This window comes from Mugil cephalus, chromosome 1 (genome assembly GCF_022458985.1).
Source record: "Mugil cephalus isolate CIBA_MC_2020 chromosome 1, CIBA_Mcephalus_1.1, whole genome shotgun sequence".
In the NCBI taxonomy this organism is placed as follows: Eukaryota; Metazoa; Chordata; class Actinopteri; order Mugiliformes; family Mugilidae; genus Mugil; species Mugil cephalus.
The window spans coordinates 36,213,666-36,285,754 of NC_061770.1; the positions used below are offsets into that span (position 1 = coordinate 36,213,666).

The 72,089-nt window shown below is 42.1% G+C and overlaps 1 long non-coding RNA gene across 1 annotated transcript; it reads right to left on the reverse strand.

Moving 5' to 3' along the window:
• Positions 1-17,289: 17,289 nt before the first annotated feature.
• Positions 17,290-43,655, reverse strand: LOC125022382. Its single transcript, XR_007114436.1, has 4 exons — positions 43,137-43,655; positions 42,879-42,959; positions 32,487-32,590; positions 17,290-17,396 (listed from the first exon to the last, which is right to left on the reverse strand). It is a non-coding gene; the product is annotated as an uncharacterized LOC125022382 (long non-coding RNA).
• Between the last annotated feature and the right edge of the window lie 28,434 nt (positions 43,656-72,089).

Here is a 72,089-nt window from a genome sequence, read left to right on the forward strand (position 1 = left end):
AAACAATACATTTCAGACAGGGCAAAAAGGACACAAAGGTAAGGCTGTGTGTGTGTGTGTGTGTGTTCGAGGGTGAGTGATAGTCTGCTATTGCCCTTTGAGGGATTTTTTTTTATTATTTATTTATTTATTGTGGGAGAGAAAAGGTTACGCGGCCACAATGTGCTCGTGTGCAGGACTGAAGGAAAAAGGTAGTTAGCGCCGGGCTCAGGAGCAAACGTAACCTGGCTTCGCCGCGGCATCGAGGACCTACTGTCTGCATCTGATAGAGAAGAAAGGAGGCAGAAAAAGGCAGAGAGAGAGAGAGGGAAAAAAAAATAAAAATATGTGAGAGCAAGCGATGGAAAAGAGAGAGGCCTTGAGTGAGACGGAGAAATGTAGCACTCGACAGCCTGCGTGTGCTTAGCATGGAGGGACAAGGCTGAAACCAACGGAAAGGAAAAAATAAATATCTTCTTTTAACTGTGTGCACACCCACCGGAGTCGTGGTTATGCCTTTTTTACAGCTGCGTAAGCTTACTTCTCTTCCTTTATGATGACACTATCGTCATCATACGTCACTGAGCCCTTGTGCCGTTAGTGGTCGACGTCTCAGGAAATGTACATTTCATTATTTTCCTTTTATTTCCGAAAATCACCTGTAGAAATCTAAATATATAAAGTAATCAGGCGGGAAAAAAGAAATGCTTCGACAAAATCAAGCGCAAAAAATCAAGGTGCTCTCAAACTGGTGGTTAAATTATGTAAATCGCCATATGGAATAACGACCTGCTGATTATTGATTTGCGATATTCTCTGGGTTTGACCAGAGACCTTCCAAGGTTGTGCTAACTCAGTAAAGGAGAACTGGAAAACTAATAAATAATAATAATAAAAAAATAAATTAATAAATCACAATATATATATTACCAGTGTTTTGTTTCTTTGTTTTTTTATTGAAATGTGCAGTTTAATGTCTCATTTTACTGTGAAATAAAAGCATAAACCAAATAGTGAACTTATTTTAAAAACAAAACTAAACATGGAATCAATATAAACTCATTTGCCACTTTATTAGGTACACCTGTTCAATTCCTTGAATAGCCAATCAGCCAATCACATGGCTGCAACTCAATGCATTTAGTCATGTAGAGGTGATCAAGATAACTTGCTGAAGCATCAGAATGGTTAAATAAGTGGATTTATGGTATGGTTCTTTCAGGAGCTACTGGGATTTTCACGCACAATCCAATAGACCATCACCTTTGGGATGTGGTGGAACGGGAGATTCTCATCATAGATGTGCAGCCGACAAATCTGCAGCAACTGTGTGATGCTGTCATGTCAATATGGACCAAAATCTCTGAGGAATGTTTCCAACACCTTGTTGAAAGTACGACACCAAGAATTAAGATAGTCATCTTGTTGTAGGATCAAGCCCTGACCAGCTATACCAGAAAATACCACGTGCTGTTCTAAAACCTTTGACCAGTAGCGTATATATAGTCCTGTATCCTCATCTCCATCACCTACATTACCTAGAGTTTGTTTCCTCATTCCACTCCTCCTCCTTGGGGGTAGAGAGGTTGCTCTGACTGACACAATCGTGTATTTTGGTGGATAATGGTTAAAAGGGCTAAGCTAATCAGTCAGTGGTTGAAAGTCACGTGGTTGTGTGGTGGCTACATGGAGGGGGGGGGGGGGGGGGGGGGGGTGACTCCAGGACGTGAGAACTCACCGTTAATCCTTCTTGAGGTGTCGTGAGTCTAACTTAACAAAACGTCGGTGAAGGGAGGTGCCTACTTGAAAACCCCAATGATGAGCCGCATACTGCTGCTGGCTAGGCTAGTTGACTCCTTGTTGGTGTCTAGCTGGTAGCTAACTGCTAGCCTGCTGGTCAGTTTTCCAGTTGGACCGGGCTTCTTCTCGTAACAAGGTAATAATGAATGATAGTGAATAGCTTGCATTAGCAAAGAGCGCCACAAGTGCTTTGAGATCCATCCCATTTGACCGACTTCCTGGTTTTACTTTGACCTATAGTGGTTGTTAATGTTGTGTTTATTCCCTGCACAACTGCAAAAGTAACCTTTTCCCTTTAACTCTTCCCCCAAAACGTGCACATTAGACGACATCATGAGATAAACCAACAGACTGTGTGCTGAATCCACCTATGAACGTATCCTTTAACCATAGAGTAGGGTAGAGTAGAGTAGAGTATCTGGTCCAAAGAACCTTTCTGAACAGATTTTACTTTAAATAGTCGCAGTTTAGCCTGCATTTGGGATGCTGCCTCTTCAAATGCATTGTCGTGTTGCCACCTGACGTGCGAACCTGTCCTGTGCAAACTTTGCACAAAACATTTGCCTGCGCTTCATCAGTTGAATCCAAATCCAAACCAATTCCATATAATTGAAGGGAATTTTTTTAGTGACCAACTCCGTTTGTCTTTCAGTCATGGCTCCATGCGGCTACCGCTACACACATAAACAAGGAGGCGGGTAAGAAAGCGCGTCACTGCCAGTAATTCGCTATGATTGGTCGGTCAGGTTGACGACGTAATACGTCTGGTGCGACGGTGCATCAGCATAGAACTGCAATTTATAGAAAGTGCCCTCGACGATCCCACGATCTCTGCAGTTTGACAGATTGTCTTCACGTTGTAATCGTTCACGATTTAATGTCGTCATATCGCCCACCCCTAAGGGTAGAGTAGAGTAGACTGGGGCGGTACTTTATTCATCTCTATGAGAAATTCACACTGCGCACACGAAAACCTCCCCCCGTTAGACTCAGACCGTACACGTGACACACACACTACGAGCGCGCAAACCCATCGATCACGAGCGGAGCACGTTGTAACGACACATGATCATCTATTTGTTGAATGAGAATAAAGCTACGTGCGCAGGAACACAAAGGCTGTCGTAATTACTGCCAAGTCAACAACTCTGAAACCACAAATCTATTTACCTAGAAAACTGCCATGTGGTTAGCTTGATCTGTCCTAATTTAAACTCTCACACACACAGACACACACACACACATACTCCGACCACAGGCAGGATAATACATGTATCGATCTGGATACTTAAGCACACCAGGCCAGGGTTGTGTCTGTAACGTCTACTGGCTTCATGGCTGAATTTAGCTGAGAGGCAGAAAACAATGGGCAGATGAAGGCTGCACAAACACACACACACACGCACACAAAGAGACGTCATTACGGTCGGGCCGTCGAGGCCGTTTCTGAATTATCCGTTGCACAGAAATGTAAGCGGCGTTTCACGTGAGCGCTTCGTGTTCGTGATGTTTACGTCTGTGACCCCAAACCTCCGGCCTTTTCTTCCCCGGCTTCACGTTCCTGTTGGTTTTTACTGGCGTCTATTAGATTTTTTAGAGATAATAATATTTTTTTAAGGCTTCCTACCGCGTGTGTATTTGTTACTTTTGAAAATTTGATATGTGGCTGGGTTTTGTGTTTGTCTGTGTGGCGCCTGCCTCGGGGCATGTTTGCACAGCATGGCGCGCTCATCCACTGCAGGTTATTTTATTTATTTATTTATTTTATTCATTTTTTCTCTGCCAGGGCGGGGAACAGGTGAGAGACGAGAAAAAGGGAGTCGACAAGACGCCCTCCCCGCACTCACACATCAGCGGCATCACATCCGGGTGCACATTCACACACAGCGCTATGCGAGTGGAAAACAAACCAGTCCTGACGCTGCTCAACATATTTTGCTATTCTAGCTCGAGAAAAAAATAAATAAAAAAATAAAATAAATTAAAAAAAATCTGCCGTGCGCAACATTTGTCGGAGCAAGAATACACAATCCCACAATTGTTTGAAAGTCTGCGTTTTCCAGAGATGCCAGTCTGGCATGAGTTAAAAATCAGAGAGCTATGCAGCAGATAATTGGGAACATATCCACACAGAACACTGTTTATATGAGTCAATGTTTTCGTGCATTATGTCTCCAAGGTCTCTGAGAAGATTTGACAGCATCTAGACGGTATGAGAAACAATGTTCCACTGGACACATCTGTCCTGCTTCCCCCCCCTCCACCCGCCCCGATCCAAAAGAAGAAAGTTTGTTTGGTGCAGATCAGGTAGATTAGGGAGGCAGGTTTGTGTACACCCACAGCATGTTTGTGGTTTTAGGTCGTATGTGATGTGTCTGAGCCGTTGTTGCCGCCGCATGTTAAGCGCACGTGCGCTTGCAAATCCCACACTCGCACCCAAACACAGCCGTGATTGTGATTAGGTTTTCCACTGAACTGATGAATGAAACACGCTGCATGGCGTCATCGGAAGAAGGAGGGAGGCAGGGACGTGAAACACACAGTAGAAGAAGTAAAAAAAAAATAAATAAAAACAAACTAAACTAAATGTTTGCCAACCGCTGAAACACCAAGAAAGAGAAGAGGTAATAAAATCAGTTGGGGTTGGGGAAGTTGTAATTATTCTTTCATCCAATTATGTAATTATTGTGTCAGCTAGTGTTGGTCGTGTTTAATGCCGTCTGGAGACGAAGGCGCGGATTCAGATGGGAGGAGCTGCAGAGGCGAGGACGACGGACGTCATCCACATGGAGGAAACCAGCGGCTTCTTCTTCTCCAAGGTTTTTCAGGGCACGGACCCTCAAACCGATGGAGACATTAAGAAGGAACCCCCCTACCTACTATACGTGATCTATATTAAACTCAGCCTAGTACTGATTATAAATGACTAATTAAAAACACTGCTGATTGCAGAAGAAAAGATAAATCCCACGACTCAAAGCAGTTTGTTGGTTAAAAGTAATTTAATGAGAACTCAAAAAGGCTGATGGAAACTGTTGTGTTGATTCTCTTTGTTGAGCCAAAACATTTATTTATTTTATTTTTTTAGACTTGGGGAATTAAAATACTGAGTCATTAGGTCAATTTTATTAAGTTACCAGAACTTGAAACCAGTTCAATGCTAAATGCAGAAATATCAGTTTAGACTGAACACAATATTAATCTGATGACAGAACCAAAGACACCAAGTCAACTGAACTCATCACATACGGTTTGTCACTTAAAAGTTTAATCTACACCGATAAAACTAGTTTTCTTTTCAACACGTTCTGCCTCCATTTATCTCTTTCCTTCCCTAAAATATGTTGGATTCATGCTAATGTGTATTTAAATGAATTTTGTGTGACTGGTCAGTTAGAAGTACATAGTATTCACATTTAATCAACATCAATATTAGAAAAGATGAACAACCTGACATTTAATAAGACAAAGAAGAGCGACTGCAGGTCTCAGCGTTGTGTTACGTCTACAACTCTTAATAAAACGGTGTGAAACCTCGGGATAGCTGCTACTTTTCACTGGAAAAACTACACTTTTTTGCAAATTCATAAATGTTCGTAACTAAGTTTAAGCGTGGCTACGTGTGGCTACAACCTCCCAAATCCTGACTCCGACCGAACCGCGCGCTAACACTAAACCACCTCTCCATTCACAAAACTAATTAAAATCAATAGACTTTTGATTCGTTCCCAAAGGCGAGACAATGTAACAATGTGACGCTGAAACACAAGCACACACATACACACACACACACACACACACTCATCTTTCCAATCACTGTAATTCATAGGTAGGATGTTCTTGCAATCATTTGTTGTTATAGAATAAGGTCAAACAAACACAAAAGCTGCTAATATTCAGTTGTGTTTTTTTTTTTTTTAATTCAAAGTGCTGCTGACCTATGAAACGCTGATTATAATCGATGTCGTTGAGTAGTTAGGAAGTACTTTGGCTCATTTCAGTTCGGATACCTAATTGTGTGACGTATACGTCCGAAGCTTTAGCACATCTTTGGTTTTTAGCTCCTCATCAAAGCGGAGAGCGGAGCTGCATCCTGCTCCACACGATGACAGGTTTGTTTCCATCAGACTCAGTCCAAATATTATGAAGAGGAGTAAGACGCCTGCCTGCGGGGCCTCTTTTCCCTTTATTCAATCAGCTTTGTCTATTTCCTCTTGTTTTGCAGAAGCTGGCAGACATCTTGTTTTGGGAGGCTTTTTGTTCCTTCTCTCACCACTGTTGTTGTTGTTGTATCCGTGTTGGCAATACTTGCAAGAGCAAAAAAAAAAAAAAAAAAAAAAAACGTTGCGCTTCCAACTCCCTGACAATTTTTTTTTTTTTTTTTTTTTTTTTAAATCAAACTCTCTGATGGGTCGAACCCCGGTGTGATAAATCGTCCATCAAACATGCGGCGTGACCTCAGGCGTATCTATCAGCGGTAATTCATGTTTCAGTTTCTGATTTTTCCGTTTAGTTTTCAGATACCTTTAATTTTATTTGGAAAATGTTTGTTTCATATTCCGTTGCTTTTTTGGCTTTGTTCCTATTTTTTTTTTCCATAATTGCCGCGCCTCTTTCAACCTCCCCCCCCTCCCTCCACTGTGTTTACTGTGGGCCAGTGGCTGACTTGTAGCCCCCCCCTGCCCCCCCTCTGCCCAATCAGTGGCACTGGCTCGGGCTGCTAATTGAATTGGGCTGGAGGTCTAATTCTAATGTGCAGCAGATGGTCGGGGCATTCCTGCATCAAACCGGCCGCGGGCCGCCACTCCACTCCGCTCCGCTCCACACCGCTCTGCCCAGGGTAATGTAAACCACCGCGGGGAGAGAGAGAGAGAGAAACGTGGAGAAAGGCAGACTCGACTCAGTCACCTTGAGGTTTCACGCAGAACGCGGAGCCACAACTGTCGGAGCCGAACGCCACCGAGCCACCGGTTAACGCTCGAGCTTTAATAAACGCCTCGTTCCTGTGGGCTAATATAAACCAGACCCACCGCCACTGTATGTGTCACATAAACTGCAAAAAAAAACAAAAAAAAAAAACACATTCACTGTCTTTGTTACACATGGGTGGAACAAACCATCACTGGATGGCAGTGTTGAGCCGCTCTGAGCGCCGGCGCCCGGGCCTCGGTGATGCTGGTGAACAAGGTTCCACTGAAGACATAATAAAGACACAAATCAATGGCCATAATTTGGAGAGAGACTCAGCCTGGGTTAGAGTTATAATTTCCCCCTGGTTTCTGAAACTGCATCGGAGAGTAAACACGTTGAGCACTAAATCACAACAGGCAGAATGGGATGGAAGGGGAAGGAGGAACGAGGGAGGACGGAGAAATAGAGCGGTGCGAGGAGGCAGAGAGGTGGAAGACTGAAGAAAGGGAGACGGGGATAAAATCGGAGCTGCTAATGTAATAACAGCACAACACAGAGATGGGGGAACATTGCTTCTCACAATGGCTACTATCACCAGCTATCAAGTGCATCAGGGACGACGCATCAGGGAGTGTGTGTGTGTTACTGTGTGTGTTACTGTGTGTGTGTGTGTGCACGCCGCACTCTCTGCCTGCACGGGTCTGCGCTTACTGTTTTGAGATGACTCCCCAGAGTGCAGCCTGAGTGCTATGAGGAAGATTATGAGTGAGATAGAAGGCACACATGAATTTGGGGCTTTGTTGTGCGGCAAGATAATAAAAGACGGAACTCTTTGTCAGTGCGGGTAAGTGTATGTTTTGGGAGTAAATGACTGACAACAGAAAACAGCCATTTGGGCTGTAGGCGTGACAGTAGCTCTCTTTGTGCAAAGATCTTAGATTTGTAAGCAAGTATGTTTATACATTTTTTCTCATTTTTTTTTCCTTTTTTTCGCCCAAATGTACGAGTGCAAGTTGTTATTTGGAAGCGTTTCTAGGGCCGTTGTGTGTTTGCGCGCTGGTCTGGGAGAAGTCAGAGATAAATGGATGAGAGTGTGGGTGGTAATTGCAGGTGATTTTAGTTGCTCGGTGTATCCTGCCTTTCTTTCATTAGAGATAGACTAAGACAATTGCGGCTTCATCTAATTACAGACATGGTTTGAAGCCTAAAAGCAGAACGAGAATAATTGAAACAGTAAATTACTGCAGTGTATTCTCTAACAACATGTTGTTGATTTACTGACACCAACAATTTCACCACTGGAAAACAAGTGAAATCCATCCGTTGGCTCTGGTGTCGTCCCAGAGTTTGTACAGTTTAGCCTTTGGCCGCTGTGATGGTATACGTGCCATTTACAGCACGGAAGATAAACATCAGGAGGTGTCAAACATGATTATCTACAACCACGAACCCCCAAACATTACACGAGCCACTTTTAACCAAGGCGTATACTTCCATATACATACAGTATATATGGCAATAATGATGTCTTGTAGCTACAACTTAATCTACCAATAGCAGTATTCATCCAGTGTACAGGCAGCTCTTAACAGCTATCATATGTTTAGTTGTAAATATCAATAGCAGTCTGCATTCACTGTGTACAGTCAACCCTTTATAGGACACTCACTGAAATACCCTATAGTTTTATTGTAGGACATCACAAGACTTTTTAACTTTTGTGAAATTTTCATGAAGAAATTCAAGATTAATGAAGTTACCAGATATAGTTCCTTGCCCTTAAGTGGAAAACAAATGTAAACCTGCATCCAGACCATTAGAACATAATAAGTTATTCAGACACAGGATGAGATGTTGCAATCTCTCGTGCCAAGATCTGAGGCAAAACACATTTAGAAACCCAGTCCAACTGAAAGACTGACCAGCGGGCTCGTTCATTGGCTGAATAAAAAACACATGCTTCTTAACTTCTGTGTGCTGCTGAAGTTACCATATATGGTTCCTTGCCCTATAAATAAAGTGTTTGGAAAATCTTTTTTTCTATTCTGTGTCGTAACATGGGCCTGGGAGAAACAGTATTTCACACATCCGTGTGTTTTTATGAACATATCGTGGACGTGACAATAAACACGACTTGAATTTTGAATCTTATAGCGGTTTTGACCTCAAGCACCTTTTCCAAACTGTAATGATGCAGAGACACAGACCACAAGAGCTGTAGTATTTCTAACTGCTGCTCATCTCCGCAATTTTCAAAATGATTGTTTTTGGATCAATAAAGATGGAGGTAAAGTTAACTGAGGTGGTTTGGAGACACAAACTTCTATGAACTGTCTAATTTTGGTTTTAGTATAAATGGCTCACACTGGTGTAGGCTACATGTGTAGGTTAGGGTGTCTATGTAAATGAGCCTTAAAAAGCTGATTCATTGTGGTCTAGACCCTGTCATGTATTCACCAAGCAGCCACCTCTGCCACCTGAGACTGGCTCCAAACATGACTCAATCCACCTCCATGTTAAAATGCACCACTTTAAAGCAGAAATAAACATGTTTACAGTCTGGTACAAGAAAGAGGTTTTAATCTCCGTGGCTAATTTCCCTATTTGCGACTACTGTACCACGGTGAATTTTTAAATAACTCACCCGTTTCGATCGTATTACGCCTTAAAGATGTGCGTAATTAATGGTGTGGCTGCGTTCAGTGACAAATGGGAGCTGTCACAGGTTTGCTAGCTGTGTGCCTACCCACCTCAGCTCCTCACAGGTTCCACGTCTTAGTCCATTTAGCTGGAAGTTGGTCGGAGTAAAGGCACCGCAGAGACGGCAACGACCGGGGCCACCGCACTGACTGACAAAACAGCTCCTCTGGAAACAAAACAAAACAAAACAAAACAAAAAAACATCAAGAAGGGTACATCCAAATCTATATACAATCAGCGGTACTTACATGCGGTCACAGACGTACATATTCATTCTGCTTAAAAATAAACACCTGTCTAAAATATTTTCTACGTTGGCACCAGGAGGAACAGATGGTAAGATGAGTGGGAGTATTTTAGAAATGTCTTTCTGTTCAACTACGTGGGTTCTTTAACCGTAGCTAGATTTATACTCCAGAGACTTGGATGATAGTCCAGACTGAAACATCTGTTAAACTACTGGATGGACTCATATTCATATTTATAGAGCTAATATTGCTTTTAGTGATGATGTGCCAAACCTCTGGAATACTTTACCGTAGTAGAATGGGAAATTGTGATTATCCCTACCAACCATTAGTGTTTCTGCTAAGGCTGGACTAGGGTTAGGGTTTAGGGTTAAGGCTAGGGCTAGGGCTAGGGCTAGGGCTAGGGCTAGGGCCAGGGCCAGGGCCAGGGTTAGGGTTAGGGTTAAGGCCAGGGTCAGGGTTAGGGCTGGGGCTGGGGCTGGGGCTGGGGCTAAGGCTAGGGCCAGGGTTAGGGGTTAGGGCTTGGGTTAGGGTTATGCTTATCTCTGGGGTTCATTACAAACACCAGTGTGAGTTGTACTGTCAGGTGGGATTGCCTGCTCTGACCACCCAAAGGATCAAGGTTCAGAGAGTGTGTTTGGCGTTAAGCTGAAGGGTTACCAGCGTAGACACTAAAAGGAGATGTTAGGAACCTCAAGAACCTTCCTGAAATATTTTTAATGTATCAGTAGCAGCAAACTGATGCACCGAAAAACAAAAAAACAGTCTATTAATTTAATATTTAACCTTTATTTAACTGGGAAGATCCCACTGAGATCATGAACCTCCTTTTTGCAATTGAGCACATTGCCAAGGTATGCAGCAGAAAATACACAACACAGTTACAGAATTACCCAGTTAAACCAACAACAGGTTGATTAAACCCAAAGACAAATAAAAATAACAAAGATTACAGACACGGTGGTTTGGTGACTAGCACAGATCCTTCCAAGTGAGAACTTCTCTGTGCAAGTAAGGTACAAGAATTGCTTCATACAGTATATAAAAGTATACCACATGACTGACTGATCCTTTGGGTGGCCAGAGCAGGCCATGCCACCTGAGAGTGTAATGGTGTCACTGGCAATGAGTTCACACCTGAGTTATCAGCGTTCCAGTTACAGAAGTCGGAAAACAAGATGGAAGCTCTTACCTTGTCTGTATATAACTTGGTGCGTCCAATAAATACATTTTTTTAAATGTGCAACTGAGTGACATTAAAGTTTTTAAAACAGTCTCGATGTTATCACCATGATGTTAAACTAAGTTTAGGCTGTTTAATTAAGCTACACAAGTTGTAAATACACATAACACATAACGTCAACCAACTTTTTCTACTAGAATTATTTACAGTAATGAAATCTACAAGAACCACATAAGGCAGAAAATTATAATTGTCTAATATAAATGTAGAAAAAAAATGCAACAAAACCTAATCAGAAGTGCTAACAAACGGAATATTACATGAGCCTTTACACTTGGGGCGGCCATCTTGGTAACTCATCTCAAGGTTAGTGATTCAACAACTTGAAGTAGAAAATCCAAATTCGGTTCCAGTTCAAATTTCCAACTTGGATCTCGGAAATTCCGACTCCCGAGAACAAATAGAACGCACCACAACTCACAGCGGTGTTTGTGATGAACCTCAGAGTTAAACCATTCCATCTTCAAATTACTGCACAGGGCCGACTCCTGCCTCGTGAAAACTTTTAAACATCTGGTTTCCTCTTCAGTCACACTTTACTGGTGTTTGACAGACGAGCTATGATGTTTTGTGTGAAGCTGAATCCCTGTGATGCCGTTGTTGTTGCAGGTTACACACAACATCGCAACGTTTTTTTTTGTATCGTGAGCAAACCTTTCTGTTGCGCCCCACACACACAGACACACACATTCTGTACTTGTCATCACAAAAGGGAGCAGTGATGTCTCTTTCCCCACAGTAATCACCACCAGTTACTCCGGACCCACGGAGAGCTATATCTTCGGCGTGTGTGCGTCTGTCGGCATGCAGCCGATAATGTCTCAGTGTGTGTCTTACTCACATTGTCCATAGTATCATCATTAATCATTTCTCCTCCGCCCAGACACGGCCATCAGTTATTGAGAGGTGCAATAATTTGGAATTGATTTAGTCCCCCCACACGGAGTCTGGCTCAGAATATAAAACACTTGTTTGGCAGGGGAGAGGATTGAGAGCTAATGCTAAAGGGCTGTCAGCATCCGAAGCTCGACAGTACTGAAAATATCTGTGAGGTGCCTCTTGCCTTCCTTCCTCTCTGTTTCTCTTATTGTCTATTTCTGCCCTTCTTTTAATCTCATCGGTACAACTAGGAGGCGAGGCTATAGGGGAAGTGTTCCTGTTTGGAGCACTTACTTGTTTGTGAGTCAGTCATGGAGGAGGAGGAGGAGGAGACGGGAGAAAACCTGATGGACGGAATCTCTCCCCTCCCACGCAGAACCCCATGTGTTAACAAGGATACAGATTTAGGAGAGAGCGTGAGGGAGACAGTCGCAGAAACCTTGAGAGATAGTTAGAGAGAGACAATGAGAGGCTAAGTGAGACAGCTCCCAGCTGAAGAGTCGACTACTAAGCCTCTATAAATAGGAAAAAGATTGACGTACGACGGTTGAGAGAGCCTCTTTAAGAGTTCTCTGTTTTTTTTTTTCCTCCAGACGTCTCCCATTGATTTGAACTCCACGTTGACTGGGCTCAGGATAAAGCATCATCTAATGTAGACTCCCAAATTTCTCACAAACAAATTAATAATTATAACCAAAATAAACGTCTAAACGAGAGGAAATTAGCATTTCAGGATCTATTCGTGTCCGTCCATTCAGGTTAATGGATATAATTTAAAATCCAATTATTTTGTAACTGCTTCCAAAGGTAAATTAGCTCTTGATGGAAAAGTTTAGCTCTTGGCAAACTTCTCAGTGGCCCTCATCCCTCATCCACCGCCGCTAAATGAACGCTCCCCTCCCTGAGGTTCCTACGCAAGTGTGGACTTTTATTTTATAGATTTCCAGGTCTGGAATATCTGAAAACAAATAAATATATATATAGATCGATTTTTTGGCGTCGACTGTTGCTTCGACAGATGAGGTCATGACGACGCACCGTTCGAACCTTGTGAGCCGGCGATCTCTTTTATTTGTTTAATTTACGATTTATTAATTTATTTTATGTATCTGACTTAATTTGGTTACTTGTTAAATAGTATTTTGGTACCTATTTGATGTTTAAGGATGCCAATGAGGCAAAAAAAAATAAAAAGTGCACTGAATTCCATCTTTCTCTCATTTGTACGAGCTACATTCATCTAGCTATAATCTTCTATTAATTATTTGGTGACATGACCACATATATATTCAGAATAATGAAAACAAACAATTACATAGTTTATTTACACGATACACAACTATTTACTCAAATGTCGTCTTGCCATATGGAAAAAGCATTGGATTTAGAAATTTCAAACATGCAGGAAACCTGGTCTGCAGGTCCGTACGTTCAACTGTCGACTCTAATATCTCCACCTGTCGCACACGTGCAAATGCATTTTAGGCCATTTAAAAAGCTCAAAATAAATCTCTTTGTGTTTTATCTGGCAGGTGCGGGTTACATACAGTAACCAAGTGTGCAGGCGGCTCCAGCAGAGAGGAGAGATGGCACGCAGACAGCAGCGCTTACCGCATGCTATTATTACAGACGTGGCACAGGAGTCCTAAGTCTTTTAAATTTGTCCACAAAATGCTAAACTTCCTCCACCTGTTCCAAATTACAGGCCTTTCAGCAGTTTAGAGAGCATTGCGCTTTAACTTTCGCCAGGTACGTCCTCAGCGATTCACAGCGGTTTTCTTAAGAGTGCAGGAACGCTTAATTGAATGGGGTTAATGCGTGAGAGAGATCAGAGGCAAACTCAGAGGAACACGGTGACATTTTTCTTTTAAATAATGCAGCATTTTAAACGCTAGACTTTATCGGAGGAGTTTAGGATTAAGTGTCTGCCTGCGATCGCTCTTCCTCTCCGCAGACTGGCTCTTGTCTGCAGCTTTGGTGTGTTGCGTGCATGTGGCAGCGATCTGGAGGAGGAGGCTGGGAAGCAGGTGGGTGAGAGGAGTCGAAGTGACACCTGGCAACAGGCTGACAGCCCCTTCATCCCTGACACGTCTCAACCTCGTCTACCTCACCGTCGCCAACTTCGCTCACACACACCCACCGGTAAATTGGGTGAGATCACATGCTGGGGGAGACGCCTCGAATCCGTCATGTTCTGCAGATTCAGCACTTTCCTCGCCACGATTGAGCATGAAACCATTTCATTTGGCACGGTTCATTAGTTCACTTGTGCTGCGGCACGCTAACCCCCAAAACAGACGAAAACAACAGTGAAAAAAGTGTTGTTGTTAAAGCACAGCTGTCTATATATAAAATATGCAACTCCTTCCTCGGCGTAACTTCTCCCACTGTGTGTTTCTTGGTTTGGTTAGACATTAAAATTAACACACAAAAGATGAAGGCGGTTGAATGACACCGCGGCAACCGCTACGCTCCAGGCTTGTTTGAAACTCTGGAGGAGAGGGCGTGCGCAGACAAAATGTGAGCGGAACAACACTGAGCGCTTCAAACCAACCAAGGATCTTGTCTCTGAACCGCCTGCAGGAACGAAATCTGTTCCTAATGAGTCAAAAATACATGTTCACAAATATCTTCTGGAAAATAAAAAAAAGTACGTACAATTAAAGCGGGGAAGCGTCCGCGCAGCTTTCAGAGGTATTTTGCTAGAATGCTATATGCTAATGGACGAAATATTCCAGGTGGAAGACGTGAATGTGCGCAGACCAGACTTGTAATCGATACTGTTTGGATCACAGGGCCCCACTAAACCGAGAGAGCCCTCATCCCAAACTGGATGTAGCATATCAAACGGTTGGAAACAAATGCACAAACCGTTGCGCCGCTAGTAGTTGACAAGCAGCGGTGTCGACCTCGGTAATGCTCATTGATTTTTTTTTTAAGGTCCCCCGCTTGTCAGAATCCCTAAAACCTCAAGCTTTTCCATTTAAACGAGCTCCGTTTTTACTCTCACATCCTGAGCAGCACCGAGTACTGAGCTAATACGGCAGCGTCACCGACATGAACACTCAGAGAACCAATGCGCCCATAGATGGACCGGAACCTCCACCGGCCTCAGGAAAAGCTCAGACTGATGAGTGTGGCTATTGTTTTTTTCTTTACCTCCGCATTGAATCCAGTTTCTATATGGGCGCTGTACATCACTGGATGCGATGGTGCAAAACCTTTAGCTTCCACTGAGTCATGCACAACTAACAGCACCAATTACTCACAGGCCAGCCAGGCAGGCAGGGAAACACATGAAAGTTATGGTTCAATAAGGAACCAGGGTAAAAATAGTCTAATCCATAAATTAACTAAAGTCAATTAGGACAACTCACCAATTAAGGACAAATCTGTGACTTGAGGGCACGGCTGTAATGAGGTTGCAGGAGGAGCCACGCTGAGAACGCGTCCTTGTTTGTTTGTGTCGCGCTCAACAAACGTTGGGCTCTGACCATGTTTCTGATATGGATGTAGACTGCAAATTGATTTTTTTTTTAGCCCGTGTCCATCCACACACGAGGATAGAAGACACAATGAGAGCCTGTATGCTTCTTTGACTATTTATAGATGCTGTGTCAGTCTGAACAGAGTGGATGTAGTGTGTTGTGGTGCAGAGTGACTGATTTCCATCTAACTCAATTCTGGCGAAACCCCCAGTGTTTTTTTGTTTTTTGTTTTTTTCTGGAAGGGCAAGACTATTTATAAATGTCTAATCCTCCTTTTAAAACAACATGAAAGCGATGATAAGTTTAAACGGAACCCCTGACAAATAGTTCCAATTAATCCCCGAGACAAGAGATTAAAAGGAAACCGATCATCTGATTTTCGGCGCATTCCTGTGACCGCTGACCTCCTCCGAGACGAAACTCGAGCCCTAAAGCTGCCTGACCTTTGACGCCCGTGACCCTCAGCTTAGTCACGGCCCTCAAGGTCCCCCACTCCCCGCTTCCTAATCCGTGCAAGGTGCAACGTCCGACGACGTTTCCTGCCCCGGCGTGGCGATTCCGTCAAGTCGACTTAAAGTCGGAGGTGTGACGCGAACGTACGGCGAACGTCTCAGGTGTGGACTCCCAACGCGGGCGAGGGGTAAAAGGGGAGACAGAGACGATTCTTTTCCACAAGATCAACTTTTTCATGATGACAGGAGGCAGCAGGAGAAGCAGGCAGCCACTGATCTTAGCAGCTATTGAGTGCTACAGCTTGCACACATCAGAGGCCATGAAGCTTTTAGAAGCAGGCGTGATGATGACAGCCTCTAACAGCGTCTCTTTCATGTGTTTGTTCTTCTCTCTCAGCCTTCCCTCCCTCTACACAACATGACTTGTCAGTGAACTGTACTGAGATTCGGAGCGTAGACTAGGGGGAGAAAGGGGGGCGTAAAGGGGGTGGGGGGTCTGAATTAGACACCTTTGACACCTCCCTAGGACAAAGTTATTCATACGCACTGAATCTACACTCATGCGACCTCTGTGAGTGGCAAGCCACAGAGTGGAGACGTGGAAGCAAGGGCAAGGGCCGGGCCTGATGCTGACACATGCTGACAGGCGGGCGGAGCTGCCCCATGAGCTGGCTCCGATGCCCCGGGACACAAGGCCTTGAGGGCCAAGAGGAAGGAAGGCGAGCAGCAAGTCAACTCGCTGCCCCCTCTACTCCCCGGTCCCACTTGTGGTATGAAGGAAATTAAGCCTTGTCTCCACCCCCCCCCCCCCCTACCCCATTCCCAACGCTCGCCTGCCTGAGCTCGAGACCTCATCCATGTGGGCCTTTGGAGATGTTGGGGGAATAAGCCGATGAGCTGCTGCCACAGGCTATGGGAGGCTACAACAATGACTTGCTAAAGCCACTTAACCCTTTTTCTGTTCCCCTGGCAGCAGGGCCAAAAAGTCCTTACCTGAGGTGATTACCTCATGGAGCCCAGCACCTGGCAGCCATTCATCATCCCCAGCAGCACTGTAGCCTTTGATACCCTGATATGGCTCCAATGGCATTCGGAAGAGGTCCGGGGCTCATATACATACATACGCAAACAAAATTCACAGTTTTGGGGTTGGGGGCATACAATCTGAAAGGATATCCACTCTGCCCTTTGACTCCTGGAGCCGCAACAAGAGTCTCACATGGCCGACGTGAGAGAACGACACTGTACTGACAGATGGCAAGGTCAAACGGATGACTTAGCCGTGGCGAATTCAAACACAAATCCTTGTGACCTTTCGTGAGGGTTGATGAGAGGGATGAAGACGAGTGGGGAAAAGGAGGAGGGAGAAAGAATATGAGAGAGAAGGAGGAGTAAATCTTTAAGCCATTGGGAAAACACAAGCTTCAAACCCCTGGCGGGCAAACCCCTAAAAATAGGAAAACAAAAGCAGCTGCAGAAATGCACATCTCATCGTATCTGGATTACTGCTGTATCTGAGATATGGTGAATGGGAGCAGGAAAAGTAAGACGGAGATAATTGAGTGTCAGTCGAAGGGAAGAGGACGGACCTGTTCTTTGGAAGGCTCCAGAGGTCTCTCAGATATCATCAGCAAACTGGTGCAGAGTTGAGGTCTCCAGGGCGGATTCACATCTGGGGCACATCTGTTTCTGGTTTCTGAAAGAAGGTGGCATGAAATGTATGATTAAACTCGGACGCATGCAAAACAGTTTCGTTGCACCGATTGTTTTTATTAACCTTCTGAGACCAGAGCTTTTGTTTGCATGTTTAACTTCTTAATTTCTCTTGATTTGGGATCAAAAGGACCTAAGAACGACAAAAACTAAGCATCATGTTTGAACAGAAAGTAGTTTTGGGAGAAAACAATTATGTCCTCGTGTGTGGACGCAGGGATTATTTCACTCAATATCATAATAAATAACAATATGTAACAAAATATTAATTTTCTGAACATTGTGCAAAGACAGAATTGCAAATAATTAAGTCCCAATGTCCTCAATCGAGTACTTGCTAATTAGCAAAGTTATAGCTCGTTATTACTGATAGACTTTCCGTGACATATTGAACTAGAAAAGTTAATTAACATAAATAAACAATTTTCGACTGTAAAATTTAATGAGGCTTTGAACCTCGTCCACTTTTATCCGATGATCAGCTGTAGAATGAATCCATTGAAATGACTGCTATAATGATTTTACACCAACTAGTTTCTGGTTACGAGGATAAAAACATTCATCATTACACAGGATGATATGTTACAATCCCTTGTGCCAAGATCTGAGGCAAAACACATGTAGAAGCCCAGTCCAACTGAGAAACCAACCAGCAGGCTAGCAGTCAGCTACCAGCTAGCATCCAACAAGAAGACACCAGCTAACTAGCCTAGCCAACAGCAGCAGGTAAGAAGTGATAGAACATGAGACCACATGTCAAGGAACACTTTTAGAAAAACACATTTAGAAACCCAGTCCAACTGAAAAAAAATAACAAACAAACAAACAAAAAAAGCCAACGAGCAGGCTAGCCATCAGCTACCAGCTAGCAACCAACAAGAAGACACCAGCTAACTAGCCTAGCCAACAGCAGCAGGCAGTATGCGGCTCATCATTGTGGTTTTCAAGTCTGCGCCTCCCTTCACCAATGGTTTGTTAAGGTTTAAATGAGGCAGAACAACCTGCCACGAACCTAAAACTCAATGTCTCCATATGAGGACGCAGGGTCTCAGGAGGTTAAAGCTACGGTCGAGCAAGTCCCCATGAAAGTCTCCTAAATTTAAGCCCTTTCCAAATGTGTTCACACAAAGCCAATGACTAATTTTTAGATATGTTTAAACAACTAGCAAAGCTTGTTTGCCTGCGGCAAAGATGAGAGCAATGGATGCAATGTAGTGTTCAGCAATTATGAATGAGTACAGTTGAGAAATGTCACACATGTAACTTGGGTTCTATGAATTCATTGTCTCATGTGGACAGGATCAATGAAAGAGAACCCAGGAAATGTCAAAGAGAAGTTTTTGAAGCTCCAGATAACAACGATAACAGTCTAAAAATATAATTTAATATAACATTAATAAATCACAAGCTTGTATAAGGTATCAGCTGCTGTGCAGAGAGCACAGACGTAACACAACAGCAAGGCAGGTTACCCGGCAACGACGCACGTGTGCGAATGTTACATCATGACCCATAATTAGTGTCACTTAAAATATTAACCTGAACATATTGTGTGTGCTGGGAGTGACACAGTGTAAATTGGGTACGAAAAAAAGGCAGGGTTAAGAAAGCTGTTGGAAGACTTGTGTGAAACCTTACAGGTATAGTGTGGATTTTTAAGATGTCAACACTATGACCTGTTTTGGTCCTTAGATGCTGCTCAGCTGCATGTTATTTGCACATCTGACAGGATTGATAACATCCCGGGAGAGAAATATAACTGGTGACAGCACTACTTTTAATGAACTGAAAGGAGAAACTAAAAACAGTTCGTATTTGAACAGCGGCAACTCAGGATGAACTCAAACTGAAGAATACCAGTCGGTGTTAAATGTGGCTTTAATGACCTCAGCTCGCTGCAGAGGCAAAGGTAACACACTACGAAAAGGGGAATGTGACGGATCGTGCTTATCCCCTTATACCCAAGTATACTAAACTAGGCCATTTGTGGACTGCTTCCCCACGAATAGAGAGATATTTGGGCATGACAGATGTATCACTGAGCTCTGAGCTCTGTATGGGAGCATCATTAGCACACTGACTGACATAACTGACAGCTGGCAGTGAGAGGAGAGGGATGGAGGGTGAAACAGAGAGGGAGGAGACAGAGCAGAATCTGTGCCAGCTATCACCCTCTGGCTGTTCTCCACCGTTTTTAATCACAGCAACAGTGCTCTCACTCGGCAACCCCTTGGAGACCCAGGTACCTTAGCCACACTTGACATTAACCACAAGGCAATACACCCATGTTTAATACAGACAAGGCCCTTCCTTGTCATCTTCATAGCGGCCTCACCTGCTACGGTATCAAGCAGCCTCTTGCCGTTTTGTGGCCTAGCTTAAGCTCAAATCCTGTGTTTATTTTCATTTATTCCCTGCGTGCAGTCAAGTGAGGAAGCCTCTTTGAGAAAGCTACATCAGGGCTGATAAGACGTATCACCGTCAGCCGCTCATGTTTGCTTGCCTTTGGCTTCTTGTCACAGCAACTTAGAGTCTGACCTAACTATATTTTTGGCAATGCCAGTACCAGTTTTGACAAAATGGTTAGGATGATTCAGGACAGGGGATGATGGCCCTTAAAAGAGTGGCGGCATTCAAATGTGATGCCCCGTGTGGGACAGAGCACGGGAAAAGTCTGGACAGAACAAAAAGGTACGTCAAGAATGGCGCACTAAATCAATGGGAATTCGATTTTAAGTTACTAGATTATCATTTTTATTTGACTGTTTTATATCTTGTGTGATGCAGTGGATCTGGAAAATGTATTTAATGCCTTCATCTGGGGTTTTACAGGACCAAGGACCCCAACCTGTTACCTACCTATTATAAGTGTAATATATTAAACTTGGCCTACTGCTGATAATATACATTGTTGTCATTTTGCATGTCATATTAAGATATTCAGATAATACACAGGTGCAGCTGCCATAAACATAAACACACCTATATATACCGTGCACTGTTAGCTTCTCTTCTGCTAACGTGCTAGTGGGATTTCAACTATGGAGTGAATAGGCTCTCGGCCATTTGCGGGGAAGCTGACAAGGTGTAATATGTGGCCTTGTGATTGGCTCAGCAGCTATAGGGGCGGGTCTTACTGTCTACAGGAGGCTTAGATTGACAGGTGTAGTGTGGCGAACTGTGTGAAACGGAGACTGTTTTAAAGAAATTTAAATTTGTAGGGGGAAAGAAAAAAAAATCCATATAGAAATAGTCTAATCAACCAAAGACGTTGCAACTCCCTCTGCAGTACCTGTTGAAGAGCTATGCAATACATTATCTGTATGGAGTCTGATGAAATAAATTCAAATGCAGAATGACATTATTGGTCTAAAGTAGTAATATACTTCATGTCCCTTGTTTCACAGCTGATCTGGTCAATTTCTGTCTTGAAGAAGTCCACTGTGACCCACTACTTAACTTGCAGCCAGGTCAGAGAGTGTATAAAAGCCATCTTGTGCAAAGCGGTGAAGCGTTAGAGGAGCTGGAGTGGGTGGATGACACCTTGGCAAACAGCGACCTGTGAGAGCATCCACATGTCACTAAAACCAGCCACATCCTTACACATCTTTAATTATGCATGACTTGGTCTCAATACAATTGAAACAAATTCACCCTTAAATACTTTGTCTAAAGGGCTGGAATGGTGAACATTTTGACCAAAGCCCAGCCATGGATAATCAGTTTTTGGTACTTCAGCTTTGGCTTTATTTTGCAGCTCTTTTAACCAGACATATGTCTGTGTTGTAATGATTATGTTAGACCTGAGATGTTTATTTTGTGATTCTGAGCGTTTTGTGATTTTAGCACTGAAACACACCAACATTTCGGAGGGATGGTCATACAAATGGTTTAGCGGTCATTCCAATTTAGTCAGAACGTGTGGGTCTGAAGCTAAAAATACTTATAATGATGTCCCTTAAGAGTCCTCTAGCTTTGTATCTATTATAAATACAAAGAGTTACTAAGGAGACCTCAATGAGGGTACTGGTTAAGGAGAAAAAAAAATATTCTTTTAGCATTTTCCTTTTCCTATTTGCATAAAACCTAAAAACTGACCCAAGTACTATATTACAGCTAAACTTTGCTGCTATTTAATAAATCCTGTGTGACAGAATTGACCTCGAGATCTCCCTGGAGATTTCTGAACACGTCCTGCGCAGTGTTCTTCATGCTTTCGGCGTCGCAAAACGACCAACCTCCAAGATGTACCAGTTAAAACGCAACACACAGAGACACTCTAAAACCCTATGGCTGATACTCTTATGCAGCCATTGTTAAGCCACAAACGCACGCCGCACAATAAATTGAAACTTTGCAGGAAACTCATCTAATGAACAAAAGGAGCACGGTGGAATACAAGCTGACCGAACATCCATATCTATTGTTGCATTGTGAATAACACAAGGAGGGCTCCTCAAACTCCACAATTCATCTGTGCGGATGAGTGGATGATACAACGAGGCTAAAACCGGCTCTCTAGAAGATACAAAATGGGGATAAAAGATTCAATTTTATCTTACAATGACAAAGACAGAGGGTATAATTTCGGTATGAGTAGTAATTGAACATCTTGACAATCAAAGAAACTTTCCTATCTCCAATTAGCTCTATGACAGTGTTCCGTTTTTCTTAAACCATCTGGTCTTTACCATTTCATCCTCCTCATGATGGTCAGGCTGGTGTTTATCTCCATAAACATATCAAAATTCTCCACAATGCACAACAAAAAAAAAAAAAAAAAAACACCAATACATTATGTCCCCAATGTTTTGCGTTGTGACGTGCAAAATTAAAAGTGAGTGTGTTAAGTAAGTGAGGGTAATGTGCTAAGCAGGATGAGGATGAAGGGAAAAAAAATAAAAATTCTGGACTCGGTTCATTGTGGATGACATCTGTTCACTCCCACTAATTATATCTAGAGTTTAAGTTGCATCTGTGAAAGCTAAAGCTAGGACGGAGTGAAAGACAAAGCACAAGGAAAAATAAATGGACAGATGTCACTCATGTCTCGTCCCAATCGCACACGTTGGTCACAAACGTTCAGTCAGTGGATTAACTGCTTGTTCTGTTAGAGTGTAACCAAGGTCAGGTCATGTCACAATACATGTCACACTGTGTTCTCCTCCAGTTTGCTGCAGACCAACAAATACATTAATGTGCTGCATAACACTCCAATAAGTCCGGTGTGGTGAAGAGAAATCAGTTGCTTTCGTAGGTTCTGCATGTGTTGTAAACATTTCCAGGATAACAGGTACATTAACAGAGACAGATATGGTGCAAAAATAACTAATACCAGAACTCATGTTAATGAAGTCACACCTCGACTTTGTGCGCGCACAAACTCCAACTGATGTGACATATTACATGCGCTTGCTGCATCAAGCTGAGACGCTAATTTAAGACCTCTGTGACGACGTGTTCGGTGAGAGCTGCAGCATAATTAGGCGCAGGAACATTTTGAGTGGTTTTGATGGTTATCTGTGCGGTGTTTAGTTGAAAACGCTGTCTCTGTGCGAGGGGGGGGGGGTGGCGTGGGGAGAAGGAAATAGAAGAAGAATAAGAAGAAAGTGGGCTGTTAGATATTTTGTGTGAGGGAACAAATGGAAAGGAGGGATGAAGGGGAGAGTGGAGGAGATTTAAGAAGAAAAGGATAACGATGGAAATATATGGATGAAGAGGATCAGGACCCAGGGATTCATTGGTTGGTCCCTGTTCTCACCTGCAGCTCATACTTCTTCCACTTAGCCCCTTTACTGCACTTTGCCGTTCTTACTGATGCTGGAAGCTGCCTAATGCGGAAGTGAGTGGGGTCCTAATAAAGATCCAATAACGTGCAGCAGCTATTAGAGATGTTAATGTAATTCATATACGATTAGCCATTTTATCTTAATTGAGGGAGCTGTATGTGTGGGGCTGCAAAGAGAAGAAAAGTAGCAGCGGAGAGATGGATGTCTGAGGAAAATGAAAAAGACAAAGAGAGCGCGGGACATAGCTAATGATTAGAGATAATGAGGAGGTGAACGTTTGATGAGACTGTATTTCTATTAGATTGTCAAAGAGTTTCTTCTCTGTTTGTGTGTGCGTGGGTGCCCTTCACATGGCCACAGTAATGCGGCTGACCCAAATGACTGGGATATTATTGGTGAGAGCGAAAGAGAGAGGCCTCTGTTGAATACTGATGAAGCTCAGCACAAAGCGTCCTCCCGGCCTCATTAACCTGCCCAAGACTTCTTTTGTTTTCTCCTGCAATGCTCCAGACATTCTTTACGTCCTGTGCAAAGGGGGCTTCGGAAGTCATGCCGTGGATGGAGAAGAGGTAGTCCTCAAGGGGCACAGCAGTGGTGGTGGTGGTGTAAATTGGAGGTCTGTGTATGTTTTGGTCATTGAATTTTCCATTCAGAAAAAGTTGAAATTCAAGGCATTTTTTTCTTTATCGGGGTCGAGAATGGATAAACAAAACGGCAGTGTTCTCACTTTATCAAATTTTCAAGATTAAAATAACAACGTGACAACAATAAAAAACACAATTCCCCGCTCATGGCGTGAATGGCGCACAACAGATACACAGCAATCAATATACAAAGTCACCACACACAACATACCACAGTCAAATAGACATTTCAGCTCCAAAGACAGGTTAACTGCTCCGTGAGGTTGTGTCCCACACACACAAATACACATATTGCCACTTACACATTACACACAAATTCCACTAAAATTCAATCAATATGTAAACTACATTATCAATTCCATTTAGATTAAAAATAAATTAAGACTCACCAAGCGCATTTTTGATGAGCTCCCAGGTTAACCAAGTTTTCCTTTAAAACCACTCCTGGTTGAATGACCTAGTTTTGTCTTTTCCCTCTTGAATGAAATGCAGACATTTCATTAGGGACAAAATTTAGTACGTATTAAATTATGAGCAACAACAATTCCCCCCTCTCTGCCGCCGTGTTTCCTGTCCATCTCGACTACATTTAAAGGCCCAAAAAATATACATGAAAAAAAAAAAAAAAGCTGATAATCCCTGTCTGCACAGCAGCACCCTCTGGGGGGCAATCATATTGCAAAATATTTTTGTCACATCTAAAGGGAAGACTTACAAAGTGGAAATTGAGCAGAGAAGTTAAAGATGTTGAATATGTGAAAAACTTAAAGGAGGATTTAAAAGTGTCAGATAGAAAAAGAAGGATCAGGCAGTTCTTTTCATGAACGAAAATAAGGCAAAATACAACACAAAAACAAAACAGAAAGCTCGGTCTCCTGCCTTGCAACAACTAGAGGTGGCGGCGAGGAGAGAGCGGAAGGATGAGAAGAAGGTAAAGCAAAAGTAGGACGAGAGGTTTGTGCTCTTTCATACGCCTTGGCACAGCACGGCGTTGTTTTGTTAGTCGCCGTGTGTGGCGGTGTGATGCTTCTCTGTGTGTGTCTTTGTAGGTGTGTGTGTGTGTGTGTGTGTGTTTGTGTGTTAGCGCAGGAGATTTCAATTTCATCTTTAATGGAAACAGCAAATAGGGGAACAAATAAAATGTGAAAGAGAAGAGCAAATCCTCCCAGAAGAGGCCCGGTCGGAATGGATGATGAGGCCGACATGAAGTAAACATTCAGACGCTCGCAAAACAAGGCGGCTGTGAGGATAGGGAAAGGGGGGGGAACTGAGGTGAGCCAGGGAGAGGAAAAGAAGGGATCTTGGCTCAGGTGAGGGAATGATGGGAATACTATACAGGAACAAATGAGAAATGAAAAAGAGCAGCAGAAGGGAATAGAGAGGACGGGGAATGGCGACGGGAAAAAGGAGATCCATCATGGCGTGTCTTCCAGTCAGAGTCGTCACTTATACTGCAGAAGGGAGCAGGAACAGATTAGATTCAGGCTATTGGCTCTGATGAGGCCTCGTATAGATCAGTGATGGCTCAGTAGGGACAGAGGGGAAGAGCAAGGGAGAGGATTTTAGTGCTTGTATCACTTTCCACCACAAGTATCGGCCCTTTTTTGTGAAGGAAATAACATTATGTGTTCAAAATAAATTGTCTGGAGTGACAATTATCGAAAAACGGGTGGAGAAAAAAAAACAAATTGAAAATGTTTCACCGTATGTGTAATACTTGTTAATTCCCCGTGTTTCTGTTAATCCACTTGACAGTTGGATGAAAAGATGGCTAAAACCGAGGGACAGTGACAGAAGATTAAGGAAGAAGGGGGTGGAGGGTGGGAGGTGGTCGGAGATGCCTCCGCCCGCTGTTCTGCCGTGCAGGGACGTGACCACCCGCTGGGCCAGTCAAGGCTGAGCCCTTGCATCATGTCAGACATGCACATAGACACCCAGCTGAGTCATCTGGTCTTCTGGGGGACGGGACAGATGGACAGTCACAGAACGAGCAAACACAAACACACGGACACAAGTACACGACATGGTAAAACACACACCATAAAGCCTCATGAAAGATTAGAAACAGCTCTGTGGGATCATGCGAGCGCCACAGCAATGCCAGCACACGCAAAGTTTTGTTGTATTTTTCCATTAATCCACTTGTCGTTTTTGCTGTGTGTAATCTAAACGCGGTATGTCAAAATTCAATCATATGAAACTCATTTCGTTTTTTTTTTTTTTTTTTTTGCAGGTAGGAGCTGATTTCTATTAATATTCAGGTGCTGCACAGTGAAAAATTCAGTTTCCTGTTCTGGACAAACCAGAACAAATGCAGAAAGTAAAGGATAAATAGCCACTGGCATAAAAAAAATATACAGCAATCAAAAATTCCAACAGTGTACAAACACTAAGGGATGCGTTAAGAAACATAAATTACAGAAATAAATCATGAGGGCTCTCTGGATGAAGCCCAATTATAAATCAATCGATTTCCAGCAGCATCAAAACACCAAATCAGGAAATATGAATGAACGTTGTCGGTCTGTCCATTACATTTATGACAGGAAGCAATAAATCCGATCCACAGTCTCCAAGAGGCTAAATATCATCCCAATATTCATTCATTCATTCATTTATCGGAGCCGTTACCAGCTGTCATTGGGAAACAGACGGGGTAGGTGAAAATTAAACGACCAAATGTACACTGCTGCCTTTAAACGTGTAAATATGTTTTTGTCAATCATTTTTACTCCACAGAGGAATTTTACATTTGTGCAGACTAAGGAGCTGAATGAGAGAAATCTGAGCTTCTGCTTTGGCTGAATGTCCCTGAAGAGTCTCCAAGAGCTTCAGGCCTCCGCCGGGCTCTGCCAGTGTCTGGAGGGGTAGCTTGCACTTATAAACTGAGCGTGTGGCTTCCCCGCCTGCATCACACAGCTGAGCCTTATAAGATGTGGCATGGCCAAGAAACAGTGACACTCTCCATTTTAGGCCCCGGTTTGATCACTTAGACACGTCTACAGAGGGTTACAGCTGGATGCGACTGAAAAAGATTGCTTGTGTTGGAGTAGTTTCCTGAGATTCTGCAGTTTCATTCCGACGGCGGCGTACCAATCGTCTGCTCATTGTCCCGGCTTTTCATTATTTACCAGGTGATTATAATGGAAATAATAAAGGGGTTTTCTGCAGCTCCTAGCTTTCAAATAGCGTAGCACTGAACAGGCATAACATTATGACCACCTTTCTTATATTGTGTAGGTCTTCCTTGTGCCTCCAAAACAGTTGTTCATGCTCATGTTCACAACCACAGATGTACAGACGTACTGCTGTAATCACAGATTACACAACAAACATCTTCACTAGCCCTTACTTAACATCATGTGTGAAGTGGTCATTTTTAACTGTCCTCACCGGCTGTGCTGTCTTGTAAGTGATCTGAGGCTGACGCTGGGTGACCTTGCTGTCTCCTGTTCCAGTCCTGCACCAAAGCAGCAATGGCCAGTGAACAGTCTAAGCTGCACATTTCTGGATGCAACGGAGAAAATCAAATAACTGACGGGAACATGTTCTCCTCCTCCACACTAGGTGGCGATATGTGTCTTGTTAGCGGGTTAATACCACGTTAATACAGCCCCCTTTCTGGTTGACCTACTACGTCATATAATAAACAAGAGCCATTCCTGTGTCAGACCGGCATTTCAAACAACAACCAGATGGATAATAGTTCAGCTTTTTAATCTCATCCGTAATGTGCGCGCTACATTACGGATGCTGGTGCAGATAAGATGGCGCTATCCCTCAGGTGGTTCTTCTTCTATGGCTCTGTTTACCTTCTTCTTCTCCTGTGACCGGCTTTCTCGGAATATTTTGTTCCGGGGTCACACTCCAGTGCAGTAGTTGTGGAGCGCGCCTTGTCCAGTTAAAGTCCGATTAAGGCGTATACATCGCAGGGAAAATCGATTTCCAGTCGCATTATCTGGGTGTCTGGATCAGATAAGGAGAAGTCTGATTTAAGTCGTGTTTACATGCACTTAAATTGTCCAGTTAAAGTCAGATTAAGGCGTTTTTTGTTTTTTTTCATGGGCGTCTACTTATGTCTTCTCCTTGCGTGCAAGTGGAACAAAATCGATTCAGCTGGTTTCAGCTTCAAAATAATGTTTTTCCTTCATTCCTTCATGTAACTTAGTTATGTTTTTATTATCTATTTCTAGTATTATTCATATTTTACTCTGTTGTTTAACAGGTTTTAGCTCCAGTGTTTTTCCTCACAGGAGCCCTCCACGCCGGGAGTCATATCTAGCCTGCCTACGGGCGTTGCGTCCTGGGTGTTGTCCTGGCCTGGAGGCCTGGAGGTTCCCGCTCCAGGGCTTTATGGCCGTGGAGTGGGCCCCTGTCGGTCTGGGTTGGGGTGGTCTCTGTGGTGTTGTCCTCTGTGGCCCCAAAGTGCTCAGCCTTACCCTGCTTGTAATATCTGTGTGCTTGAAAAGTGCTATATAAATAAAGATTGACTTGATTTGATTAAAAAAACATTAAACTAGAGCAGCTGAAAATATTATAGAAATTGAGCTAATCAGAACAAGGAGCTTTGTGAATTTAACAGAACGAGGCCAACAGACGCTTTATAACTTAACTTAAAACCTCAAGAATTTAGATATTCTGGTACAGAAAAAATAACTATTGGGAATGAATCCCCTGTGGAAGGAGCAGCTACATCGGCAGTATTCTCAGAAACAACGTCTTCACAGGATAGTTTTTGCAGCTCTCTGTTGTGAGAACGCTAACAGGAATGCTGCAGCGGCTCTGAACATACAGTATACGGCAACATGATTCGCACTGGGAATTCTGCTAAGCTATGGCTAAGACATGAGGGGTGGTGAATTTAAAGCCTGGAAGCCTCAGATCACTGAGGCGTAAACGAACATCTTGACCTCTCACCCTTCCTAAAGCTGACAAGACGTGGCGAGTGTTATAGCGAATACATTATATTACACCGCTCTATAATTTATTTGAGTTATTTTAATATTATTATTATTCCGGTGCATTTCATGTTTCACATTGTTGCTGTCTTTCAATGACATCTCTTCTATTTGCAGCGGGGGGGCTTTCATGTTTCCATGCTGTATATTCAGCACCATCACGGCCTCGGTGCTTAAAAGCCTTTACTGGTCGCTTTACTTCTGCTTCCATGTGTAGTATGTTCTAGTTTTAATGTGTGCACTTAGTGCTTATTGGTTTAGGCTCACTGTGAATGAAGACACCTCGAAAGAAAGCCAGCGAATCGATACATATTAGTTTATTTTTACGTTTATGTATGCGCCCTATTTATCAGACACCTCTGTAAGTTTTAATTATTCATCAGAAGACCTGGAATTGATTTTTATGCCACACCTAATGCATTTTGTTTCCTATTTAAAATAATTTCTTTGCTTTTATACATAGTTTTTTTGTTGTTGTTGTTGGTTATTAGCCTGTTCAAGAAAAAACCTGTCAAAAACATAACACATGTCCATTTAAACTCATGTTAAATGGAACCAAGCAATAAACGCAACCTTACTACCCTCATGCATTCCCACACACCATCAATACCACAAAATACAACAATGAGCAATACAACGCAAACTTCATTGCGCGACAAAATAAATGTGATTAGTTTTATTGACGGGAGTATTATCGACATGCGTTTGAAACTCAAAAAGTGCTGAGGCAGGCTGTCATGTGTGCGTGAGAGAAAGAGAGCAGTGTTGACACTACAACAATTTACATAATGTCTTTGACAAATCCATATAGAATAATGCATACTTGCACTGTTGGTGGAGAGTATGCGTGCGTGTGTGTGTATATATTGGTCCCAAGACCCAATGTTTGCAGGACTGCGTGACTGGAGTGTATAGATCGTACCGAGGTCACAAGGACGACGTGTTTCCTGAGCCAGCCCGTCACCTCCCTGCCTATCCTATCTCATCGTTTCCTACTTCTCTTATCTGTGACTCATGCGGGCGACGGCTTGTTTCAGTGTGTTTCATACATCAGATGGCGCTTGGAAGCTCCCCTCTGACAACTGACCTACTGATTCATACCAGAAATCCAGATACTAGCTATGGTTTTCAATGCTACCGCTAAGGATAAGGCTGGCTACGGCTGCTTAAATATGAACACAGGCAGAACAAACACTCCTGTGATCATTCCTCACACATCCGCTCCTTTATTCATTCTCTTTCTTTTTTTATTCAAATTGCATGTACTGTATCACTCTCCAACTTTTTCAAATCCAAACTTGTTCCGTGCAAGCGTTCAACTCAGCAGGAGTCGCTGAATGGGCAACAGCTGAGCTGACATTTAAGAGCTTACTTTCATATTTGTATGCTAACAAAATGCGCCGACTTTTCCTTTTATTGTGTTGTGTGTTTGTCACAAATGTGCTGCTGTGTGCAGCAATCTCAGTCATTATTTTCTCTGGTGTAGCACACCAGGAAGTTATTACTTTAACCTTTATTACTTTGACTAAAGTGCTCCATAGCTGGAACAACTCCTTGGGTTTTGGGAATAAGACTTTCTGAGTTGTTGACGTCAAACCAACAGAAACGTGGCAGATGTAAAAAATAAATAAAAAAATAAGAAGAAGTGTTTGTTAGTTTCATGCTGCGAGTCCAATTCTCACAAGCAGTGAGCAGTGAGCAACAGTTAGGCCTCCCGTCCTCATATGGGGACATTAAGTTTTAGGTTTTATTGCAGCTTATTCTGCTTCATTTAAACAGAGCTCTATATTAGGGTGAGTCCGGCCAACTCAAATCATGGGCGCCATGTTTGCTACATCGGAGAGAAGATTCTACAGTGAAATAAATGTCTCATTTTCACCATTAACGAGCCTAAAAATGTTATTGCCAATGTCTGATAATACGTAAAAGGCCCTCACTAAAATATCCCAGTGTCTACTCACTTTAAATATCTTAAATGTTTTGAAATTAATCAGAAAAATTATAAATACTCGGAAATAGTGAAAATAAACTAGTCTTACGTAACATTAGCCATAATAACTTCGTAGTAACTGAGGTAAAGTTACGTGTCAATTAAATATGTCCGGCTAGGTTAGCGTCAAACTTCATTCATTTGTAATGCTGTGTTTTTGAAATCAAGGTTCACATTAATGATGGTATGACTTTATTTCTTCTGTATAAAATCTTAAACATCAGAAGACAGACATTGACATTTACCTCAAATATCAGGGAAAATTAGTTGACATTCACTTTTTCCTTTTAATCTTCTGCTCCCATGACTTTCTCTGTTTTTGTTCACTGGGGAAACGGTGGAGTTTCCTTCATGTTTTACTGTGCCGAATCCGTAGACTGAGCATTGCGGCATATTTTAACTTTTATCCAACTTTATTTTCTGTTATTGTCACATGTCTATGGGGGAATATTGGTTAGATGTATCTAACATGGCGCCCATGAAACACATGACACCAATCAGCATAGCGGGATAACTCAAGAGTGTCCATTCCCTAGTTGGCGAGACTCTTTTATAATATATGGCTCTGAATTTAAAGCTTTAGTCTGCCATCTAGTGGTAGCAAAGGTTCAATACACTAGTCGGTAAAAACGGGTATTTGATCGGATTAATTCTACAGATCATAGGACAAAAGCAATCGGGGAACAAAGCGCCATTAAATTCTACAGTTAAAACTCATTTACTTATGCTTATTAATGTTTGCGGTTAGTGATATGATGCGCAAATTTAACAGATTTTGTCAATAGCAACGGGCTACAACCTATTTAGCAAGTACTCATTTCAGAGGATTGTTTTTGCAATTCTGTTTTTTTTTTTTCAGTCATGTTCAAGTACTAAAATAAACAGTTTTATATTTTGTCACACATTGGTGACTTTATTACAATATAAATAATGAAATAGTCCCAGTGTCCACATATGAGGACATTGTCTTTTTTTTTTTTTTTTTCCAAAAACTACTACTTCTTGTTGAAAGATGATGCTTGGTTTTCATACGTCTCAGTCCAACTGATCCCCAAACCCTTGGAGAAATTAAAAATGTGCAACAAACAAAAGTTCAGGAGGTTAAACAATAACATGCATATGTCTGAAATTAATCACATGTCATTGTTCTCTGTCTCCTTTCTTCGCTATCAACCCTTCGTTTAAACATTTGGAGCAAAATAAAAGCCCATGGATACACCAAAGCCAGAAAAACGACTTCACAATTGAGACCATCTGAGGAGCTTGAAACAAAGCTTTCATGTCTGAAACTAAATCTCGTACTTCCATGGCTTCTTTTTTTTTTTTTTTCCCTGATTGTAGAACCACAAGCTGTGAGAGGCTCGATGCTCTGGAGCGACCACAATCAGGTGACCTTAAGAGAACCTGAAACCCAGCTAACCCAGCGTGTCCTCCCCGAATTAGACCCACAGAAGGCTAATGAACATTGTACACCAAAGTCAAAAATCTCAAGTTCACTGTCGGGAAGTTGCCCTCAAATAGCCAGAAAAGCAAAAATAGACAACTACGACATATTTAGAATCTCATACCAATGTCGGATTCAGCTCCAGACCTTGTTAGTGGTGGTAGGACGTTGCTATTCATGAACAGAAAAGGGAACAACACGTGATGGCAGTTTTACTTCTTATTCGTTCAGGCTGTATTGTGCATTACCTGTGACTATATGGACCAGTGGAACTGAAGGAGTGCTTGTTGTTCCTCCTCCAGGTTTAAGCTTTGCCTGCAGCCGCTGTCATGTTTTTAATCTCCTCCACTTGCTAAAAGAAAAGTTTGCAAAGTGAATCCCATGCATACACAATTAATGCAATTTATTTAATTAATTACACATTAGTCTTTCATTAACACTGTTAAATGGAGAGGTGGATATATATATAGATAGATAAGAGTTAGGTTTTTAAAAATAGCTTGTTGGGGTCAGAGATCACTGATATGACTTCATTCTGAAAGAAAGAAAAAAAGGCCCGTGGATTAGCGTGCCTGGATGAAGCCTCATGAATTTTTCTGACTATGTTTTAACATCACAAACCCTCATTTTAAGTCTGACTTCTGCAGCTGGCACATTTGCTTACTCTCTTAAATTGCGCAGATTTGATCAAACCACCGTGATTTACCCTGCGCTCCTATTCTGTCACCGCGGAACACAGTTGTTACTCCGACTGTAATGCAAACACACGCTAAAGGGTGCACGCAGATGCAATATTAATCCCTGCTGTAAACAGAGAGAATCATAGTTAACTTTGACTTGCTGTACTTTTTTGGCTCTCTAAATATAGATAGATAGTATCTTCTAAACGCATTTTGCAAAAACAATTTTCCAACATGCAGGATGAATTTCCCTCCAAATGTATTTTGTGTTCCTGTGGATGTGATTGCCCATTTAGGACAAAGGTTCCCTCGGTCAAAGTGCTCCCAGTGCTAGTGTCGAACTACAAAGTATGCACTACGGCTAGGCCTGTGTCCCAAGGACACTCATCACCAGTCTAAGGAGATAAATCCTTTCTCTGTAAATATTTTAGCTGACAAGCTGTCTTTACTTTGTGGAAAGTTACAGACAAGGATATGTGTAGGACTAACGATGTGTGTATAAGAGCACCCTGCTGGGAGAGACACTTTCAGAATTGGGGTGGCAGTACCAATCATGTCATCTTAATTCTCCTTGATCGCGTTCTTCAGTAAATGTTTCTTTGTAAGGCTTTCAGAGCCTCCCGAGAATCCTTCAGGAGGAGTCAACCTGCCTGGTCACGAGATTTCCATCACAACTTTAGCTTCAGAAACTTTATATAGGACGAGTGTGTGAAGGTTCTCAGTCATCAACCTTTTTTCCCTGGAGTGCCCCCTACTTGTATCTAAGAAAAGCATCCCCCTCCCCCTCCCCACACATACAGCCTTAACTTTTAAATATTAGTTATTATAACTATTCTTACTATTTTTAAGTCCTCTGGCTGCAGTTAGGACACATTCACCTAGCTTCATAAATTTACTCTCCATTTTTCGGACGTTGATGACAAAAACATGGCTTCACAATGGCTTTACGAAAACTCAGAAATTCTATATTCCAACTCAGATTTTTTAAACTTCCGATATCACAACGTTCACATTACAGGTTAACTCAAAGGAGAAAACATAAGTTTGGTATATTGTCAACGTTTGCTGAATATTAAAATATGCACAGCAGCTATTTATTTATTTATTTTGGAAGCAGTAATTTCCAAGTTTGACAACTCAGAGCTAATTTTTTCCAAGTTGTCTTGAATGCAGCTTTTTTATTTTTCTAAACTATGTTTTTTGATTGCAGTGAACTTTAAGACCTACATTGTAACTTAAAGCTTAAAAAAAAGCTGTTGAACTCGTTGGTTGTTGTTGAACACGTTTGGTCACAAGGTCAAGAAACACATCCAAGCAGCTTCTACAAGTCTGAAATAAAGTCGGATGTTGGGGATTTAAGATTTTATTACATCTGTGAGTGGTGCTCACCTAAGGGATGAGACGGTACCGTTATGAAAGCTGACAACAAGGCTAGCATCAATAAACATCCAGAAATAAAAGTTGTTGTGATATATATTTCTTTCAGTAGCATCTGGAAAATTTGCTGAATTCAACTTTCTCACTCCATAAACACATGACATGGTCAGGATTAAATAAAACTAAATATATCCTGTGAAAATGTGTAAATGCAGAATAATCAAAGCAATCAGGGGTGCAAGGAAAAGAAGAAAGAGAAAAAAAGTGGCCACTGAATATTCATTACTACACAGGATGAGATGTTACAATCCGTTGTGTCAAGATCCAAGTCAAAACACATTTAGAAGCCCAGTCCAACCAGCAGGCTAGCAGTCAGCTACCAGCTAGCAACCAACAAAAGACACCAGCTAACTAGCCTAGCCAACAGCGGTAGGCAGTATGTAGCAAATCATTGTGGTTTTCAAGTGGGCACCTCCCTTCACCGATGTTTCGTTAAGTTAGGCCCACAACACCTCAAGAAGACGGTCACAACCGTGTGACGTTATATTAGCTTAGCCCTACTACCAACTACTTAAACCACTCAGCTAGCCTTACCTTTGCCATGTTGCCCAGCTAGTGTGTTTCCTCCTCAGCCACAACCACTCGCTTGCTCACTCCGCTGCCAAGGACATGTTGTTTCATGCAACCCTCTGTTCTCTCCTGCTAATGCCCAGTGGTGGATTTTGCTACAAATCCACGGCAACCCACGTCCACACACGCACTCCACCCTTGCTGCTCAGCTTCTGCTGACATCTCTGCATATCTAGCTCTCTTGTTCTCATTAGCCTCCTCAACTCTGTTTTCCCACAGGACAGTAAGCTTGACAAAATACACCTCCTTCTCTGTTTTTATCTTTAGTTGGGTCATGGTTTCATGTTTGGCATGTTTGGCTCATGTTTGTCCCATTTACCAAATAAAATATCCTACCCCAAAAGAAGAAATATGCACTGGTAGTGGAAGGCAAACATGTATTTTTCATTCAAGATCCTCTCCTAAAGTTATTAAAAGTCATGAAAGAATGACGAAGATGTTTAAATAAATCAAGGAAAATCTGTACTGACAGTTATGAGTTATGGTTTTATTTGTTCTCCAGGTCGGCTGCTTTCCACCACCCAGAAGAGTCCAGACCTGCACTTAAAACTTACAACTACCCCCTTAGTGCTGATGTATTGAAAGGGTCTGAGATGAAGTAAAATCCAAACTCATATCCAAGACAACATCATCGATTTCTTGACACAGTGATTCATCGTTTCCCTTCTTCTCTAAGCTCATATTGTTCCATCAAGGCCAGCCTGTCCAGATCTCTGAACGCCAAGGCGAGTTAATACGTCCTGATGTGTGCTACAGCTCGTCTCTTTAATGCAGGTTACAGTCAAACTGGATGCATAAGGCATGACTCACATGTCAGTCCTGATTCCTGCCCAACAAAGGCCAGGACAGGAGAACTCTCTGTGACCTATTCTACTACGTGGGGGGTTGTGTTTGCATGTTTTGCTTACGAGATATTTCCATATGAATCCAAGTATTGTGTACGTCGTTATCTGTTCCGAGCTGTTTGACAAGGACAAATGGCTATTCTTCTGTCCCATCGTGCCGCATGCAAGGTGTTGCCCTGTCTGCATGGGATTCTCAATGTGACTCAGACCTTGGAACTGCAAGAAAGCTGGGGCATCACACAGCGGAGATAAATGACTTTGTTCAGTGCTAAAATATGAAATTCTTCCCTTTGTGTATGTGTTTGTGTCTGCCACAGAATAATATTGGTAGAACTCCCTCGTCTGAAGTAAATGTCAGGGGAAGATAAATAAAAATCTCTCCGAAGCCTTTATTGCCTGTTGTTATTTTTGCATTCCTTATGCAAAGGTTCCTTGTTGCTGTGACTATGTGTATGATAATGTGTCAGCATGGCTGCCATCATATCTCCCCGGCAAAACACAACACTGCACATGTACTATAAGACCGTCTCTGTGTGTCTACCCTCTATAACGTCTGTTTATGCAATCATCTTGCTAAAGCAGAACTAAATGCTTTCACGTTTCTCCTGGACTTTGAGGAAAAAGATGTTCACTTCCACTTTCATCCTCCCCTCACCATGACATCTCGTGGATATCACCAAACCGGCTCTGAACAATAAACATTTTCTGGTGGAAAATAACATGTCATTATAATTTAATTCCTTTCAAATGCAAGGACATGTGTCAAAGCTAATCAAGCTTTACAGTAATTATAGGATTGTGTCTACACTGGTTCTGCTTATTTAGCTGTTCCAAAATCAATAAATAGTTTGGGTTATCATACCCTGATCAGGCATAACATTATGACCACTGACAGGAGCAGTAAATAACATCTTGTGACAATTTAATGTTCTGCTGGGAAACTTTTGGACCTGGCATTCATTCATGTGGATGTTACTTAGACATGTAGCACCCACTTAGACCAGACCAGACACCCCCACCCCATAGCAATGACACTGCAGCCTGACACACACACCCGAAAAAGGTTTAGGAGGAACACAAAAAACATCAACAGCACAAGGCACTGACCTGGCCTCCAAATTCACTAGATTCACTAGATCCCAAATCTGATCAATGTAGGTCAGGGGTCTTCAGGACCCCAAACTAAGGGAGAGATTAAGTAGAGACCCCCTTCCTACTATATGTGTTCTATATTAAACTAGTGCTCTTTATAAATATACATTATTATCATCATTTGCATTCAATATTAAACTATTCAAATAATACACAGGTTCAAATATCATTATTTTTTTTATTTCAAACATATATACACATCAGGTTAATGTGCATTTAAAGAAATGTTTAATTACAGAGAAAGGTCATTTTTTATTCATCTTGAAGTTAATTTACTGTAGCAACAGGTTAGATGTTAAATTGCTGCAGTGGAAAACGACTTGAATAGAACAAACAGAAGGAAGATTTTATCATAGCTACAAAAACCACTAATAAAAAACAAGCCATTTGAAGTAGAAATAGTAGAGGTAGGAAGATAAAAGGTATCCGTGTAACAGTCTGAATTTGGAGTTTGTATTAGGCATAAAAACATACGTAACAAGTTGTTTCTTCTTGTTGTTGTTTTTCCCCCCACTACAATCATTATACTGGTGCAAAGCGGTTAGCTCCATTGTGTAACGCCACCAGGAAGGAAGACTGGCCTCCCCCATTCCCTCACCCATTCCTCCTGGAGTTCAAACGCACAGAGAGGGAAAGGGAAGAAAGAGATGGAGAGCCAACTCATTAGAAACAGCCACAGATTTAGTTGGCTAAACCTCTTACAGATAGTCAGACCCTTTGGAGTAGCAGAGAAAAGACACAGAATCCTTAATGACACTGGGAACATGCATTATCTGCACCATCCTGATTTTTTCTGGACCGCACTCACAACAGCTGGTGGTTATCCTCATTCTTGGAATACATCTGTGGCGCTGCTCTGCTGTGTCATTCCTCAAAGCAGTCAGATTGTTCAGTGGAGTGTAGCCATTAACTTACAGAGAGCAGCACACGGTTGTAACGCGTTGTATAGCATCATGATTAACGTATTAATAAAAAAAAAAAAAGACAGGCTTTCTTTGAACCTGCTTGTCATCCACCAGCCTGTTTTGATACTGCACATAATAACTTGAGCGACCGCAGCGTATTTGCATGCAAGATGTTACAATGAGTGAAGTGCTGATGGAATGCCATTGTGTGCGACTGTGTGTTTTGTCAAGGACAGGAGAGGATATTGGAAAGCACAAGGAATTCCACAGAGTTTAACAGTGTTTCATTTTCCCTTCCCTCGCATCTCCTCGCAGCTCGGCAGATCAGAAGGGAGATCATTACACGGGGATATTATGACTTGCGCGATCTCAAACGCGGCGAGGGCGCCTCGTATCCTGCGCCTCGCTCTCTGGTTTGAATTACCGCAGACAGGTCTTATCCGAGGCCGCATCGTTTCCAACGCGCACGCGACACTTCCCCATTCAATGACGGTGGAATCGGAGAGAGCGCGCGTTCCCACCGAAACTCAACAGGCTAACCCTTCTCCTACAAATTTGTCTCTGGAGACGGACGCATCGAGCGTCCGTCTCTCTCTGCGGCGCCGCTGGACCCAATTCCTGAGGAGAGTAATTTCGCTCTCACTCAAAATTCCAGATCCATTCGCCAATCTCCGGATTTTATGGCTTTCGCGGGGATAAGGGACGACGTGCGGAGTAAGCCTCTGAAAGGAATTTTGTTGGTAGGGGAGGAGGGCGGCGGCGGCGGCTACTCTGAGCCAGTTTAGAGCTCTTCTGCAGATTCTCTGCATGTGTGTGTGTGTGTGTGTACCTAGAAACGCACAGATACAATGCCAGGCTTTTGAGTTTGGCCTCTCCAGATCTTGACATTGGCTTGATGTCAGCCTGATCTTAAATCCTTGGAGGGGAGCGCAGTGGCAGCCCTGGCCAATGAGTATTAGGTTTTCATTAGGTATGCCCAACCTGCTGCCCCCTGGCAACTCATCCCAAGGCTTTTATTATTGTTTTTGAACCACAGGCCAACATCCGTGAGGAAGCTCTACCGTGTGTTTGTCTATATATATATATATATATATATATGTGTGTGTGTGTGTGTCTGTCATCTCCAATAAACTTACCATCCTAACAGTTAATGCCCATTACTCCCCGGTGAACCGTTAAATGAGCGCAGAAGAAACGACGGACATATTGACATGCTTCACACTCGAGCACACATGCTGCAACCCGCATGCACACGGTAGACGCGGGCTTTCCCTCCGGTCGTAGCTGAGAGTCAGCACTGTATCCATCTTTCCTTTTAATGACCTCTGCGGAGTCTGACACTAGATTCAACCCAAACAGCCTATGCATCAGCGCCTGGACCTCCGCCAGCCAAGCCGGCCGGTCGGCCTCGGGTTGCCGCTGCCGCTCCTCTGCGTTTCTTTCCAACGTGGGGCCCAAAAACACAGATGACAGAATGATGACAGCTAAGTAGCCAGAAAAATACCGGAGAGTGTGGGTGACTGAGTGTAAGAGATCATGAGAAAGGAAAAGACCACGGTAAAAAAAAATAATATATATATATATATATATATATATGTGTGTGGGGAAGGGGGGTTAGAAATATTATGTGAAGCAGACTAATGCAGCAAAAGCTAAAGAGACAGTGAAACTCTATCCAATTTGTTTTCCAGGAGTTACAGCTGCTCTCGTACTCGTGTCCCCAGCTGTGCTTCAGGAACACAGCGCGGCAAGGTCAGAGTATACACTGTTAAATCCATAACCTACATACAGTTCGATGCACGGTAACCCGAATTCCTCCGCTCTCTCCCTCTCTATACGTCTTGGACCTAACATCCTGTTGGGACTTCATCTGTTTTATGCATGGGTATTTGTTCTAAAAATCCAGGTTGACAACTAGCATGATAAATGTATAATTCGGTGTCGAATGAACTCTCGTTGTATACAACATTTCATAATGCTATTGTTTTTGTTTAGCACATTGAAACCAATATTCCTCATTAGGCCCACGTCTACACAGTAAACTGCACTTAATCAACTTGTCCCACTTGTTTATTGAACACGAGCACAAGCAGACATTGCCTCACACAACGGCTTTGTTTTGCTTCCTAGCAGGATCGACTGTGTGAAATTCCACCAGTCTCCAGACGTTATCCAAACTTTAGTTTTTTGCGGCAAGTTTGGCAAAATGTTTTCTTTCTTGAGAAAAGCTTTTCGCGTAATTATGGAAAGTCAGTTGTGAGCACACATTCGGTGGTGACCTCCATATCCAGAGCTGCACAACATTAGTTCTGGCCTCTAAACTGTAGGTCTTCAAAAGGGGGCACGCGACCCCTAGAGGGGTTGTGGAGGTACTGCACGGGGGTTCACAAAATATTTGGTTGATTAGACATTTTTGATACATACTTTTTCATTTTTTTAATTTTTTCCCTAAAACATCCTACTGTTGCACACATTTTAAACAAAAAATAATAATAATAATATTTGAACCTGTGTATAATCTGAATAGCTTAATATTCACTGCAAAATTACAATAATAATGTATATTTATAAATAGCACTAGTTTAATGTGGGACACATGTAGTAAGTAGGGGGTCCCTACTTTATCTGTCCATCAGTTTGGGGTCCTTGGCCTGAAAAATGTTGAAGACCTCTGCTGTAAACAGATAAATCATACTTCATTATGAAAGATACAAACAAAAAACTGTCAAAATGGAGAAAGAATACTATTAGATATGGGTACCAGAAGACCGGTCAGGTTGACTATCAACACGGACGCCTCCTAGATTATATGATATGTCTTAAAGGGTTTGAGTCGTAGTACCAAACTTTCCAAATTTATCCCTAACTACATTCTGGAGGTATTTACCGAGGGGATTTTTCATATATCATTCAGAGCCTGATTTATAGAACATTTTACTCCTACAAACATGGCAAAATTAGATTTTTTTTGGACTGTTGACAGCATTTTGTGATTTATGGAGTGATAAAAAGAGATATCCAAAATTCCCCCTGTAAATACCTGGAAATCTAATATGTTACAAAATGAAACAAGAATTTTGAACCTTGCTTTGGCCATTGTTCAGATTCCTATTAGTGAGTTGGTGTGACAGCAGTCTGTATTCAAGCTTCAATTACATTGAAGGAGAGTATCCATAGCTTCATTTGTGTGAGACGCTAGAATATACTCAGGTCAATAATATAGATTAGATTTGTTATAAAGCATTTTTTTCTGAGCTGCTTTCTGAGCTTTGGTGTCGACCATGACGTTGACTGGTTGTCTAATGTTTAAATATGTATGGTTGAAGCTATTTGTGGCCTCGGAGTCTCGCTGAGGTGCGTCTCACCAGGGACATGTCATAAACCCAAGTACCAAAACGTTATTTTCTACTGTGTTTAAATGTGGAACAACATTGACTTTCACCATGTATTAGTCATTCAAACCCTAGTCTGAGTACATTATGAAACCAATAGTGTGTGGATAGCACTGGTTAAATGTTACAGTACGCAAGCACTGTGGTAATGATGACAAAAAACTAAAACATGGTACAAAAGCAATAACAAGCAGCGTCAACAATGCTTCAATTTAAATAGTATGTGGTTTGAAATAGCCAGGTGGAATATATCTATGGTAAAATTTAGTTGGTCTTGTTGTTTTACAACTGAAAATGTAATGTAAATGGTACTTAACCCAAATCACTGTACAAGGAACAATAGACCCCTTCATGGCCTACATCACTGTGACATCATGATGTTAGCTGGAGGCAAAACAGAGGGAAGCTGAAACCATGAAAACGTCGTCTTTCTGTATTTTTTGGAGCCAAAACCGAAAATTCAAAAACACTAACTTGAAGTTTTATCACATAGCAGCCACTGTTGGTCGTAGATAACTTTGTTTTGGCTTTGGTGATTAAAAGAAAGGATTGGAGTGAGACAATCAACAACATGCACACTTCATATCAGGTCAGATTAATATGTAAAGCATCATCAGTTTCAGCCTGGATAACGTTATGGGTTAGACTAAATCATGACTGAAATTGTGTTAAGTTAGCTAATGCTAACCGCGAGCTAACACAACATGTTTCAGCAGGGTTCAAGCAGAAATTGCATTTACTACTTTACCCTCCACAGTGGTTCCACTTACTTCTTGTAATATCTTTGTTAGAGAGGCTTCACTTGTTAAAGACAGACCAGACTTTGTCCCCTCTGTGTCCTCCTTTGCTCAAATCGTCCATCAAGTGAGAGTGTAGGGTTCGGTTAATGTAGTCCCATCAGTCAGAGTCAATGTTTTAAAATAACACACACGGTCTCGGGAAGTGAGTGCATTAATATATTCTATAGTCCGCAACAGTTCATTGAAATATGCTAACCGCCGTTAACATGCTATAGTGTTTGAGATGTTTTGCCTCCAGTTAAGTCCCGCCCCTTCAAAAAACATTGCACTGTTTACAAACCACGAAGGCAGATTGATGGATTCAATTTGATCCAAAAACATCCACAACTCATCTGGATATGGCAACCTAATTGTGCTGCTCTATCCACACTTGCATCATTGGAGAAGCCAAGACTCATCTCATAAGTATGACTACACATTCTTCACTTCAGCTTCAATATTATTCATATTTGGAAAAAAACCAACCCATTTAACAGGAATTGTTGCACAGGTGTGCAAGTCAAACATTACACCACTGATAATTTTTCTTGTTGCGAGTCTCATTGTTTCATTTATAGAGAAATATAAGGCATTTCATAGCAGGCAAAGGCTTGCCAGCATTAGCTGGGTTTGTGCATCCACTTGACCTCAAACCAGGGATCTTCTTGGCTTATGAACATTCACGACATGCATGGCTAGCTTGATCTGTGTTGACACGCTTGCGGAGCAGCACTCTGCACATACTGAAATGCACTTCTACTCGCTACACGGAGGTTTCATTTTCAGATGAGTGTGCACGGAGCTTCGAGGAGTCCCACATGCATACGTACAGTGTGAGCTCTCTAATGCCACATGCAATGTGCAGGAGCAACACTCTTACCTTTCATGTGGTGTAGGTGAACTCACAGGACTTGTCACCTGCTCTGCTGCAGTTCCATCTTCATTGTGTAGTTAATGTCCCCTGTGCAGAAAGTGTGTGATTACAGCAGGGGCAGCAGGTCAGGGATGGGTGCACCCCCACAGAGGTGTATCTTCTAGTATTAATAGTTTTTTTCACCAGTTGCATGGCTTATTTAAAACATAAAACACATTTGTATGACACATCTATAGGTCTATCAGGTAGTCGTTAAGGACTGACCTCCTTGTTGGGCGAGGGTGTTGTTTACAGCCCCGTGCCATGAGTGATTGCTCCATCACTTGGAGCTCTGTCAGTCCATGCCGCCTCACCACCTCCTCCAAGACCTGGATCATCAGTCTGGAACTAAATGCTCATGGCTGTCTTTGTGCTTTCTCAATCATCTGGAGGAGAGCGAAGGGAGACGAGGGATTAGAAGGTGAAGGAAGAAGAAGGATTCTAGATCTGCGAGCAAAGCCTGTTCACAGCATTGTGATTTAATCAAACTATAAATATTAAGAAGCCATAAAGCCAATGGAAAAGCCGGTTGCTTCACAACAGGCACCGGCTGTCTTCTTTTTTTTTTTTTTTTTTTTAGCAGGACACAGTGCTTTCAAGTTGAAAGCAGTTTATCAATTTAGAAGGGCACACCAGAGCTTTGATTTGTAGCCGGCACCTGATTAGACCTGACCCGATGCCAACCCGACCCAAGTGGACTCCGGTTAGGTTTAAACGCCTCAGGCTTGATCTAGCTGAGATTGATGTTATTCCTTTTTTTTTTTTTTCCCTCCCTAAATGAGAGAACATGACACAATGGCGCGCAATAACACTGACAATCTGCCTCATTGGCCTTGACAGAACTCAAACTTAAAAGCTTGTCAGTCCGCTATGACCGAACATACGTGTAGTTGATGTTACCAAATGTTTACAGATGCACTAAAACAGCAGCAAAGACTTGCAGTTTTTTTTCCCCTCATATAATAAAAATGGCAGAACATCTTGTCATTGATAAAGCAAAAGCAAAAATGACACTTTTCTTGTTTTCTAGATCAACTTCACTTTTCTGTGTTAAATGCTTTTAATCTGAATTAATTATTCATATCCAGACATCTGTTTAGCAGTAATTTAATACAACATGATAAAAATATTATAAATATACACTACTTCATAGTGAAAATACCTTGTTTTTGACTCTTATCTGTTGCCAGTATAATAATAATGACAGCCGGAGTAAAAATAGTGTGAGGTAAAACACTGAGAATAGCTATTAGTCTAATGAGAATCAATATGAAGGCATTGTGTGGAGGGATCATCTAGGTGTGGAAAACGCGTCCAGACATAGTCGCTCCCGTGCAGCACGTAACCAAATTGGAAGAGTCGACTGACAGTCTAGGGAATTTAAATAAATAAACGAGGAGCCGACTACATAAATCAAACGAGGGGTGGGACAGACAGACACCCGATAATGTTGAGACGAGCGGCGTCTCTTCAGCAGACTTGTCAAAACGTCGGTTTGCGTCTTAAAAAGCTCTATTTATAAAAACATGTTCCCGATCTGATTTAATTGTCGAGTCTGTCGACGCCTCCTTTCTGAACTCGCCGAGGTTCCATCGCGGCCGTCGCCACGTCGGTTCCCACCTGACGCGTGCTAAGCAGATTCCTATCACTTCAATTATTTTCTGTTAATTGTATTTCGTGATTACTACAAAGTGTAAAATTGTTGTCTAAATCACTGCTTAAATATCACCTACTAGCTACGCTTTGATGACCTTCCATGCAGAACTCCACAGCACTTTCTGAGCGAGGATCAGCGCCTGGGGCTTCATTTCTTAATCATGAGAAGGTCGTTTTTAAGTCACACCCTCAACAGCAGAGACGCAGAAAGAGTATAGCATATTCTAAACCCACAGCCAAAGCAGCAGCATACATTTATTATGTATTTTACTGCTCACAAGAGACTCTTGTCTAGTGCTCTTGTGTCATATTTCAACATTACAGAGCAATCTTAGTCCAAAATGAACATGAGTTAACACAGGACACCGCCAGAGCACGTTTAAACCTCTCCTACCGTTGCGGTACAGTAAATCCGGATAAAGATAATAATGTTGAAGATTATGAGCTTTGGCTGTTTATGTATTTATGTATATTTTAAGTGCATACGTAGCCAAAGGCAAGGAAGCAACAGCTGTGTTTAATAGTGATCAAGCTGCCAAGGCCAGGCCGTCGATGTGGGATCACAGGAAGGTTTGGTCCCGTCTGGCCAAGTCTGGTTCAGTCTGGGCAAGAAAGACAGAAAAGGTCTCTGATAGACAGTCGGCCTGGTTTACAGACCCCTTCACGGTTTGTAAACAATGTGACATTTTTGAGGGGCGGGGCTTAACTGGATGCAAAAATCTCAAATGCCGTAGCTTGTAAAGGCCAGCTAGCATATTTCATTGGACTGTTTTGGCACAAATGGGTGAGGAAAAAGTATATTTTTGGAGAAAATGCGAATACACTCACTCCCCAAGACAATGAGTGTTATTTTAAAAAGTTGACTCTGACTCACTGGACAGACGATTTGATCAAAAGGAGGACACAGAGGGGATGTAGTCAAGTTTGTCTTTATCAAGTGAAGCCTCTCCAACAAAGATATTACAAGAAGTAAGTTGAACCACTGTGAAAGGGTAACGTAGTAAATGCAAGTTGAACTGCTTGGACACCCATAAAACATACAACTAACGTTGCGTTAGCTAGCAGTTAGCATTAACGTGTAACAAGAATCCCTCAAAAAATAATTGACTTAACGTAATTGGTCAAATAGTCCATCGAGTCAGTGATGGACAAATTGACAGGACCTCTCCTACAAAGATATTACCAGAATTAAGTGGAAACACTGTGGAGGGTAACGTAATAAATGCAACTTCTGGTTGGACACCCCTGAAACACACAGCTTCTTGCGTTACCTAGCGGTTAGCATTAGCATTAATATGTACTTAAGCAATTTCAGTCACGATTTAGTCTAACCCATAACGTTATCCAGGCTGAAACTGAGTTGCTGAGTCGACTGCCAGTGGCTGGTATGTGATAAAACTTCAAGTTAGTATTTGATTTTTCGGGTTTTGGCACCAAAAAAAAAAAACACAGAAAGACGACATTTTCATGGTTGAAAGTGACAGTGTTCGCCTCCAGCTTCCCTCTGTTTTGCCTCCAGCTAACATCGTGACATCACAGTGACGTAGGCCATGAATGGGTCTTTAGAGCCTTTTAAACAGCAGACAATCAGCACATTCCACTCACTGAATAATGACTTTACCACATTCAGCTACTCCCTGTGAGCAAAAGGACATTTCCTGGTGGTGATGTAGCTTTTTCACGTTTTTTCAAGTTCAGGCCGGAGAGCTTTACTGTCGGCTGGTGTGGAAAGCCCTCGTCTTGACCCGTCTCTCACTGCTTGTTCACACTTTCAACAGTTTAAGAGAAACTGCAAACACGTGTGCAGTCAACAGGTCAGATGGAGACAAGGATCGTAAAAGGAAGAGAGGCATGGGAAACAGAGCTCGTGGACATGTACTAGTCCAGGTTTCAGCGCAGGTTTTAAAAAATATACGGTTATTTGGAGCAATGCAAAATCTAGAAGTACAAATGCTCAATAGAAAACGTGAAGGGACCCAAAACTGTGACTGTACATAGAATTAGTGGTGTTCTTGGTTTACGGTTATTTCATAATATTAATTTCCGAGTTGGCAACTTCCATCAGAAAAGAAAATGATTCCAAACGTGAATTACGAAACTATCCTGAGCTTTTCAATGCACCTGTGACACATGACTGGCAGGTAATTAGTCTAAGTAGCTTGTTAGAACTGGGAGGAGAAACCTCCACGACCTCCAGTAAGAGTTAAACAGTGCTGAGGCTAAACCACAGAGGAACCTGTTGATTTGAATAGATTTTTCAACATAAAAACACCTCATAACAAAGTGAGGAGGGGAAAAACAATATTTCTATGCAGCGTGCATTTCAGCCAGGAGGTGGATGAAAACAAACTTGGCTGATTTAATGTGGGACACAGCGCTGCAGCTCTGCAGCTGAATGTTGTGGAGCTGAGTGACAGGTGAGTTTTTTCCCCCCCTATATTATCAGACGTGGTATTTTTATTACGCAGACAGATTTTTACTACTTGCCGTGACTCTGGGCAGACATGTAGTGTTGCACTAAACAGCTTGTTGGCGCCAACCTCTTCCTGGCAGAGACACACAACACACCCACAGTGCTCAGCCATTCACAGAGATGCTTGATTTGCATGTGACACCTGAGCTGGTCTCCAGTTCGCGATGTGAAAAGTTCACCTGAAACACTGCTTGTGGCTGTGGAATTCCAATATTAGCTATACACTGAGGGCAGTGAATGTGTCACTGTGCAGAACATTAAGGTTGTTCTCATGCATAGTGGGGAAAAGTCATTCTGGACCTGGCTTACTGAACCAAAAAAAAAAATATATATATATAAATAAATGCTAAAAAATGCTGCTTTTCCACTAGAAAGGAAAAAAGAATGTGAACGTGTATAAACCACAGACAGCATAAATATGAGTGGCAGAACTGCTCTTCAAAAGTGAAGTCAAAGCAAGTAGAGCTCCCCCTGGTGGCCGGCTGCAGTGGGTGGGTTTCTGTCATTTTATGTAGTTAATATAATTTTGATCAATTTCTTTGGATTAGTTTCATTTTAGTTAATTATTTGTCGCCATAGAAACAGGATGCGACATAATGGCGACTACCAGTTGCCATGAAAACCGCTCCGTAAAATGTGAGAATTTTTAAATAATAATAATAAATTTAAAAAAGTACAGTGTTTTATTGAACATTTCTTTGTAAGTGTAGTCGGGTCATCAGTGTCGTGGCTCCACTCTCGGGGCCGTACTGATCAGACTCTGACTCCAAAATCGCAAGATGATGCCGCTAATATCCCCGGGACAATACCATTAGCTTGGCAAATGCAAGGAAGTGGCAACACACTGTCCTTACTTATACAATCTGTGGTATTTATTTATCCAGTCTGAACAGATTAACAATTGCCGTCCATTTCCCTTCTGTCATAAATTTAATTTACTCACACAAATGTAGATAGGGTACCTCAGCTTGCTCTTGGTAGGTTATGAAACTAAGACTTCCGATTGGAGCTGCGGATCTAATTGGCCGAACTCTGGCCAATCCTAGCCCCTAGGATGGAACGTTGCTATAAATGCTATAAATGCCCAGACTTCCTGGCACTTGGTGGGCGACGCCATTAGATTTACCGCTGTCCATCTAGGTGTACACGTGTTGTCACATCTCCCTCTGTATTAGTGCATTCCGAGGTCTTAAGCCTATTTTTCGTTATTGTCATGTTGCCTGGACCAGGTCTTTTGAGTTTGCTCTTTTGTTTAAAAGGACTCAAATCCCCTTTGTATTTTGTTGTTGTTATTGAACTCCTTGGTGAGGTGATTCTGATAATCCTGGTGTGATCTTTAGTGGGACCCTAAGGTTTTGAGGAAATAGCTGTAATAGCTGAAATAGCCTTTTTTGTTTGTTTGTTTCTCCTTGTACATTTTCAGGCAAAATTGTTTTGCATTATTTCCACTAAACGGCTGTCAGTAAATAGCTTTTTAGTTTCTACAAACTGTATATTGTGTTGCGTCTCTTTTCCCTAGATGGAACTGCTCTTCAAAAGAAAAGTCAAAGCAAGTAGAGCTCCCCCTGGTGGCCGGCTGCAGTGGGTGATTTTCTGTCATTTTATGTAGTTAACATAATTTTGATTCATGTTCAAGTGTCAATTTCTTTGGATTAGTTCCGTTTTAGTTAATTTTTTTAACTGATCAGACTCTGGCTCCAAAATCGCAAGATGTTATGTCGTAACATAAGTGGGGGCTCGTCTGGGATATTTAATCCTGATCAGAATGTTAAAATTTCCGGAAACTTTCTATGATTGGTTAGCCTTAAAATAGTCTTCAGAACAAATGAGGTTACCGTAATTCCTGCCAGCAGCAGTAGCAGTGTTATCACCAATGAGTTAAAAAAAAAAGGAAAAAAAAACATGGAAATACAAAACCTGCAGTTCCTCAAATGGCCACTTGAGGCTGACGCTAAAATTTCCTATCGGTGATATGGGGTAAATGGGCTCGCTTATGGTTATGTGCACTCTTAATGGCAAGAACGAAGCAGAGAGGAGAGGAAATGTTCAACGTGTACAGTTACCATTATGAGCTTCTCATTACTAAAGCTGTACACCCTCTTCACCTCCTGCCCTCCCTCCGGCGTGATCTCGTGGAAAGTGTCAAGTAGACAAGAGTAAAAAAAAAAAGAAGATGTGAATAGGTGTAAAAGATGTAAATCAAATAGCAATGAAGAGAGTGAGAGCGAGCCTCGGCGGTGAAAAACACTGAAAAGCAAAAGAGCAGGACGATGGAAAAAGAGTTTTTACTCAGGAGAGCAGTGTTTATATCTATGGGTGAATACATAAAGTTGGTTGAGCGTGAGAAAGGGGCTCGCGCTGAATGCAGCGCACACACTGGGAAGCCGAGACAGACCTCGGGGCTCTCGGAAAGCTCAGAAATCAACGAAGGGTGGATAATCTATACACCAAAACTATTGTGGGAAAAGTGCCTTCGCTCTCAGTGTATTATAGTGATAGAATGGGTGCTTCTCTACGGCCCATTTATGGGAGGAAAATGGACTGTGGTGCAGGTGGGCTGTGGCAAACCACAGAGGCATTAGGCATTCTACAGTTTACAGACAGGTCACCGTAAATACAATAGAGGGTGCGAGCGATGCAAGTGTGAAAGCGTCTCTGGTCTTTTTAGTTACGCCACGCGACATAAGAGCCGACAAACCGATCAGCCACAACATTAAAACCACTGACAGGAGAAGTAAATAGCATTGACCATCTTGTGACAATTCAATGTTCTGCTGGGAAACTTTAGACCTGGACCAGACCACACACCCCTACCCCAACAGGACTCAAAAAAACATGACCTGGCCTCCAAATTCAGACCCCTCCCCTTAACCCAGAGCACCCACAGACCCTTTGTTCGTAAACAATGTGAGGTGTTGAGGGGCGGGGCTTAACTGGATGCCAAACATGTCAAACACTATAGCTTTTAAACAGCAGCTAGCATATTTCAATGGACTTTTGGCAAGAATGGACCATGACCATAAGTGTTATTTTAAAAAGTTGACTCTGACTGATGGGACTACATTCACCAACCCCTACATTCTCCCTCACTGGATGGACGATTGGACCAAAGGAGGACACAGTGGAACTGCAACTTCTGCCTGAATAAAAACGTCTACAAATCGTCCATCCAGTGAGTGATGGACGATTTGGACAGAACTGCCCACTGTACAATGGGCAGACATTTACACGTACCTAATAGAGAAACCCAGCGTCTATACAAAAAATTCCAGTTAGCATTAGCATCAACGTGTAACTCACTCCAATCCGTTCTTTTAATCACTAAACACAAACCCAAGTTGTCTACGACTGTCAGTGGCTGGTATGTGATAAAACTTCAAGTGAGTGTTTTTGATTCTAGCACCAAAAAAATGCAGCATGACGACATTTTCGTGGTTGAAAGTGACAGAGTTCGCCTCCAGCTTCCCTCTGTGACATCACAGTGACGTAGGTCAAGTCTATAACAACATTGTGTTTCCAAACACCACAGGACAGACCCTCAGAAGGTCCATGTCCATTCCCTGATGAGTCACAACTGGTTTGGAGGCCTAGATAATCCTAGGAAAGTGTCTGATTGGTGTATGCGTACACATGTAAAACCAGTGATACGTAATGGCAACAGAGATTCACCCCCACGGCTTCAAACTCAAAAATGCTGGATAAGAGTACGGGGTGTATTGATTTGACTAATTTCAGAGCGCTGAGCTGCTTTGAAACACCTGCCCCAGACACAAGCGCAGCTGTTTGTCTCGGCAACAACATCACAACCCTGTAACCCCCGACGACCCCAATCCATCACCACACTGCACACGTGACACGCGTGTGCTGCCATAGAGCCCTTTCCCCGAGACCTTTAGTGAAGTGTCAGATGTCTGTGTGGAGGGGGGGGGGGGTAAGGTCGGGTCTCGGTGCATCAAATGCAAACTGTATGTAGTGAACATAAGGGATGTGCACACACGCAAACATATGAATATATGCATGCGCACACACGCCTGTCACACAGCCTTCTCGTCCGCCCATTTCAGACGGTGTCATTTAGATAGGAAGCGAAATGACGACGCGCCGTCCTGCCGTCCGTCAATGACAACGAAGGGGCGTGTCCTCACGTCACGCTCCGGTGGGACATCAAAGACCCCGACGTAGATAAATTACACATAAAAGAGCGCCACTGGAAGCTCATTTATCCGGAGGACACACACTAACTGCGCGTTTAATGTCAAATTTATGGACACGCACATCCTCGTGGACAGGCCGTCTAGACACAACACTAATTTGCTGCACTTTGGTTTCAAGAAATGGACAGCGGCCATTAGTGCATATGGAGGAGGTCCAGACGTAAACAGTTTAGTGCTGCACAGCGATTTATTTTGCTAAACATGTCGCGTTTAGCTAATCTCGTTGACGTTCGTAATTTTGTTGTCCCCTCTCTCGATTTTAAATGATTTAATAATACATTTTCTTGTTATATTTACATTTACAGGACAAATCTGGGACAACGGAGAAACCTACGACCAATTTATCAACACAAACGACGCTTCGATGCAAACAAAATGAGACATCACTCCCGTGACGCGATGCTTCGCGTGCACGCGTTCGTGACGGGGATAAAAGCTTGTCCTACTTGACGACTGCGCGGCTCCTCATTATTAACTGAAAATGGCAAAAAAAAAAAAGATGACAAAACAGGCTTGTCTGAATGTGTGTGTGAACTAGCATAACAGAGGAGATATTTTATCTCGGCTCACAGGGCAACGCACTGACTCTGAGGGAAGAAATAAGATGGATTCTCAGCTATGCCACATTTATCTCAATTACTTCCAGCAACACCAGGCGTCTAAATTCTACTGATGACAGCCCGGGGATTTTATACCAGTTATCAGCGTGATCTTCTCATTTCAAATGTTTAATACTCTCTTTGCTCAAACTTAGTTATTTATTTTATTTCATTTTTTTTTTTTTTTTCCAACCGAATGAACCGAGAGGTGATCTTAAAAACCTGCTCTTTAGAACAACAAAGCCTTATTTACTCCTAAACTCGGTGGTGGTGCGTGTCCAAGTCTCTCCACATCCTTCCTGGTTGTGCTCGGCATTTTCAATCACCTCCGAACCAAGTCCATAACAAGACACAAGCTTTTTTTTTCTTTTTTTTTAAGCCCAGCTAAATCCCACTAAAGCCACTTTCCTGTTCTGTCTGCTAGTGTGACCCTTTGAAGGACAAAGCTTTACCTCCGTGCTGGAACATTTACTATCGTTACATTGGAGAAATTATTCTTAAACCTTAGATGCACAAACCAACCAACACCTGCACTCTTCCATGAATGGGTGCTACAATTAGAATCAATGTGTTTTATGCTGAAAACAGATTAAATTTCTATAATTTTGGTTAAAGATGATGTTTTTTTTATTATACTCAGTTGATAAAAACCTTAGGTTCTTAGGATTAACCTTTGATACTCCATAGAAAATGCCTGGGGTCACTTGAACTCATGTATGTGTGGGAAAAGTGTGGTACTGATACAGAAAAATGCATTTACTTCCAAAATTACAGAACAATTAGATACAAATCTAAATGGCCTCACGTCGAAGACAACTTGTTTGAGGAATATATGGAAGATTGAAAGAGAGGACAAAGATATTGCAAAATAAAAATGTTTGAAAATGTCATGTTTGACCGTACTTATGAATCTAAGGGTTAAAACTGTCTTGATGCACATCTTGACACACATTCACTCACCTCAGCTCAGCCTTAATTTACTATTCACTCCTACTGGTTTCAGACAGTTTCCATCCACCTGCATTCACTCTGAAGATGAGAAACTATATTGAAAAAGACCTGGTATTTATCCAAAGTTCTGGCTGTGTAAACACCAAGAACACAGTATGTGAGTGGGATGTGCAGGCACTTTCTTTATGTCTTTGCTATCAATAATTTAATTTCTTTTATACAGTAATATATAGTTGTAGAAGCTAGTTCGGTTAGGAAAGGTAGACTTTGCGGGATCTTCTGAAAATTAACTGCAAAGCAAAAGTAATACCATTTATCTGCAGAGACCTTGCTCTCGTGTGTTCTTCAGTTATAAGAGCTCATAGTGTGTGACCAGGACACTATGAGGAGCTGTGTATCTACACAATGCAACAATCCACTCGTCCTCGTGACACTTGGTGTCGTCTTTGTGTATGTTATGGTGCAGACACAAGTTCTGTTCCTTTAGGTTTTCTGTATGTCTCCCCACGGCGCTGTGACAATCGCACACGTCCTCTTCACTCATGCACGTCGTACGCCGCTGACTTTACCGACTCACACATCTCATAAGGTTGATTTTTAATTTGGTTCCATGTGGTGAATAAGTGAAATGCTGGTGCGTCTTCCTGTTGTTGTGGCCTGGACATGAGGGAAACAGGGGCTCGTCCATCAAAACTGGTTAAAAAAGTTTGTTTGTGCCACATGCTGCTTGTACACTCTGCTGGTTTTGGTGTGTTTGGTTTTCTTTTGGGGGGAGATGCACCATGTGTTCTGTGGCAGCGGTTGTTTGTGACCCGATGTGGGACGACCATGTGTCATTCAATAGTGATTAGATGTCTCTGCTCGGCTGTGGAACTCTTCTCCTTTGGGTTGTTTATGTTTTTGTGTAGTGTTTTTGGACTTTTATCTCAGGGGCATTAACATGTGTTGCTTTTTTTGTAGGGTTACCTGTTCCCAGGTTACTTTACAGGCTCACGGGTAACTCCAGAGAGTCGCAAAATCTTTGGTTGATGAGACAATTTTTATATGTTTTTTAAATTTTCACATGTAATTTTAAATTTCTTCAAACACACACTAACATGAATCCAACGTATTTTAGTAAAGGTATAAACGGAGGCAGTTAGGCAAGTTATAACTTGAATCTGTCAATTATTTTCTTTATGTGTCACCCTGAGGCTGCACATGTTTGAAATAAAAAAATGAATATCTGAACATATGTATTGTTTGAATTGAGTTTAATATAGAGCACATATAATAAGTAGAGGGTCCCTACTTATTCTCTCCATCAGTTTGGGGTCCTTGACCTGAAAAACATACTATGACAACATGATAATTATGGTTCCTTTGTCAGGGTTTTTAGATGCGTCTACGGTTGCATTTGTGAATGCGTGTAAAAGGGATGAGCCGGTTCACGTAGCTAACTATTATAGCGTTAAGACTGAGCACAAGAAGGAGGTTAAGCAAGTGGTGTCATCATCTTTGTTTGACGGATGTGTGTTGAAGGAGAAAAACCCTGGAATAGTTGTTCATGTTCCCCTTGTTGCGCTGGGATGGAGAAGCCAAGAGCAACCACTCTATGTCACACAGCGAACCTTTAACGCTATCACCGCTCCCGTAACCTTCTGTGTAAGCACTCATTTTATAAGGTCACTTATGCAAATATTTGGAAACAATGCAATTTACCTGCCAGCTCTGTGAAGGTGTTATCAAAGTGTCCATGCAGCGTTTTTCATTTTGAATGCGCCTCTGAATAGCTCCACGATAAGAGAGGCTCTTCAAACGGCAGCTTCAGTTTTAGTCTGCATATAAAAACTTCTCTTTACTACATTTTACTCCACTAACACATTGACGCCAAAAAAAAAAAAAAAGGGCAGTATTGTGACATATTAGTCTAAATATTGGAGTTTGTAGTTTGTTTTGAAAGCCCTTGGTTAAATGTAATCCCCCCCCTTTGATCTCCCACATTATATCCGACAACTCACATCAGCCTAATAATCGCGCTGATACCCACAAGGCCAAGAGGGTTACCACACTCCATATGTGAGGAAACGACGAAGAAACAGAAAACAGGAGAAAAATGTCACCGTCCTCCAAAGATAAATAGCCCTACCTGTTGTAATCATTGCACCAGGTGGTGTTTTGACATCCGGGACGCCTGTGCCAACGGAACTGCACATTCTGCGGAGGGTGGTGGAAGTTTCTCTGAATCTCCAGGCGGCAGGGAGCGACCTCTTCCTCCCCGGCGCCTGCCGGAGAGCAGCGGGACCCTCCGCTGACCCTCCTCCCGACGGGGCGAGCCGACACCGGCAGCCATGTGGCCGGGAGAAGACGATATCCCAGCAGGCAAAGCTGCTACGGAGGACACGGGTGAAGATGAGGACAAGTGTGAATGAGACGTTGAGGAGCAAACGCTTAATCTACGTGAAACAGCTGTGGGCGGATCACACGCGTGAATGGAAGCTGGAGTAGACGAGTATATACGGTGTTGTGTGTCTATAAGAAATGAGAAGGTCTGAGGACTAAATGTATTCAAGGTCAGATCCTGCAGATTGCTGAAGGATGATAACAGCACTCGAGGATATTGCGGCCCACGGAGACGCTTGGTCTACAAAGACGAAACAACAAGCGAATAACGCAGAACGTAACCGAGGGTGAAGCCGAAACACGATAAAGGTCAGCGACCTGCTAATTTATAAGGGCGGCGGCGAACGGAGCAGCGTCACGAGCCTGCAATCAATTACACCGAGTGGCATTTACCGAGGCTGCATGACACGTTTGTTTTGACTGCTCATTTTAAAAAAGAAGCCGGTGGAATTTACAGTTTACGCAAGCGGAAAAGGAGACCGGAGCACGGCGATGTCACCGGTACGAAAAGGAGAGGAGGGCATTCCCACGGGGAAGGGCGACAAAAAGGTGTTACAGATATGTTCAGCATTACGGCAACAAGTGGCAGAAGCAGCGTGAGAACAGAAGATGGAGCGGACGGCGCTGAATGTAGCATCCGACACCCATTTCAACAGCAGGAGACCTCCTGAATTGACGAAGTGAGGACTACAAAACTGGCTTCGTGTGTGTCAGCAGGAATCTTGAATGAAGGCATCAACAAGAGAGAAAATCACCGGTTTGGTGCAGGATGCCGACGAAAGAGACGCGCAGGACAAACGACACAGGCCCGTAGAGAAATAATGAGAACGTTACACTGGCAGGGACACACACACACACACACAACCTAAGTAGATTGAGGGTGAAGGGAAAAAGAGCAAAGAGTCAAGCTGTCGTTCAGACGGACGAGGAACCTCAGCGCTTCGGAGGCAGGATTTCAGCTGTCACAGAACCGTGAAATGCACGAAAACAAAAAGCGGGGCCATGACGGCGCGCGAACCGCCGCCCGTACAGGCCGCGGGGATAAAGGTCAGAGAATGATCCGTCATCGGCATAATTGCATCCGTCGAAAGCTGTGCATCGCGGGGCCTGGCCGCTCTCAGATTGCTTTTCACACTTCATTCATCCCTTGATGGAAAGGTAATCCACAGGACACTAAGTTGATAGTTGCTGCTCGCGGTGGAAAGATGGAGGGATGGATCTGACGTGACTCCCGGAGACACCGAGTACGTTAGGCTAACGCTCAACCTCAGAAAAGTCACAATTTACCAAATAAAGAAAAAGTGGTAAAAAAATTAAATTAAAGAGAGAGAGCATGGTAAAGGCAAATATTTCCAATAATGTCTGGAAACGTCACGGTGCTCTCTCCTCCCGGTTCCTGGTCACCGACTCCAATTAGCCATTAACCTGCGTCGTCCTTACAATCAGTCATTCATCATGAATTGACCTTTCTTTCCACCTCCCAGCCTCCGGTTGTTGAAGTGCGCAACACATCTTCCCGCTGTGGACTTTCCCCTTTTCTGGTCATCCTCCATTTGTTCTGTTGAGACCACGATCGTTGTCATGGTCACCATCCTGATCGTTACGGCTGTAATCTTTTCCATTATCGTCCTCCACAGTTGGAAGTGACCATGGTCCTTCAGCCGTTGCTCTGGTCCCCTCTGTGTTTTATACGCACGCTTTCACCCTTGACTTTGATTTCTTTTTATGCGACTCCGGTCGTATCTGACATGAGTGGTCGCTGATGAGAGGTGGAGCTGCCAACTTGAGCTCAAATGTGAGGCAATTTAATGAAATAACAAACAAGACGGAGGCGAGAAAAGCAAAATGAGCCATTTCTAAATACGGAAAAACCAACAAATGAGTGCAAAGGATCTCCAAAGCAAATGGCTACGGGCAGCAAAAATCTCCCCCATGCACAGTCCTAAATACATTTATTTTATATGATATTACCATAATCCGAGTCAGCAAAGTCTGGGCAAGATTGAAATATAGTTTAGGAGTACAGGTTATGTATGAGGCAATAGCCAAAATATAATAAAGCTGCCATCTGTGGTGTTTTGCTATGCGGCATAAAGGGCCTTAAAAAAAAGAAAAGAAAGAAAAATGTGTGAACTGTGACAGTAGCTAATGTTAGTAGCTAATATATATATTTTTTTGGAGCCTATCACTGCACAAAACTCAAGCATTTTTAAACCTGACACACTGATGGAGTGTTGCTTGTGTTGACATAATACAACAGTAAATACAGTAAAAACTCGATGTGCTATATCCTGCAGCTTGTTTTCCTCATTTTTAAAGAGACATTTGAGTTGGTGCGCTGCCAAACCATAGAAAGGTCTCAAACCAAGTTAATTTCCTCATGATTTGTCGATATATTAAAAAAAAAAAAAAATGCCAGTTTAGTGTCAGCATGTTTGCAAAAATATGTGGCTTGTGAAAAATGGGTCCAATACATAGTTTGGTAGCCGCAGGGGGAAATAATCTGTCACAATGAGCTCAAGATGGAGTGAAAGGCTCTGGATCTGCCACCGGTCTCCTGAAGGGGCGGGTGGAGGCCACATGCATGTGACACAGGTACAGGAAGTGCCTGAACAACTACCAGGGTGACTTTAAGTGTAATATAATCATTGTATCGCAGCAACAGTGAATTTGTGAACAGTGTTAAATCTTCAACAGTGTGTGATTCATATAGACCCCTCCATGACCTACGTCACTGTGACATCACAATGTTAGCTAGAAGCAAAACAGAGGGAATCTTGAGGCTAATTCTGCCACTTTCAACCATGTTGTATTTTTTGCGCTAAAACCTAAAAATCTAAAACATTAACTTGAAGATATCAGGTCAGATTAACATGTAAAGCATCATCAATTTCAGTCTGGATAACGTTATGGGTTAGACTAAATCGTGACTGAAATTACATTAAATGAATCATTATTTAGGAAATTCTTGTTCCGTGCTAATGCTAACGCTAACCGCGAGCTAACGCAACGTGTTTCAGCGGGTTCTAAGCAGAAACTGCATTTACTACATCACCCTCTACAGTGGTTCTACTTACTTCTTGTAAAATCTTTGTAGAAGAGGCTTAACTTGATAAAGACAGACCAGATTTCGTCCCCTCTGTGTCCTCCTTTGGTCAAATCGTCCATCCAGTGAGTGAGGATGTAGGGGTCGGTGAATGTGGTCCCATCAGTCAGAGTCAACTTTTTAAAATAACACTCACGATCTCAGAGAGTGAGTGTATTAATATATTCTCTAAAATGTATGTTTTCATAGCCCATTCTTGCCAAAACAGCCCATTGAAATATGCTAACAGCCATTACAGGCTATAGTGTTTGACATGTTTTGCATCCAGTTAAGCCCCGCCCCTTAAAACGTCACATTGTTTACAAACCGTGAACGGGTCTATGCAAAAGACATTAAGTGTCTTTACTGAAGTAGTTTATTTGCCTCCAAATAGTAAACATCCCATTTAATGATACTTGATGTCTTCCGTGACAAGACAAGTGTACACAGAGAAGTGCTGCATTTAAGGTACAAGGGTGAATGATGGGGTCCTAATATTCAAATCTATGATATTAAAAAATAACTAAAGGTATCCCACAGAAAAGAAACAAGATGAAGGGGAGAGGGTCCACAGCTGTGACTCCACGTCTCTAACTGCAGATGAAAGGAAGTCGTTTGAAGTCGATGTGGTGCTATTTCTCCAATGACTCAGATTAAACACTGATGCCTGTTCGGAGCAGCACATTCATCACTCCAATGATACTTTTAGTGGCCGTTCCCCTGCTCGGGCGGAAATTAACAGCACTCTGCTGCCCTGTGTGAGTGTGTGTGTCTGTGTGTGTGTGTGTGTGTAAAACCTGCTGTATCACTCATTCTCTCTCACACATACACACATGTATGGATGCTGCATCCTGCATGTGAGCAGATCTGGACATCACTGTGTTTACGTACGGTCACATGCAGGAGTTTGGAGACAGAAAGGCCACGACTTTTCATTCCCTCTGCAGCTATTTCTATTTTATTTTATTACTTTTTATTTTTTTAACTGCCGCCCCGCATTAGGTTCATCAAATTCATTTACCGGGGGGAGGTCGCGACTCTTAAATTATGCCATTAAAACATTATGATGAATCATTTATTTACCGGGCTGATTATAATTTAAATGCCAGGTGATGCGTCTGAGATTTGTTAATGCTCATATGGAGAAAGAAAATGACTGTATGTATGCAGGAGGGGAGGCTGATGCTGAATGCATCATTAATCTGCAGCCTTTTTTTTTTTTTTGGAACATTTCAGCCATAATTACAAATAAAGTAAATGCACCTTAGACAACACACTTTCGACGGGTTGTCTTTATTTTATAACTTTGCCAGCCAGTCTCTGATTATGACAATATACAGGAGCTCAGGTATTAACTCTTTAATAGCACGGTAGGCTTCTTTAAGGCAGTTTTATGTGAAGGATCCAAGGAGCATGCTTCCATTTGTAGCATGTGATGGGCTGGTTTGGGATCAGGGCGTCAGTATGTGTAGTCTGTGCTATAAATTCTCTCATGCGTACAGCACATGTAGTATTTAGCAGAGCAGTTAGCTCTGCTGCTAAGTCAGAATCTGTGTAATTTGATCTGTGCGGTCCTAACCTCACGGGATAAATACCCAATAAAAGACATTTTGGCGTCTGGATAAGCATAAATCCATCCGATTTGAGGCCTAATTAAGTAGGACTTGCATAGCACCCGGGGACGTTCTGTTATAAGGGACAGAAAGATGACCGCAGGCATCAGCGTCTGCGCTGTCTCAGGAGACCACTAGATCCAATAAGGATGGAAATAAGAGAGGGGTCACTGTGGCTTACTTTAGTATGGAAGCACATCATCAGAATAGTCTGAGACACACACAGACACGGAGCCAGTATGAATGTTCAGGCTTCAGCACAAAGACTGACACTGTGCCGTACAGCAGGATTAAAGCTGCACTACGTGGACTTTTGCTCACTTTCTGGCTCTCAACAGGGGGTTGAAATAATATTTGTTCCCTCCCTCATGATTTAGAAAATAAACATCCTTTAAATCACAGGTGTCAAACACGTGGCCCGCGGGCCAAAAGCGGCCCACCAGAGGGTCCAATCTGGCCCGCGGGATGAATTTTGCAAAGTGCAAAAATTACATTGAAGACATTAACTGTAAATTTTCCAATAAAAGTAACTACTTTTCGTTACGTTTCACACAATTTTAGTAAGAGCTGTGGACATAACACAACATTGAGACATACAGAAATTGCACTTCTTTTTCTTAAGAAACATGGTTGATTTTGATTTTGTAATAGTTCATTAAATATAACAGTTCATCAAATTTAAACACTTTCATAATGTACTTCTTAGTGCTAAAACATTTGAAGTTGTCATTATTTGAAGGTCTGGCCCCCTTGAGATCATATTGTTCTGTACGTGGCCCCTGAACTAATAAGAGTTTGACACCCCTGCTTTAAATCATGGGTCTTCAACAGGGGCTCCGCGACCCCTAGTGGGTCCGTGGAGGTACTGCAGGGGAGGTCTCAAAATCTTTGGTTGATTAGACATTTTTTTTACCTTTTTTTTTTTTTTTTTTTAAATAAATTTTCCCCCACAAATTTAATTTCTTTAAATACACATTTACATGAATACAACATATTTTAGTAAAGGCATAAATGAAGACAGAAGTCAAAGCCTCTTGTACAAACTAGGCCCCGTCCCCATAGCCGCTGAGCTATGTTACATTATGTATATCAGTATGTTTATGTTTATGGCAGTTGCACGGCCACTCTACTTTTGCACATGTTTGAAATAAAAGAAAATAAATAAAATGGATTAGCTTAATATTGAATGCAAAATGACGATAATGTAACGAGTTTAATATAGAGCACATACAGTAGGTAGGGTATCGGTATCTCCACTTAACCTCTCCATCAGTTGTGGGTCCTTAGCCTGAAAAACACTGAAGACCTCCACCTTAAATTATGAATCATATTAATGTTTTGTTTTTTTTTTTATCATGAGCTGCAGCAGCTATTAAACTGACTTTAATACAACATTTCTTGCAGCTTGTTGCATCCACACAAACATAAACTCCCGCGATAAGCTTTATCTGGTCACGATAAAAGGCTCCGGGAGGGGGAGGTGGGGGGACGGAAACGTGTCTGCTTCTGTTACGGACAAAGATATACACGAGTCGCGTCATGCCACAAAACAAATTAGTCTCTGTCAAAATCCCTTCAGACGCCTTCCTGCGCATTTCCAGATTTCACAGGCTGAGCAGAGAAATAAAGGCCTCCTGCGACAGGGGGACGTATCGGGAGGTCATCTGTGCTTCAAAAGGGAGATATATTAAATTCATTCATCTCAGTCAGTGGGAGTGCCAGTGCTGTGGCTTCTTCCATGTGATGAGGGATAGAGAGATCTTCCCCCTCTCATTCGGCCCGCCTGGCTCACCGCCTTTCCGAGGCATTGTCTGGGAAAACATCCCTGTAACAGAGCCAGTGATTAAGTAAAGACAGAGAGGTGTGTGTGTTCGTGTGTTCGCTTTTCGTGCCCTGCGTCGACGCTCATGCAAAGAACCCGTGCTTGAAATAAGTCTACGAGAAGAGGGGAAGGAGTGGGAAGAAGGTGATGGGAAAGAAAAAAAACAAAAGAAAACTAAGAGTGATGGAGATAGAGAAAGCAACAGAGAGGCCACCAGGAGGACAAAGAGGAGGGAGGGCAGACTGTAGCTAACCTCACATTTATCATGTGTCAACACGCTGTGTGCATACAACACTTACACTGACATGCAAGATAGATCTAACATCTCGCACACGCTGCAGCATACACACAAACCAAACAAACCACTGTGTGTGTGTGTGATTGCTCAAACATACTGTATGTATTCTAACGATAAAAAGAGATGTTACAAGAGAGCGGAGAAGAAGCGAAGCGAAGCCTCCGATCGATCTGCGAATATTGTCCCGTGTCTCCTCGAAGACCGTAAATCGGCAGAAGACATGGGAGGAGCGGAGGAGACAGGCGACGGAGAGGTGAGGTGACGAAACGGGAGAGGAGATATTGTTTTGAGCCAGATGGAACACGCCGAACACCTGGTTTATTGCTTTATGGAGGCAAGATGTTGTGTGATGAGGACGAAAGCTGTTGTCTCTGCAGCTCTGACAGCCAGCGTAACGGGAACCTGGCTGGAGGAGAAATCAGCTTAGCTCCTGATTACACACATCTGTTGGTGGTAGTGTTGGTTGTAAGAAACACAAAATACCGTCATCCAGGTGAATTGCAGATATAACAGACTCAATAACTGCTATGCTAAGTTAACTCCAGGCCCGCTCCAAGTCCAAAGTGAGTAACCAAAGTAGTCAAAGCCTGAGCCTACAATTTATCTCACCAAGCTGACATCTAGTCCTTTACTACCTCCTCCCCCAAGTGAACACCACAGGATGGTGACTGTGACCAATGAGCTTCAAGACGTGGGCCTTGTACCACACAAGCGAACGCCTCGCAGCATTTATTTAAGAGCGTGGTCTATTACTTACTTACTTAGACTTAAACGGACTTTAATGATCCATGAGGGAAATTACTTGGTCACAGTAGCTTAGCAACATCAACAAATCTAGGATCTATTGAATTTCTTCCGATTTTTTAAGTTGTTGCCGCTATATATCGGACCAATATTTGCGTTTTCTTGTACGGGTATCGGTATTGGCCGATACTCGGGTGCGTTCGTCGATACATATATTTCTTTTTTCCCCCCGGCATGATTTACAGACAGGTGCGACCACAGGCAACCTTGTGTTGCTGGAGACGCTGCGGACCGGTGCAGCCCATACATTGCCCCTACCCCACTAGCAGAGTACATGCAGCTGGAAAATGTGTGTGCTCATGGACATGTGGAGCACCCCTTTTGGTGAAATTAAGACTCGTAACATTTGTTATCATTATGTAACCATGCCAGTGTAAAAAAAAAAAAAAAAAAATGGTATCGGCCCTAAAAAATCCATATCAGTCGATCTCCAGTTGCCTGCTATGGGGTGTAGGTATCTGGTCTGGTCTAGGTGGGTGCCACATGTGCCACATGAACGAATACCAGGTTCAAAAGTTTCCCAGTAGAACATCGAACTGTCACAAGATGGTCAACGTTATTCACTTGTCCTGTCAGTGGTTTTAATGTTGTGGCTGATCGGTGCACATTAACTGTTTGTCAAACTACATGCAGTGAACCTGGCTTTGAATCTAGCTAGCATAACGTTTCTAGCTCATAGTGTTTTATGTGTTGAGTGGACTGGATAAATGTCTTGTTGACAAGTTGTTTCAAAGGTTTTTCCCATTTACTGGAGTAGTAACATTTGTTCCAGGTGTCAGTCAAATCTTCAGGGAGACTTTATAATTTCATCGGCAAAAGTATGAAAACCTATATTAATAGATTTTTTTTTTTTTTTTGGACAGTGCCCTTCTACATGTCCATCATAAGAAATTAATGGGCAGTTCTGTCCTTCCTGTCCTCAATTAATTCATGGTAACGGAGACGTCGTTGGAGGTTATGCCTCACACATATTAGAACCCTTCTCGCCCATCTAGCTATTTAGTGTTGTTTTTATGATTATCCAAAAGTGGTTTCTTGACCACTTTGAGTGAATTAGGTGAGTTGAAATGTCAGTTCCTCAGAACTGGCTTTGCTTAACTGCATTTAAAATCTGTTCTGTGGCGTTAATGTACCACGGACTTAATTCTGCGTGGGAGAGCCCAATTTAGCGCAAACAGAAACATGTGAAAAATGATGCGCGTATTGATACCGAGATACGCTCGATGAGCAGGGAGGTGAGAGGGACGCGAACGCTGGCGTTACCGTGGTCGCGCTGGTGACAATTCACCAGTGGAGTTTCAATTTACGATTTTTTTGTTCTGCAGCTCGTTCCATTTGCAACGGAGGAGGCTGCGTTCCCCCCCGGCTTACGCCTAATTCAGGGACAAATTCGGAAACGACGGCATCCTCGGGGCGCTAATAAATGGGTTTTTCCAAGGTGCCACTATTGTTGTGTTGACACCGCGTCTCGCAGCACTCCCAACAATTTCCCCCGGATCATGCTTTTCACAGCTAGCTATAAATGTGTACAGGTTTGCCAGAATCAGAGCTAGCGAGGTGTATTCTCATGTAAAAAGTCTTCATCCCGCGTCCCTTTGATGTCATCTTCTAAAGCCTAGCTAGTGCTACTCTGCACTCAACCAAACTCAACTCTGCTCCTCTCATCTTTTCTACACAATTTTCTTCTGACCCTCTTCCCCGTCTATTTCTTTTCCTGTTAATGTCTCGTTCCATTGTTCCCTTTTTGCTCTCGGTTGAAAACGCAGCGTTGTGTCTTGATGTATTTATTTCTGCACGCGTTTAAACACAGGATTAGAGGAAGCTATATGACATGCTGCACCACTCCAAGCATACACCATGAGTCCTATTGCTCTGAGGCGCTGGGACACGTCACAGTCACACATTTTTTACCCTTGTTGACTCCCCCCCCTTCTTCTTCCTCATTTCATCCTCCCTCCCTTCTGCTTTCTCCCGCTGCCCTGCGACTGAACTCAGTGTGTGGACTGACTGTGATATTGGCTGTGTGGGTGACAGGCCCCGCTGGTGTGATATCTGAAGGGAGGAAAAACAGATCAGCGTCTCTTTACTTAACACCCTCCCTCCTTCACCAGACCTCTGATGAAGGAAGGGCCGGCTGCAGATAGCGGGGAATGTTATTCATTTATTTTTTAAAAGGGGGCGGATGTCTTTTCGAGGAGTCTCTTCAAAATTCCATAAATAAAGAAAACCGATGAAAAATGCAATAATGTGTTTGGAAGCCGTGACCCCTTTTGACCTTATACATCCCTCCTACATGTCATTACATGAGATTTATCAGATGCGGTGCATAAACTGTGACGCAATGGCAGGAAGTGATATATGGTGGCAAGTACACCGATCAGCCACAACATTATGACCACTGATGGGAGACGTACATGATATTAATGACAATTTAATGTTTTGCAGGGAAACGTTTGGACCTGGATGTTACTTAAACATGTAGCACCGACCTAGATCAGACCAGACACCCCCACCCCATAGCAATGACATCACTTGATGGCAGCACGGGCGCACACACAAAAAAGGTTTAAGAACAACTAAATCAAAACAAAAACAAAACAAAAACAGCTCTGGCCTCCAAATTCCAATGATACAACAAGTAGTTCCGACCAAACAATCTGATTGGTCAATACGACATTTAGAACGTGCTCAAATCAGCATTACAGCACGACTGACTCATCACTAAACATATTGCTTCGCCAGGTCTGTGGCAACATTGCATCCGTCTCCATGGCAACACTGTAACTGTCAGAGCTGGAGCAGGAAAAATACGCTACCAAATGGATCGGTTTGTTGTTAATCTCATCTGGGACTAGAAAATCATTTCGGTTGGTCGGTCGTTACTAAGTTTCGGATTATTTGCTGTAGTGGTGAACTTTACACATAGGAGTCTACTGATGTGACTGATTGTGCTCCAGTTATTAGTCAGACCCCATTTATTTCCATGGAAACGGGAAGCACACTCGCAAAAAACTTTAGATTTTGAGAGCAAAACGTCCATCAACATGAATATATATTTAATTATACGCTTTATTTTGTTGGTAATTGTTGTATAATCGCAATATTACTAATATAATAATATACAATATTATTAATATTGATTAAATAGATCCCACACTGATCAAGTATCTGTGGGATGATCCACAGAGGCCCCTCCCCTCAACCCATAGGACCCAAAGGCCCCACACTAACAACATCATTTTGCCACAGGACACCCTCAGAAGAAACATGTCTATTCTCTGATGACCCACAACCGTTTTGGAAGCACAAGGGAGACCTACACTTTACTGGTCATAATGTTATGCCTGATCAGAGTATGGAGTCTTGTTAAACTAAAAACTAGTAATTAATTAAAGTAGTTCATCTACTACAATGAAAACCAAAAGAATTAACTAATATAAAACCATCTGTCCGTAGTCTGTAGCTACACAATATTAGGAAGGAGGTCATAATGTTATGCCTGACTGGTGTATGTACGAAATAATAACTAATCTTTGGGCCACTCTCCGACATCAGGCATCTCGTGATAACAAGACCAACACGCTGTTCATGACGGATCGTGTCACTGTCTTCAGCAGTGGGTGAAATTACTTCACAGACACATTCACGGGGGCGTCCTTTCCAAACTCCGCAACCCGCTGACAATTTAAGTCAACGAGAGAAAATGACGCATTCAGCAGATTAACATCATCATGAGAATGAGACGGCAAATAAAAAACTTTCGCCAGTTCTAACCGAAAACTGACACCAAACAGTCCCTGTGACACCCCCCCCCCAACCTCAGCCATCGATCAGGAACTAAGCGCCGTCTTTAATTGGTTGGACGAGGTCGATTGCTCGTGCAGACAGTGAGAAGCCCTAAGGGGTTTTTGAGAGTCTGGAATGTGTGTGTGTGTGTGTGTGTGTGTGTGTGTGTGTGTGTGTGTGTTAGCCAGTGAAAACACTGGGAGCCCTTCACACACTCTCTTAGGGCAATCTTAGTAATGAAGTGAAAAACTGAGGTTCAGAAAACCACTGACCCACTGATTAGATGACAAGTGAAACAAATAACTTTAGGGGCTGTTTCTGGTTCTTCCACTCAAACCGACCTGTTAAAGAATACTATAGTTCTTTGCATTACTCTTGTGTTCGTCTCTTGTTGGGGGTTTCACAGTTTGTATCTCGTTGTATTAGAATATAAACTGTAGATTAAGACGATGTGAATTAGGGCAAAGCATAGACTGTATATAAATATGGACATATGTGTCACCACTTCCTTGTAAAGGCTAAACTAATGCTATTTTCCCACGGATGTGTGGATTCCTGTGGAGTCAAGAGTCTGTGCAGACCAAGGGAGGAGCAGTGTGCAGCCACATTATCGATGACCCCACCACATTTTTTTTTTGTTTTCATTTAATTAATACTGAGCTCTGCTCTCAATCCACTAGTTACAAAGAAATGTTGGAATATACACTGCATTTGCTGTTTGTTTGTTTGTTTGTTTTTAAACTGTCACGGCCCCATGGAACCAATTTACAGAGCGGTTGGCATAGCAACTTCAGGGCCACGCCCCCATGAGTGGCAAAAACATGGTGAAACGTATAACAATATTAATCTATTAAAGTAATACACAGATTCAGATATTTATTTCTTTTATATTTTAACAGTGTAACAGTAGGGGGTGAAAAGGGTGAAAATTAGACCAAATATATATATATATATATATATATATACATATAAAAATGTCTAATCAACCAAAGATTGACTGCAGTACCTCCACGGACCCCCTAGGGGTCCCTGTTGCCCCGAGTGGCAAAAACACAGTGATCTGTATCAGTAAATACAGAGAGACCAGGAAAAATGTGGATTATCAGATCAAATTAAATACAATTGAACTCGACAATGATCCAAATGAACGAGTATGGATTTGGAAAAGTGGATTAGCCTCAGTTTCTGTAAGTTTTAGTTCAGTTATGATAAATGTAGCTAAATGAAAGATGCTAACGCTAAGAGCTTTGCTGAGCGTTAGCCATACAATACTGTAGCGTCAAACCAGACGTTCAATAAAATAAAAAATAAAAAAATACAGCATAAATGAATACTACCTAGCTGTATTTGCTCTGGCTTCACTTTTTAGAAGCAGTTCTGCCCACCTTCATAGAGTTTAAGGTGAAAAAACAGAGAGTAGACAGTTCAGAGGAAATGGATAAGTGTCTTTCGTACACTACTGTTATTGTTTAGTGAAAAAAATGTGTCCTTGTTACTGTCAATAGCATCTGTAGCAGAGGTACAGTTTCCACAGATACCGTATGTTTAAAATGCAATGGTTTTGTGGAGAGTAGAGCTCAAGTATTACCACAAATTTACAGAAACAAAATTAAATTATTAAATAAAACGCTTTGACTGACACGGCACAGGTCTCTATGCTAATTCGCCGTGTAGCTTGATCTAGCGCTAACCTCCAGCTCAAAGCTTTTATTTCCCTTGTTTATTGTGATAAGTGCTACTTTTATCTGAGGTACACTGAGTTCCTAATCTAATACTCCCACTTAGCACTTTGTCTTTTATTTTCTTCAAACAGGCAAGTATTCTGCTGCGCCATAAGGAAAACATGAGTGTGTCTCATGTAGTAAATTAAATTAAAATTACAGAATGAGTTGAAGCAGTTTACTCCCCGTGGCACCTTGTGTACTGATGGTAAACTGATCTCATGGATGATCAGATTGCCTCTAAACCTTCAGAGAACACACAAACAAAAAAAACAGCCAAATCAAATTATTCAAGAATAAACACAGCTGATTAAAGTATCGAAAGAGAAAAAAGAAAAAAGAAAAAACAAAAAAACAAAGAGCATGAGAAGAATTCTGATTATGTTTCACCATGAACTGATCTAGGACGAGTACCGGACACATGCGTTCACGTGAACACGGTCAACTGAAAAATGAAGTGCAGCTGGGAGCACACTAAACTATTAAAAATCCCATTGGACGCCCAAACTTGGCTATTAGGATTTTCTAGATTAAAAGTGTCTTTGCTGGTCTGCACAAAAACAGGGCCAAGGACGGTCAGCAACATATTAAATCTGACTATAGATTCAGACATAAATCTCTTGGCTCAGAGCCACAATGTTCAGCAAAAGTGGTTTTGGTGAAATGAAACATAAAATACTTAAAGTTGCATAGATAAATAGACGTATGGATAAAATTTACGTATAGAGGCACGTGACGTCTCCATGGTTACAGCAAAAATGGCAAAAAGTGACAGTTGAACACGGAGATTAGCAGCATAGCAGCAAACAGTCGGAGATATAGTTATATAGATATCGAAGTAAATGTATCACTGCATTATGAAGAAACATCTGGAATCCAGACAAAAAAACCTGGTGTTGTGGTTCACATTTAGTGTCAGGTAATATTAATTTATGCTGTATTTTTTTTTGTATTTTTGTTATTTTGGTGTAGTTACGGCCGACAGTAACTATTTCAGTTCCAATAATAAACTGAATATTAGCGATCACTCTTTGTCAACCTTTTAACGTTACAGTATTGTACGGCTAACGTTACTTCTCAGTAAAGCTCTTAGCATTAGCATCTTGTATTTGGCTACATTTATCATAACTGAAATGACCTAAAATTTAAACTGAGGTTAATCCACTTTTCCAAATCCATACCAGTTCCTATGGACCATTGTCGAGTCCAATTGTCCTTAATTTGATCAGATAATCCAATTTTTTCCTGGACTGTATTTACTGATACATTTCACTGTGTTTTTGCCACTTGGTGCAACAGTGACCCCTAGGGGGTCCGTGGAGGTACTGCAGGGGGATTGCAAAATCTTTGGTTGATTAGACATTTTATATATATATTTGGCATATTTGGTGTATATATATATATATATATATATATATATATATATTTATATATATATATATATATATATATATATATATATATATATATATTTGGTCTAATTTTCACCCTGAAAAACATTGAAGACCCCTGATCTATTTGGTGAACACCCCCGAATCCATGAATTCCTGCATTATGAGTTTATACAGTTTAAAGGCTCGTCAGCCGAAGGGAACGTCTGAATGAATTAGATGGAAGTCCAGGTCAGTCTAGTCCAAGCCACCACGCGCATAATAAAAAAATAAATAAAAAAGAAAGTCACAGAATTCAATTAGCTGGAATTACACAATTACCACTATGGCTGTAACTTTGATGAAGGTCATTCATTAAATGCTTATTCATCACGGCTCAGATTAGGTTTATGTTTGGCTTTCTTCCCTACTCTTCTTTCCTAAACTATTTAATTTTACACTTGTGTGAAATTTTAATTCAATTAAAGCTAAATCAGCACAACGGGAAAAAAATAAAATGAAAAAAAAAAAAAAGGCAGCTAATTACTCAATTTAATACCACATGGCTTTAAAGTTTTATGTTTTACACAACGTGTGAGTTAGGTGCTTGTTTGTTTGATCATTTTCTTACCTGTGCGTTAAACCTGTGAGGCGTGCTAGTCATTTTTTATTTATTTATCTTTTTCCATGGCCACTGGTGCCACTGGGCACCGGAGATCACGCAGCCCTTAAAGATCTCGTCCAGGGAGACGCTTTGGAAGCACAGGCGAATGATCTCATTACTCATCTGCAACACAGCCCAAAACAAACACAGTCTCACACACACTTGTCACAAATAATGAGCTTCCAGGGACCAAGTTACAGACACTGAGATTTACATTTATTACACGCTCAAGTGCTGAGCTATAATAACAAGTCACTGTTATACAAAACCCTAGATACAAAGTAGTCTTACAGTACAAAGTCATTAGCCTCTAAAAGAAGGGGACAAACAGCAGGCAAAACCAAGGTATTAGCTTATTCATTACTCGCTCCAGAGCACACATTTGGCTTTTTAGAAAACTCAGCTGAGGACACACACGTATGAGACCGGCTGGACTGAATGGGCTCAGTGTGAATTTCAGGCCCCACTGTTACTTAATGAGTGGCTGGAGACCCAACAGTGGCTGAAGAGACATGAAAACTCATCATTAACACGGAGGAAGTGGACGTTCCAGAGTTTTAATTGTTCTGATGATTTCCACTGAGACTAGAACTGAGAGGACGGATCAGATCAGATCAGATCAGAGGAGGAAACTCACTTCATTCATTCATTCAAAACAACAAACATGATCACTGAGAAAGAGACGCTGTCGTCTTTTAGCATCAACAGAAAGACAGACAGAAAGAGACACGAGGACACTGAAGACGAGTTCACTGGAGGAAGAAATACCACAAGGATTTACACCAAGGGATTAGTACTACCTCAGTAGTAGTAGTAGCAGCAGAGGTAGTAGTAGTGGTGGTATTAGTAGTAGTGGTGGTAGTAATTTTAGTACTTGTTGTGGTATGAGTAGTTGTAGTAGTAATTGTAGCAATAGTTGTAGCTGTTGTAGTAGTATTAGTGGTAATAGTAGTAGTTGTAGCAGTTGTTGTAGTAGTAGTAATAGTAGTAGTTTTTGTAGTTGTAGTGGTAGTAGTTGTTGTACTAGAAGTAGTAGTAGTTATTGTTATAGGAGTAGTTGTTAGTAGCTAGTATTAGTAGTTGCAGTAGTAGTAGTATTAGTTGTTGCTGTTGTTGTTGTGATAATTGTAATAGTAGTATTAGTAGTTGCAGTAGTAGTAGTAGTATTAGAAGTTGCAGTAGTAGTGGTATTAGTTGTTGTGATAATTGTAATAGTAGTAGTAGTTGTAACAGTAGTAGTAATAGTAGTAGTAGTACTTGCTATGGTAGTAGTAGTTGTAATATTATTATTATTAGTAGTAGCAGCAGTAGTTGTATTAACTGTTGTAGTAGTTACAGTAGTAGTATTATTAATTGTTGTAATCAGTGTCATTTATTTATTCAGTATTTTATTGGTGTACATCCATGTGTAGCCTACACACATAAACACTGTTCTATACTATATAACATATATTAATTGGCTGCTCTCATATTATGCCACAAGTAATATATAGACTGTTATAATATTACAATTACATATATTATTATACAATTATACCAATATCATTACAAAATACCATTAGCGTTAGATTTCATGTTGTCTTTTCTCTTCTTTGTTTCTACTTCCTGCATTTTATTCATTTATTTTTACTGTTCTAGTTAGTTAGTCATTGAATCTCTCATTTACAAACAAATACTCCCCTCCAGACTTCATATTCACCCACACAACACAACACAACACAACACAACACACAGAGAACA